This window comes from Salvelinus sp. IW2-2015, linkage group LG25, assembly GCF_002910315.2.
Source record: "Salvelinus sp. IW2-2015 linkage group LG25, ASM291031v2, whole genome shotgun sequence".
Classification (NCBI taxonomy): domain Eukaryota; kingdom Metazoa; phylum Chordata; class Actinopteri; order Salmoniformes; family Salmonidae; genus Salvelinus; species Salvelinus sp. IW2-2015.
In genome coordinates, this window is record NC_036865.1 from 12,054,940 (window position 1) to 12,125,706 (window position 70,767).

General features: G+C 42.9%; 5 protein-coding genes across 7 annotated transcripts; 2 read left to right on the forward strand and 3 right to left on the reverse strand.

Moving 5' to 3' along the window:
• The first annotated feature begins 4,504 nt into the window (after positions 1-4,504).
• On the forward strand, positions 4,505-14,903 carry nvl (nuclear VCP like). 2 transcript variants are annotated; one of them, XM_023970210.2, is made up of 24 exons: positions 4,505-4,525; positions 5,636-5,701; positions 5,841-5,911; positions 6,017-6,069; positions 6,243-6,333; positions 6,430-6,490; positions 6,660-6,905; positions 7,014-7,149; positions 7,474-7,550; positions 7,830-7,964; positions 8,114-8,215; positions 8,353-8,470; positions 8,838-8,982; positions 9,091-9,445; positions 9,603-9,821; positions 10,536-10,640; positions 10,746-10,808; positions 11,289-11,408; positions 11,526-11,625; positions 11,827-11,933; positions 12,053-12,129; positions 13,548-13,636; positions 13,877-13,974; positions 14,770-14,903. In XM_023970210.2, exons 2-24 carry the CDS (start codon positions 5,648-5,650, stop codon positions 14,812-14,814), a joined length of 2,667 nt encoding a protein of 888 aa, XP_023825978.1. In that variant the 5' UTR covers positions 4,505-4,525; positions 5,636-5,647; the 3' UTR covers positions 14,815-14,903. The 2 variants fall into 2 exon arrangements, with proteins under 2 accessions (XP_023825978.1, XP_023825976.1); XM_023970208.2 differs by lacking the exon at positions 4,505-4,525 and adding an exon at positions 5,258-5,399.
• A 3,024-nt stretch (positions 14,904-17,927) lies between these two features.
• Positions 17,928-34,448, reverse strand: LOC111951910 (sphingolipid delta(4)-desaturase DES1). Its single transcript, XM_023970248.2, has 3 exons — positions 34,225-34,448; positions 19,663-20,405; positions 17,928-18,685 (listed from the first exon to the last, which is right to left on the reverse strand). Exons 1-3 carry the CDS (start codon positions 34,304-34,306, stop codon positions 18,539-18,541), a joined length of 972 nt encoding a protein of 323 aa, XP_023826016.1. The 5' UTR covers positions 34,307-34,448; the 3' UTR covers positions 17,928-18,538.
• Positions 34,449-41,732: 7,284 nt separating this feature from the next.
• LOC111951652 (F-box only protein 28) lies at positions 41,733-45,884 on the reverse strand. Its single transcript, XM_023969866.2, has 5 exons — positions 45,580-45,884; positions 44,575-44,684; positions 43,664-43,802; positions 43,065-43,260; positions 41,733-42,902 (listed from the first exon to the last, which is right to left on the reverse strand). Exons 1-5 carry the CDS (start codon positions 45,865-45,867, stop codon positions 42,412-42,414), a joined length of 1,224 nt encoding a protein of 407 aa, XP_023825634.1. The 5' UTR covers positions 45,868-45,884; the 3' UTR covers positions 41,733-42,411.
• Positions 45,885-47,018: 1,134 nt separating this feature from the next.
• On the reverse strand, positions 47,019-54,877 carry LOC111951653 (DNA-directed RNA polymerases I and III subunit RPAC1). The gene is made up of 9 exons (XM_023969867.2): positions 54,771-54,877; positions 54,490-54,561; positions 54,271-54,378; positions 54,032-54,164; positions 53,787-53,906; positions 49,362-49,514; positions 48,866-49,015; positions 48,046-48,162; positions 47,019-47,805 (listed from the first exon to the last, which is right to left on the reverse strand). Exons 1-9 carry the CDS (start codon positions 54,840-54,842, stop codon positions 47,687-47,689), a joined length of 1,044 nt encoding a protein of 347 aa, XP_023825635.1. The 5' UTR covers positions 54,843-54,877; the 3' UTR covers positions 47,019-47,686.
• Positions 54,878-62,663: 7,786 nt separating this feature from the next.
• Positions 62,664-65,796, forward strand: zgc:153981 (dual specificity protein phosphatase family protein). Of its 2 annotated transcripts, none has more exons than XM_023970278.2 (3): positions 62,664-62,855; positions 63,352-63,569; positions 64,754-65,796. In XM_023970278.2, the coding sequence occupies exons 1-3, from the start codon at positions 62,734-62,736 to the stop codon at positions 64,963-64,965; spliced, it is 552 nt and encodes a 183-aa protein (XP_023826046.1). In that variant the 5' UTR covers positions 62,664-62,733; the 3' UTR covers positions 64,966-65,796. The 2 variants fall into 2 exon arrangements, with proteins under 2 accessions (XP_023826046.1, XP_023826047.1); XM_023970279.2 differs by having other exon boundaries at positions 62,723-62,855; positions 63,360-63,569.
• Positions 65,797-70,767: the final 4,971 nt, after the last annotated feature.

Below are 70,767 nucleotides of genomic sequence, written 5' to 3' on the forward strand. Positions count from 1 at the left end.
GACCTCTGCAAAGAGTTACAACACCAGAGCAGCTGTAGCATGGGCTCACCGCCTGTAGCTGGGCTCACTTTTACTGGAGCCAGGAGAGCTTCGGATCAAAACAGGAGTACCCATGGTTGCACCTCACTCTGAAGGGTCTTCTGCTTGACATGTGGCTTGACCTCTGTCTGTGAGATGTAAAAGTTGTGCATCTTATCCTGTAATCTTTGCTTGATTCTGAGCGCAACGGGTAAAGACTGTGCCTTTGTTGCGGAATGCTCTGCGGACTGTACAATACATTTCATATCGGTGACAAATGTCTCTACCATGTCAGTGGCTTCAAATTCCACATTCAGGGAAATGGTGAAAGACAGTTTCTCTGAGGTGAGAGAGGATATTGATGTGGGTAACCTGGTGGCAGATGTAAGTAGCACATCAGTCACAGCCTCAGTGTCCTGGGACTTGGAAGTCTTCACTGGAAATCCTCTCGATAGTTGCAATTATACTTGTAGAGGTCGCACTGTTGGTACTCTGCTTTGCAGGAGAGAGTTGCAGAGAAGTTTCCGAAGAATCTTGAGATCGAAAACGCATCCAGATTTGTTAACATGCCATCCACGAACAGACAAGCTGCAAGGGACTCGTCAGAAGACCTCGTACCAATACAGGTTGAGGACTCAACTTTTGTCACTTCAGCCATAAAAGTGGTCAGGATCTCATCAGTGACCTCCTTGGTACTGGTGTCGCGGTTGATTTGGCTTACTTGAGAGTCACTGGGACCTGTATGGAGGGCCTCAACTTCCCCAGAGCTGACCTCCTGTAGGGGTTCTTCTTGAGATGACAGTGACTTGGTGATCTATTCCAGAGTGAAAAACTCTGCAAGTTTACTCCACATGTTGTCCACACTGTCCACACTCCTCCCACAAACACAGCGAGACAGACTACCGAAGGGAACGCTCGCAATAGCACAATCTAAAGGAAAGTGCTTATTTCCAGTGTGTGAGTGAGTGTGATTCCAATTTGTGATCAGTAGAGCCCCTTATTGTGCTTCTTGTGTTTCCCCGCCAGCTGCTGGCAAGTCAGTTAAGAACAAATTCTTATTTACAATGACAGCCTACACCGGCCAAACCCTAAACCGGACGACGCTGGGCCAATTGTGCGCCACCCTATAGGACTCCCAATCACGGCCGGTTGTGATTCAGCCTAGATATGAACCAGGGTCTGTAGTGACACCTCTAGCACTGAGATGCAGTGCCTTAGAACACTGCGCCACTCGGAGGGACACCGACTCGACGCTGAAAACTTTGGAACTCAAGATCTCGGATACCTGTCTCAACACCTGCTACCAACTAGCCAGCTAGATAGGTTGCAATGGAGCCCGTGTCGCCTGGAATAGCTAACAAATGTTTCCAGCGCTGTAGAAGCTGTGTTTATTACGCTCTTGTCCGGGACAATATTGACAATCCGGAGTTCCAATGCATCAATTGTTTGCTTGCGGAGAATTACAGGAATAAGGTGGCTATGCTTAGCAAACAAATCTCAATTCTGTGTGAATTTATTGGGAAAACTCAAATTTGAACTTTTGGTTTCTCAACATAATCCAGGTAGAATCAGGAATTCCCCAGTGCAGCTGTCCAGGCCCCTTACTTTTTTCAATCTTTACTAACGACATGCCACTGGCTTTGAGGAAAGCCAATGTGTCTATGTATGCGGATGACTCCACACTGTAGACGTTAGCTACTACAGTGACTGAAGTGACTGCAACAGTTAACAAAGAGCTACAGTTAGTTTCAGAATGGGTGGCAAGGAATAAGTTAGTCCTAAATATTTCTAAAACTAAAAGCATTGTATTTGTGACAAATCATTCACTAAACCCTAAATCTCAACTAAATCTTGTAATGAATAATGTGGAAATTGAGCAAGTTGAAATGACTAAACTGCGTGGAGTAACCCTGGATTGTAAACTGTCATGGTACAAAACATATTGATACAACAGTAGCTAAGAAGTCTGTCCATAATAAAGCGATGCTCTGCCTTCTTAACAGCACTATCAACAAGGCAGGTACTACAGGCTCTAGTTTTGTCGCACCTGGACTACTGTTCAGTCGTGTGGTCAGGTGCCACAAAGAGGGACTTAGGAAAATTGCAATTGGCTCAGAACAGGGCAGCACGGCTGGTCCTTGGATGTACACAGAGAGCTAACATTAATACTATGGGGGAGAGATTGACTTCATTTGTTGAATGCACCGAGCTGTCTCTTTGAACTACTGGCACACAGCTCCGACACCCATGCATACCCAACAAGACATGTCACCAGAGATCTCTTCACAGTCCCCAAGTTCAGAAAAGGGGGAGGCACACAGTGCTACATAGAGCCATGACTACATGGAACTTAATTTCACATCAAGTAGCTCATGCAAGCAGTAAAATTAAATGTAAAAAACAGATAAAAATATACTGTATGGAACAGTGAGGACTGTGAAGCAACACAAACATAGGCACAGACAAGGTAGTGAGTTTGTGTTTAGACAGGACCTTCTGCCCTCACCAATCATGTCAATGCGAGCTRTAAATAGCCCTCTGCATTGTTACAAACTTTGAGAGGCACACCGCGATGCGGTATGGAGCTCAATTCGGCCTCTGCGTGCCTCCAGAAGCTCAGACATTGCGTCACACCATCCATACGGCGCCTCGAACGACATTTTAGAATCAAGCATAAATTGGCTCGATCTAGAAGTGTTGTGCATGCATCCGCAATATAAATTTAGCTTTTTTATTGTCTGGGATTGTTTATGGTGATTACAGGGTAACATTTGCTTATGATAGGGATTGTGTTACATCTGTAACGTGTTGGTGCTGCCATTAGCTTATACCTGATGCTAGCATTGTTTACCTGTTGGTTGTTTGGCAAAATTATGTCATCCTCCAAGTACATATGTGCCAGTTACTGTAATTATTGCATAGTTGTATTTATTATTATGAGTATTGTTAGTAAAACGTTTATTGGAGACAGGAGATCAAGTGGAGACATAGGACGAGGTGGATACTTTTATAATAAGGCCGTTTAATCAAGTGTAAAGATATCAGGCAAAAACGTGCACGGCCCCTTTCTGTCAGATTCTTATGAAATCGTCGGAGAAGAGACCCCCTCTAAGCAGTACATACAGATTATATAGACAACAAGCAAAGTCTGTCTCTTATACACATCTAGATGTGTATAAGAGACAGCTGTAAGAGTGTGTTATATGCCAGCTAAAGTTAGTAGAAAATTCTAGACGGCCTGATGCGCTCTCGGGATGTGCACTTGATTTAAGGCCTATCAGATCAGTGTCATGAAGATGTCATATAGGCCAATTGCACATGAAAGCTCACAAGCAACCAGTGTAGGTTTAGGCCTATACTATTAAAGACAATCTGGGGAAAAAATGGAATAGGTTATTATTAGTAGATTTACTAGTCGCTAGTGTTCGTCTAAAGCAAATTTTAATCACAATTTTAAAAAATAACGTTTTTAAAATGTGTGAACTTGCCTTCATGACACAATCTAATTTACAAAGAATAACCACAGATACTATTTTTGCCCCTCTTCCATGGCCAGAAACCTACAGCTAGGCAAATATTCTCAGTGAAAGTAACATGTTGATAGATATGGAAATACTTAATTTTTCCAAGCTTGTACACTGCTTACTTTACATGGCCTCTCTCACAAATCCTTGGGACATCCATATCCCAAACCCTAACCCTTACCTAACTTCAACGGGGGTAGGACTCTAGATAGAAAGTATAAAAAGGGTCCCGTGCTATCAGGGATACTTCTGAGGATAGGAAACTCCAGTGGAATCGTATTAACGCAGATTGTGTGCGTTGCCCATGCTACGGCAATGTGCCGCRCGGTGCATTCTGGGTGATTATCGTACATGGAGCGCTCTCCTTCACCGGCTGCAGTACAAGCACTTATTTTTACCCTCTCAGCCCTTGCGCTATCCACTTTCCCTCGAGGGAATCCCCGTCGGATGCAGTTTGATTGCCATTTTAAGTACAGGTCCAATTCACTAACGTTTCCCCCTCAGCCCTCAATTTAGCTCAAGAGAGCGAGTGAACAACTKTGGTCACTTGCGGGGTTGATATGACCCACAATTCAATGCAAACTGTAGTCACATGTCAAACTCGTGGCTGTGAAGTGTCAAATGTAATCAACAAGGCTGCATTTTTGGCATGTCATAAAAAAAGAATGAAGCTAGCTTGCTAAATATATATATATATATACATGGATTTTAGCGTCGGCGAATTGGCGTAGCCTCATTGTGAGAAGCCTATAAAACGTTGCTAGATTCACAAACATATTTTTTGCAATTCTAAAAAGTATTGGAATAAATTACCAAAATATAAAACTAGCTAGCCAGCTATGGGTAACTGTAGCTAGATACGTTAGCTTACTAGGTACATTAATAGCTTTAGGTTGGTTGTTTTTAAACTCAACTTCAAGATTTCCGCCAAGGCCGTTGCCTCTGATCATCACTCTCCCTCGCTTGGGCAAGGGACATTTAAGGTACACTTGGATGTGACGATGTTAAACGTAATTTAAGGGGCTGAGAGCTGTCGATTTTGAGTTTGAAACGCAGCCAATGAGTGAATAGGAGTCAACTGGGCACTCGCTAAAAATAAAAAAATTATTGTCAACAATAAGTACAACATTACAAATATTTTCCAATAGATAATTAACTTTATATCTATAATATTGTATAGCTTTGGAATCGTGACTTTACATACGTTGTCATTCCCTGACTTTGAGAAGAGATTGCGTGCGATAAGCTTAGCAACCACGTGACGCAGCATGACAACGTGAAAGCCATTGGTCGACAGTGTGCTGGGGGGCGTTATACGTTCGTAAGTTCATTGTCCATTGGGATTTCTATCTCCTCTTTTCTCTAATATCGCGGACTCTATTTCTATGTCACGAAGGTCCCAGTCAGAAATTCATAGCTGTCCTGATGAAATCATTATAATGAAAAAAAAATCTGAGTGAATGCAATTGCACTTTACATTTTTTTTGTACGTGTATGTGTAAATTGTTGATTGCTGATAATTTGTATAATACATATTTGTGCCTGATATTTGTAATTTGTACTTAAAATAAAATAGCTGTTCTGATGTTAACTCGCAAATAGTCCACCCATATTTCTTCTGATTATAAAACATGCTTGATTTCTACCAGTATGAGATATCAATTGTATTAAGTTGAAGAATCCTCTGCTTCTGGCATTTGTTCACAATTTCGAACAGGCAACATCATGGACAGCTCCGTATAACAATCTGTAGTTTCACGTGGAGTACAAACTCGTGCTAACTGTAAATACTTTTGATCTGTTATCTACAATCGTCTTTGCTTGTTCATCAATTGCTATGTACGATTATTACAAAAGGTACGTGCCTAGAATTAAATGCTATCTGTTTAGAGTACATACGCATAGACAATCCTATGGTATAGCGACACTATTAGCTAGCTTGCTAGCATCACACTGCTAGAGACATTAACGTCTGCACATACTTCCCCTTTCATCCCACTGAATTAAATATACCGGTTTCATCTAGCTATACTCGTCTTAAAACATAAATATATGTTTTTCCCGAGATAAACTAATGCTAGTTTATGTTGCAGGTGACAGGAGACATGAATAACAGACGTTGCGGAGTGGACAACCGACTCAAACAGAGAGTTGAGCAGGTACATTTTAGACTAGTTATTGACAGTATCCACCAATTGTCGCATGTCATATTGACTGATTCCTATTTTGTAACATGCTAGCTAACATAATTTACAGTAATGTGTTACTGTATTGGATCTGTTCAATTTTGTCTGCTAGTATTTGAGTAACCAGAGTGGCCAGTATGTTGACATTACTTCAATGGCACATGATCTTCAGAGACTCTACAGGTGAGTTTGATTTATCATAATTTCCCCCTGTACTCTTTATACAGCCTTGCCTTTCTGAAATCCTTCAGGGTTTATGCACGCAGCTTAATATTGTATCTTCCTCAGAATGGACTATGGCAGGCGAAACAAGACTGCATTCAGGATTCAGGTGGGAAAAGGTGAGTAAAAACTGATACAAGTACCTCATTTATCATTTGACTGCACATGGCATTTTGGGTAGTTCAGCTACAATGCATCTGCCGATCATTTCACTTGTCATTAAAGCATGTTAGCCGGTTTCTCCAAGAGCAAACCAGATCCTACAATTCCTTGTGCATTTTTACACCTTCAGTCCATGGAGTGATATGCGATGAATCTGGACTGAATGATCTGGAGAACAAGCACTTGGCCAAGAGAGCCAGACACAGTGAGAAGGATGCTGGGTAAGGGCCACGCCATCTGCTCATAATCTTTTGTTTTGATTTGTAAATGCCCCTGAGTTTAGTGATTTATACAGTGTATATTCTGGTCTTTTACAGGGATGGCAGCAGTAACTTGGATGACACTACTGATAGTGATGACGACCTTCCCGAACAACCGGTACATCGTTCTCTACTACCTCTTTCCATAGCATTCATTTGTCAGGTTTACCATACTTATGTGTTGCTTATTACCATGTGAGTCATTGTAATATAATACATGCCACAGAGCTTCAGAACAATACGCTAATAGATTAAACTTGTTTTTCCTTCTGATTATCCCTTAACAGCCCATCAACCTCATGAATAACTCCCTGATGTCCCTGTACAAGAAGGGCAACCCAGAGAGTGGGGCATCTCCCAGGAGGGACAAGTCTGCATCAGACAGCCCTGCCCCTGAGGCTCAGTCCACCCCTCAGAGTGTTGGTACCAAGGTGTCTGCAGGGGGCTGGTTCATAGACAAGGGCAGAGGCCTGGAGCATGACAGCATCCTCATTGACCTGTGTGAAGAGGAGGCAGCCAGTCTTGCAGGAAATGTATTTCTCACATTTTCTAGGTTGTCTTTTGTCAGTGGTGGATGACTACATCTCTCTTTGTCTTACAATTTGCTACAACAATTTGAATGCTTATATTGACTTCACCAGAAGCAGACAGATGTCTCAATGCTTGAGCCTGAGAAGACACCAAAAAAAGGCAAATTTAAAAAATCTAAACGGCGGAAAGAGGGAGCGTCAAAGGGCAATGATGGTGACATCGAGGCCAGTATCATGAACAAGAAAGGTAAAGGCTGCTTCCCACCTTGCTTTGCTGATGTTTAACATTGTAGCCAGTCAAGGATACAAACAATATAAACTAAACAACCCTCAAATTCAAATCTGGACCACAAAGCCAGTTCCACTGCTTTTTTTWGTCATTCTTCCCCTCTAATCGGGGACTGATTTACACATAGGACACCAGGTGGGTGCAATTAAATATCAAGTTGATCAGAAAACCAGCTGTAGTCCTGACCTCGTAGGGTAAGATTTGAATACCCTGTTTTACAGTATCACTTGAAGTAAGAATGGTGTGTGTTTTGTAAACTAAGTTTTCCTCTGATCATTCTAGCGAGGACCAAATCCATTGAACTACAGTATTCAACATTAAAGTTTGAAGATGTTGGAGGCAATGAGGACACATTGACGGTACGCTTGTTACATTTACGTTTTTGTTTTGTCAGTTTTAGTGTTGTCAGTTTTCTTAGCTGTCAAACCTTATTTAGATGTATCCAGGGTTGTATTCGGTATGCACGAAACGGGAGAAAGCAGACGAGCTCATACCTGAACTTGTCCAATAAGAATACTCCTATTAATTTCCTATTTGAAAATTGTTTTTTTCTCCATTATATCCTGCTGAACATGACCTATGCACTGAACTGTAATGGCTTGTAGATTGAATTCTTATCTGGCTCTCTGTCACTGAAGGAGGTGTGTAAGCTGCTGATTCATATGCGTCACCCAGAGGTGTACCAGCAGTTGGGGGTGGTCCCTCCACGGGGGTTCCTGCTCCATGGCCCCCCTGGCTGTGGAAAAACCCTGCTGGCCCAAGCTGTGGCTGGGGTGAGTCTGGATGGTGTCCATATCTATATGATGGTATCCCACTTTACATAGAGATTATTTTTACTCACTAACATTTTTCCACATTTCCTAGTTTAGACAAGTTTTTTTCTAGGTGAAAAAGACTCATTAATTTCCCTCTGTGTGTTAAGGAAATGGAGCTGCCCATGCTGAAGGTGTCGGCGCCAGAGCTGGTGTCTGGGGTGTCAGGGGAGTCTGAGCAGAAGCTGAGAGAGCTGTTTGAGCAGGCTGTGGTAAGTGTCACTCCTGAGTCTCGACAGATGAGCTACTACACAGTTCGCTGTGAAATTAAATGAAGAACATTTTATAAGAATGTCCCCTCAAGGACAGCTCGCTTAAACTTTCCATTCTGGTCCTGTTACCCTTGCAGACCAGCTCCCCTTGCATCCTGTTCATCGATGAGATTGATGCCATCACTCCTAAGCGAGAGGTGGCCTCCAAGGACATGGAGAGACGGATTGTTGCTCAGCTGCTCACCTGCATGGATGGTGAGAGATGTCATTTTAGCAGACTCTCTTGTCCAGAGCGACTGAGCGCACATATTTTTCATTCGTACTGGTCCCCCGTTGGAATCGAACCCACAACCCTGGAATTGCAAGTGCCATGCTCTACCAACTGAGCCATACGGGACTCACGGGATGTATGCTAGTGCAACACATCTTGTTGATTTCATGACTTTTGAGTTGATGATTACAATACATCTATATATTTTTTTGATAGGAATATCTCCTTTGAGTACTTAAGATGAAGAAATCAATTGAATATATTTTGTTGGGAGATTATCAATTCACCTTGTCTGGTACTATTGGATGATGTTAATCTTCCCTTCACTCTGTCATCTATGTGATTCTCCAGACCTGAACTCATTAGCTCTCACAGCCCAGGTGATGGTTATTGGTGCCACCAACCGGCCAGACTCTCTGGACCCAGCGCTGCGCCGTGCTGGACGCTTTGACAAAGAAATCTGTCTGGGGATACCTGATGAAGCAGCTCGTCTCAGGTGAGTGGGCTTGTCTCCTATAATAATAGTGGTGTTGACATTAATGTTGTTGCTAGCTCTTGTGTTGCGACTGTAAGTTACCCACTGTGTGTTGATTCCTGCTCTCAGAATTCTGAAGACCCTGTGTCGGAAGCTGAAGCTCCCTGAGGACTTTGACTACCGGCAGCTGGCGCGTCTTACCCCGGGGTACGTGGGAGCTGACCTCATGGCGCTGTGCCGCGAGGCAGCCATGAGCGCCGTCAACAGGGTCCTGCTGGAGAGGCAGGACAAGAACCAGGGGCTGGTCCCCATGGCGGAGGAGAGCGCGGAGTCCGAGGGGCCTCAGGGCGCAGGTCCTCTCCCACAGGGCCCAGAGAGATTCCAGGCCTCAGCAGACACAGTGATCCAGGAGATGACAGACCTTAGCCACGTACCACAGGGAGACAAGCAGCAGCTGCCTCTGGCTACTGAGACAACCTTCACGGTGATATATTTGACTCCATCAATGTATACTAGCTGTGTTTTTCACKAGGCAGTATGCTGTACATAGTATTGGATCCACTGTTCCCTCTGAATCTGGTGAACATCCCACCTTGATGGTCAGTGGTGTGAAAATGTTCCACTTCTGTCTTTACCACCAGGGGGAGCTTTGTCGCCTGCTGTCCCTGCTGAAGAGCAGTGAGTCRCTGTCTGAGGAGCAGCTTGCTGGCCTGTGCATCCTCATGTCAGACTTCCAGGGTTCCCTGGCCAGCGTACAACCCTCTGCCAAGCGTGAAGGCTTCGCCACGGTGCCAGACGTCACCTGGGACGACGTGGGGGCCCTGCATGACATCCGCGAAGAGCTCACCATGGCCATCCTGGTGGGTATCGCATCAACCGAGCTGATGTTCTATCTGATATGTTGGGCTCAGTGTTAGCCACTGCAAAACAACATAAGGATTTGGACTTGTTGTATTATAATTTGGGCCAGGAGTTTCTTCTGTTCAGGTCACGTGGTCAGGAAAATGATAATTGACCAGTTCCTTTTCTCTCGTAGCATTTAAGCTCGTAGAATAAAATATCCACCTCTATCACAGTTAACACATTAACTATTTATTCCAAAAACGTAACACCATACAACAATTGTTCCCACCCTAAAAGTATTTTGTCATCAGAAAATAGGAAATATACTGTACCTGTGATTGGAGCATGTCATTCGAACAACAGTGGTTGATTGTGGGAACTTAACCATATATAATAGACTACCATGTTGTTGGTAAGGAAACCTGACTCGACTGCTATGGTTGAATAAGTAGCAACACAAGGAACCATAGGTTTTCTTCAGGTTTAATTTAACAACAGCATGATGTGTCAGTCAATGTACACTGTCAATGGCAGTGGTCACAGAGTTAATCTATAACATTTACAATGTGCCATTAACGTTGTATTTCTGTCGGCTCTATCTAATTCCAAACTCATCCAGATTCAAACTGGATCGTAGGGCGTACTTTGTTGACTTCAGAATGAATACTGCCATTGTGCAGCTTAGATGAATAAAGGCAGTGAGTGTGTATTGTGATTGTGTGTGTCCTCAGGCCCCTGTGCGTTCTCCTGAGCAGTTCAAAGCTCTGGGTCTCAGTGCTCCTGCAGGGGTGTTGCTAGCTGGGCCTCCCGGATGTGGAAAGACCCTGCTGGCCAAGGTACTATTTTCCAGCTGCTAAAATAAGTGAAAAGTTGAAGACTGGTGGTGGTTTAGTAATTAATCAGTTACAACAGTATACTGTGCTGTGTGTCTCCGATTTCAGGCTGTTGCCAATGAGTCAGGACTTAACTTCATCTCTGTCAAGGGGCCAGAGCTGCTGAACATGGTGAGTCATTCAGCTATACAGATTCCTGGAATGCCTCGACATGACTTTGCCCTGTGACACGTTGCCTAGTAATATTAACTCTGTGTTGGTAGATCTGCTGAAATTATATTTGTAACTGAAGTGCCCCACTGAAATCATTGCGTTCTCATAGACAGTAAGCACAAGTGATCCAACAGCCCTGTGCATTATTTACTTGGCGAGGGCTCAGTTACCTTTAGTCACAGCTATCTATACCCTTAGTAGGCATTATATCAGACCCTTCACACTGTGAGGTAACACTCCTAAATCACCTGGATGCATTTTAATGGCCTAACTCATGCCCACTGACTTTATATAACTTAAAACACAAAAGAAACAGACTTTGATTCTGGGGGCCTGAATGATTCATTTAGCATTATGTAGGTTAGACATATGTGTGTGTGTTTTTCGAGCTGTGTGTTTCGACATGAGTTACACAGCTTCGTGTCTCTTGTTCCTCAGTATGTGGGAGAGAGCGAGCGGGCCGTGCGACAGGTGTTCCAGAGAGGACGGAACTCTGCCCCTTGTGTCATCTTTTTCGACGAGATCGATGCACTGTGCCCCCGCCGCTCCGGGCATGAGGTGAGAAGGGCTAATAATCTGCGATCTGAGGGTCACCATCTGAGTGAAATGGAGGTGAATTATGATGATGAGAATAGTGTTGTTGACATGAGGTTGATGGTGGCGGTGTGTCCTCAGTCTGGAGCCAGTGTCCGTGTGGTCAACCAGCTGCTTACTGAGATGGACGGACTGGAGACCCGGCGGCAGGTCTTCATCATGGCGGCTACCAATAGACCAGGTGGGCTCCTCGCATCATTTCACTCCCTCCTTGACTTAGATATTCACCAATCGCAAAACTTGAGGGAGATTATTTTTCAATGTTTTGGTTTATGGTTTATGTTGACGCATGTAAAGTWAAAAAAWAAWAAWAWKTATGCTTATATGAAGCTACTATACAAATCTGTGAAGTTATTCACCATGGTTGACGCTGTCCCTGTAGATATCATTGACCCTGCTGTGCTGAGACCAGGTCGTCTGGACAAGACCCTGTATGTGGGCCTCCCACCTCCATCAGACCGGCACGCCATCTTACTCACYATCACCAAGGTAACGTRGAATGCCATGGATGGAAGCCCACAATTCAATAGTCCATGAGCCTCGTATAATGTCTTAGTTAGTGGCTGGTGTTGCTGTGAGAAGGGTTGTTTCATGATTGTGTCTCATAGGGGGGCAGCAGGCCTCATCTGGAGCAGGATGTGAGTCTGGAGGAGATGGCCCATGACGCGCGCAGTGACTGCTTCACGTGAGTGTCCCAGAGAAGGAAGGAAGGAGCAGAGTCAATCTTAACCTATAGAGCTCCAGACTAACCCTTTACCCTTGTGCCATTGCTGCCACTAACATTATCAGTTGGTGGCACCAGCCCATGATTTGGTCGCACCCAAATGCTGCTGAGGGGTCACGCAATAGAAAAAAACGAGTAATCCTCTTAGATAAAACAACTTTATTTCTTTAATCATACTAACATGTCCAAGCAGCAGGACTGCATCATTCAAGATTATTCATACATTTTGGGATGACAATTAGGCTATTGTTGCTAAATCAAAATGGGGCTCCAGAATTAGTCTCTAGTGCAATAGAGATTAATTTGCTTAYATCTTTGTACTAATATCACATAGGCTAATTCATTTGGGGCTAATTTGAGTTACAAGTTTTATTGTCAGATGCATAGGATACAGCACAGGCAAATGCTTAACTTGCAAGCTCTTTCCCAACRATGCACAATAGAGGTAGTAATATAAGTAAGAAATAAAACACGTGAAATGCGAGAGAATAAATAAAATGAACAAGAGAATGTAGTTATATACAGGTCAGTGCAGTACGTGTACCGTTAATACAATGTGCAGGGGTACTGGAGTTATTTGTTTTTCAGGAAGGAATGTACATGTAAAAGTAGCAGGATAAATACTAATCTTAATAAACAATATAGCAGCAACGAATGGTAATATTTATCACAATAATCAATCAAGACAGCAGCATATGTGGTACGTGCATGGTAATGAGAGTATATGTCAGGTGTAAGTAGTGACTGTCAGTATGCGTGAATGTGAAGAGTGACCATGTGGCTGAGTGGTGAGGATGGGAATAGAGTCCATGCAGATAGTCTTTGGGAGAGCGGGAGGGCTGGGGTAGTTGGCTATTCAACAGTCTTATGGCCTATCCACCATCTTAGGAATTGGAAACTCAAAACTCATTAGCTAGATAGCTAAATAGAATATACTGCTAGTTAGCTGTATAACTGATTAATCTAACAGTAAATTGAATTACCTAAACATTGCAGCATACTACCCAATGATGTCACTATAGGCCTATGCAATCACTGCCAATGGCCTTATCTCAAAGCAATACCAATTACTTTGGTTGTGTAATGGTGCTAGAGTGCTCAGTATTGGGAGTTGAGAAATAAATATCATACCTCCAGAAAGCGGAGGCCCTCTTCTCAACTGTTGTTGCTTTTAAAACAGTTTTTACACCCTATTGCATTTTTTAAAMGTTTGCCATCAGAACACACCTTTTTTGGGGTGACTGGGGAGAGGGAGTACACGTGTGGCTCGCTCATCACAGCTCGAAACCCTGCCCCTGTGGTTGTTTCGAGCTGTGATGAGCGAGCCACCCGTAGAGCCTTCAACACAGTGGATATTGTGTGTTTGTTGTTTCATGCAGTGGGGCAGACCTGTCTGCKTTGGTGAGGGAAGCCTCTGTCAATGCTCTGAGAGCCTACCTCCTGACCCAACCCAACCCATCTTACACAGGTAATACTGGCCTAAAGACTTCTAGGTCCTCTCTGCCTCTTGACTCTAACAGAACACTGCAACGTTGGTTGATTGCTCCCATACATTTCATGTTTGCCATTTATCAAGATGGATTTCTGTTTACACTTTCTAAGGCAAGATAAGTACCATACCCAAGGTCATAGTAATTGTACAGTATCCTCCACCAGGGTTGTCAGTCCACTTCCTCTCCATCTGAGTCTGTACTTATTAACCCCTCAGGTCACAGCTACTCCAACGGCCCTGTGGCCGACATCAGGGTCAGCAAGCAGAACTTTGAGGACGCCTTCAAGAAAGTACGGCCGTCTGTGTCTAAAAGGGTGAGATGCATTGGGACGTGGACAAATGAATGACTGCACAGAAGCAGACAAAGAAATGAATGTAACCAAACCCTGAATCCCTGTAGACAGTCTGACATGTATCATTTACCCAGTGAGTGACTCGCCTCAAATCCAAATGGTTAGGAATTAGACAAGTCTTAAGTATTTAGGTATGTTCCCAGAATCCAGAGTGTCTGGTAATGGCTTGTTTTGATTTGCCTCAGTTGTCATTGGGAGCAGCATTTTTTTGAATGTGGTAATTAATAATGACGTAGGTTAGCACATGATTGCCCCCCCTCCCTCTCAGCTGTCTTTGATCTCCCAGGTGAACCAGTCTTTCTTGTCYCCGTCAGTAAACACTGCATTGTCAAAAATCAAATCTTTAATTTATTTGTTGCGTACACCGATTTTGCAGGTGTTACAGCAGGTGCAGCGAAATGCTTATGTTAAACATGTAGGTTCTGTAGGTTCACACAGCCTCAGGGGTTTATGGTCACTGGGGAACTAACTCTTCCGCCATTACTATTTCCATCCCTATTTGCATGCTAACGTAATAATAAATTAAGCCTAAAGTAAACCGGGTCTAGTCAGTCAGATAATGAAGTTGTGTGCTTTTACTTGCTCACTCGCCAGTTGTATGGTGTTAGTTTGTGTGATTGGTTGTAGATAGGAGCAGGGTCCCTTTTTTAGGCTTCACTACAAAGAGGAAGAGACTGAACAAGTCTAAAACTACAAACAAAGCATGTAAGGATTTTGAATGACTCACACAAAGGCTCTTCATTTCCCCCTCTATAGGAMCAACGTATGTACGAGCAGCTAAAGGAATCTCTTACAAGGTGAGGGGATTTGACCAGTCCTTCAGAATGAAGGATATCAATGCTGATAAGAAGACCAATATCTCAATCTACAATAAACATTTATCAGACGAGTTCAAACTCCGAGTGATGTTTCAAAGGTTAACTCAGCAAAGATTTACCAGCGGAATACCTGTATGCATTCAACACAGTGCGGTGTCCACTTACACCCTTGGCTCTCACCCCCTCCCTTCCACAAAGATGTACTTCAGTACTCATTACCRATGATCTCTCTGTGCATATCACAGGACTTCATATCAGTCAGGAGAGGTCTTGAGTTATTGGGTGTAGACATCTATCAAGACATATAGACTATTTTGGATTGCTGTTTATATTCGTATAAAAGAAAAATGTAAACCTTGTGAATTAAGTAAATGTATTACTGTATGTATTGACTGTTTTATTGAAAACATGGAGATGTATGATAGTGTGTTTACTCAATTTGTTCTCATTGATATGGGATTATAATGACTTGACTTTGTTGTGGTCGCACATTGAGATTAGTGGTTGCAAGTACGATTGTTCAAATGTGTAATTTAATTTTGCAAGTTCGTATTGTGTGAAAGATTTAACAGTTGCAAACTTGTAACTTGACATTAATACATTCAATGAGATCTGCAAGCATAATTTATTTTCAGAATAATTACAAGTCCACTTACGAGTATGAATATCCTGCTGTGAATCAAAAATACTTACAGATATTGAATCTGCGCGTGCTCGGAGTTCTGTCACGTTACCAAGCGATTCGTAAAATTTTGTAGCTAGAGATCCTGTTTGTTGAACATATCATTCCAAAATCATGGGCATTAATATGGAGTTGTTCCCCCTTTGCTGATATCAGCCTCTACTCTTCTGGGAAGACTTTCCACTAGATGTTGGAACATTGCTGCAGGGGGTTTGCTTCTATTCAGCCACAAGAGCATTAGTGAGGTCGGGCACTGATGTTGGGCGATTTGGTCTGGCTCAGTCGGTGTTCAAATTCATCCCAAACGTGTTCGGTGGGATTGAGKTCAKGGCTCTGTGCAGGTCAGTGAAGTTCTTCCACACCGATCTCGACAAACCATTTCTGTATGGACCTYRCTTTGTGCACGGGGGCATTGTAATGCGGGAACAGGAAAGGGCCATCCCCAAACTGTTGCCACAAAATTGGAAGCACAGTATAATTTCAGGCCATGGAAAAACTGGGACGTTATCAGCTTCCAGAAATTGTGAACAGATCCTTGCGACATGGGGCCATGCTGAACCATATTAGGTGATGGCGGCAGATGACTGATATGACAATGGGCCTCAGGATCTCGTCAAGGTATCTCTGCATTCAAATTTCCATTGATAAAAAGCATGTGTGTTCGTTGTCCGTAGCTTATGCCTGCCCATACCATGGGGCACTGTTCACAACAGCAAACCACTTGTCCACACAATGCCATACATGCGGTCCGCCATCTGCCCTGTACAGTTGAAACTGGGATTCATCCGTGTCTCAGTTATGACGCCRAACTGCAGTCAGGCCAAGACCCTGGTGAGGACTTTTTGTCTTCTAATGCCTTAAAGTAATCAGATTGTTAGTTTGGGTAATCTGTTACATTAATGATTACACATGACAGGTAACTAACGGATTACATAAAAGTAACCTACCCAACCCCAGCCTTAATGCAATTACAAGTACAGCTCTAGCCTATACCCAATAGATCTGACCTGCTATTCCATTTTATGACAGGACCTTATGGTTAACCATCAAAAAGGATGAGACAAAACAAGGTCAATTCATTTAATAAAACCATATTGGATGCAGTTATGCAAAAAAATCAGGTGTTACACAATGAGTATGGAATCATGACTCTTGCTGCAGAATATTCCAAATTAAAATGTTTGAGTTGAGAATATAAACACTACTCTTTCTAGAATTCTTTCACCCTTAGCATGAGTTCAGCTTATGTTTAATACTGACGTAGATGTAACCAACAACCCCCTCTACCTTGTTTCAGAGGCCCCCTGAATCGCAAATCAACCCTAGGTACATTGTAATAGATTGGCCATATCGAATAGACCTACACTTATCCAATCTCCCTCCACGCCTATCAGAGGGCAAGATGGAACTATTACCATTCCAGGTCTACATGGAGAGTATAAGGGTCAATTTGTGATTCAGCACCAATGTCAGCAAGTTTCCAATCCACTTTGGACAATATCTATCCACATCATGGTTTGGCTATGTGATACACCAATTGGCTTTCAAACTCAATGACTAAGGGTGTGGCCCGGTTCTTGAGGTCAATCATCATCTTAAAATAAGCTATTTTGTCTTTCTCTCAAATGAGGCTACTTACGTCATTGCAAATGTTAAGGACACAATTGGAAATAATCAAGACTTTCAGAATCTAGTGGAATTGTAACAACATTAATCATACAGTACATGGAACAAAGGAGAGTCTTAAGAGTTACTCTTATGTATATTTGGTTTCAATTAATTTGGCCTTTGATTGGGTTTCCRTAAGAGACTGTCAGAATAGTGATTGTTGAAAGACTCATTGTCTAAAAACAAAATTTGCTATAACATTCAGTAGATTTTAGATGTGAGTTTTTATAAAAGGAGAACCCTCACACTAGGTCCTGACAAGTTGGTGTTTGGAGCATACATAAGCTATAGGCTAGTCCTTTTATATTTCCACCATCTGGCAAGATATGAACGCAGCATCTGCATTACAGTAATTTACACATTTTAAGGCCACATTGTCTTTCAATAAAAGTGCAAACATAAATTAAACAAAACGAGTGACAATGTTTGAGCTAATGCCATTCTTTCTCCCCATTGTGTCAAACTAGATGTAAAATTGGAGCAATAACTGATTCAGACAATCAGCTATTGAACAGAGGTGTTGGCAAGCACAATACAAAATGGCACTCGGATCTAAAAGAGCTAAAATAAGCTCAACTTTAGCCAATATGTTCATTCTACACACACTGTCATATGGTAAGTGTAGTAGTCTACAAGGACAGAACTCAATATTTTACGAGTGAATTTGCAACTCGCCTCAGTAGACACGTAAGAGAAGTGATAAGCTAGGCTTCTCACCCCCTCAAAGCAGCAAAAAACTGTGTTTAGGTGGCCTGATCTCCTAACTGGTGCAAGAGTATCCTCCGCCCTTTCCAATAAAACCTTTTCACAATAAGATATGGTTGTATATTGCTACACAACCGCTTTCAAAGAGATGAAATAAAACTGATCATAAAATAAACTATAAAAACAGGATCTCAAACATTCAACACATTCAGCAACTGATGCTGAACTCCTAAGTAATCCAGAGTTAAATTCTTCATATATATTCATAATAAACATTTGTGACTAGAAAAATATTCAGACTTGCCATCATCCCTAATACAGTTTTCTAAAATGACTAACAACTGCAATTAATGGGCTTTTCAGAAAAAACAAATAGGAGAAATGACAATCTTGTGTAATAAGGACTAATTGGAATGCAAGCAGTAATGGTTGTAATTCTGCCAGAGAAGAATATATAACCATGTTCCATCACCCATTTCAGTTGTTCCTGAGGGGGAAACATGTCACACATACTGTCCACAGACATTCTCTACACATTCTGTTCAAATGTCTATTAATATGCAAAAGCTGTTAAGTCTTGGTGGTTAATTGGGGCTGATGTCAATTTACTTCAGTTTTTTTTGTTAGAGTACGGGAGAGGGAGGGGAAGGATTTACTCCAGCTTGACATCTCCCTTTAGCCTCCTCTTCACACGAGAGTAGGGGCTGAGCTGGTCGTCCATAATGAAGTCATACAGGACCTTCACCCATGATGTGTACTGGGGCAGGTCATCGTAGTACTCCGATGCGATTTTCTTCACCTAGGTGAAGGGAGAAAACAAACAGTTTGCTACAAGTGTCTTCAGCATAAAGCTGCAATATGTAACTTTTTGGGTCGACTAGACCAAATCCACATAAATTGAGTTCTGGAGCTGTCATTCTCAATGAAAGCAAGTCTAAATTAGGTAAATTTGTTCTGTCTGTGCTATTTCTATGCTGCCCATTCTTAATTTTCGTTTTTGCATCTTAAACTTTCGGTTTCGTACAGCAGCTTTAAACAGCTGAAAATACAATATTTTTTGTTATATAAAATATATTTCAATGTTTTAGATGGTACAGTGATTCTCTACACAATGACTGCTTGTTTTGTCACAAACTGAAATTAGGCAAACTATTAGAATACAAGGAAATGGTGGAGCGATTTATGCATATTGCATCGTCAAAGTGTTTCTCTAAGTTCCAATCAAAGCAGAATTGCAGCGTCCTGAATCAGAAGAATACTCAATGCAACAGTTTTCCCCACAAACCAACATATAGGCTAGACGTTCTTTGTACAATGGGAATCTTTTAAATCATTTACATCTCCAAACATAGAATGTGCAATGAAATAGAGCTAGAGGTTAAAGTCTCCCTGGGTCTGGTGAAGTCAAATGCTTTTCTGCTGAGCCTAGACGTTGGAACAGTCTGTCTAAACATATTTGGAGGAATATGGTTGTTTTACGGATGTCCTTATTTTTTACTACCCTTTTTTTAAATTACTTAACCTGTTTCATCATGACAAGCACTTCTGGCTGCAAAAGTAAGCTGTATACAAATAAAAGTTAATTACTAAGCACTTCATTACAGTAAAGGAGCTATGGAACTGTCACTAAGACAATTACAACTACTGCCCCTGCCCCCAAATACCAATTGCCTATTGTTTATTTAACAGTTAGAATTTGGGGGGCAGTTAGAATTGGTTCGATAACATGTCTTTCCTCTCCATAGAGCCCCAATGTTTTCAACACCTATACCGTACCAGAGGTAGCCTACGTCCTGGGATGCTGGGGAAGTCGTGGTGCTCGTTGTGGTAGCCCACGTTGAAGGTGAGCAGGTTGAGGGAGCCATAGTATGAGTACGTCTCATGGCCCTTGAGGAACATGTAGTGCTCAGCAATGAAGTGTCCAGAGATGGGGTGCAAGCCCATTCCCAGCAAGGAACCTGCCATCATGTAGACCACAGGCTTGGCTCCACACAGCCAGTAGAGGGCCACATTGAAGGACAGCTGCACAGCCACGTTGGCCACCTCCAGCCTGGTGATGGGCTTGGGGTTGATGCAGAGAGGGCGGATGGCGTAGAACAGAGGCTGAAGGATGATCCAGACAAACTTACGGAAGCGTGTGCAGAAGAACCAGCCCTCAAATTCAGTGGGGATGTCCACGTCCACGCCATCTCCTCCCAGGTAGCGATGGTGGTCCAGGTGGTAGCGCTTAAAGGAGGCAGAATACGGCAGCCCGATGGGCAGGTTGGCAAACATGGCAAACCAGCGGTTCCACATGGCCCTGCTGTTGCCAAACGCTGTGTTGTGGGAGATCTCATGGATGGCCAGGGTCATGGAGTGGTTGATACAGCTGCCAAAGGCATAAGTCCAGAACAAGACCCATTTCCAGTCTAGGTCTTTGACCAGATAGAATGCTAAAAACTGGATGAGTACCATCACGCAAACAATCCACTTCAGCCTGGGATCAGGCCCCATTAGGGTCTTTATTTCTGGGTACTTTGCTGTTAGAGAAGAGAAAGAATACCATTTTGGTTAATTTTTTTTTTTTAACTTAGCCTACCTATTTGACAAAGCACTAATCAAAAACAAACTGACACACAACTCCTTACGTCATGTCATTCTAATTCATAGTCTTTATATTATGAATGTAACAATTTAAAGTTATCAGCCATTTCCTACCATTTGTAACCGTTTGCAAGCCCTCAATCCCTAGAGTTTTGCATCGTTGCTACTTCTGTCAAATGGCCCYTTAAAAGCTCAGTCAGTACAGGCCCAGAGGTACCAAAAAGTCAACCACAAACACCATTGATAAAAACGTGCCTGCAGTAATAGTCTGGCAATTGCCATTCAAAACAGCACTAAATTATACTGGTATCTTATTTGACTGGCAGCCACAGCAGGACGAGAGACCACAATGATTCGTGTACTTTTAAAGAATAAGGGCAATGCAAATAAGCTTACCAAATCCACATTTGCAAATAAAGCAGTCTGCAAGTCACAATTTACATTTTGTGACAATGTCATGTCACCTTGAGAACTTATCTTAAATCTCACCTGACTAAAAAGTAACCTAATGTGCACAAAGGGTGGTTTCAGGTTACGCCTAGGTCCACTAGGGTCCAGCCAATGAGTGACAAAAATCAAAGGAGATGGTTTGGCCTACAGCATGATCAAAGTTATCACACAGTATCAAAATAATTAAATGCCTCTCTGCTAGTATCAAAGTCTTGTAAGTCACTGTAGGCCTAGCGTAATTATTGCCAACTACATTAAGCGTGCTAATTGACCTTCAAATGACATAGGCCCGGGGGGGGGGGGGGCTTTACTTGGCTCATCGCGCTCTGGCGACTCCTTGTGGCGGGCCGGGTGCCTGCAGGCTGACCTCGGTCGTCAGTTGAATGGTGTTTCCGCCGACACATTGGTGCGGCTGGCTTCCAGGTTAAGCGAGCGGGTGTTGGCGGGTCATGTTTCGGAGGATGCATGACTCGCCCTTCACCTCCCGAGCCCATTGGGGGAGGTGCAGCAATGAGACAAGATCGAAATTGGGGAGAAATAATAAATAAATAAAAATTTGGACACACAAACATGGGGGTGTACAAAGGAATAGGAAAACCTTTATCCAGGTAGGTGGAACAGTCAATTGTAACAATGCACATGGTGATATAGCCTGATCCACTCACAATTGCTGGGTCCCATACAACATTACCAGTGTGTAGTGGTATACTTTAAATGTTTGTTAAAGTGTTAGTAGCACCTGCAGTGGGCAGAAGTTGATTATTTTGTGTGTGTAGGCTTATATTCAAAATCACAGGGATTTATTAAACTAGGCTATAAGCTAGAAAGTGAAAACCAGGCCATGTTGACCTTGCGTTTACTGTGTTACTTGTAATGGATGTGTGGACAGACAGGACTCATGTGGACAGACTGTTTAGCCTGCTACTCACTGACTGCTTCTTGACTAATGACCATTCACCTTTCTAAACATGGGAGTGGGTGGTTTATCAAGGCACTGTTATAACCAAATCATACTCAACAATTGAAGTTGTTGGCTTTCTATCCTATCACAGAGTAACACACTTTGGTTACTTTCATCAGTGCTACTGAAATATAAGGATGATAAAGGCTGACAGAGAGGAAAAAAATTAATCAGGTGGAAGGTGGCTAGCTGACAATAGTCCAGCACTCCCATCCAATTGCACAACTTATCACTTTGTGGAGTGATCAAATCAATAGTTCGATTTTGGAGTGATGTCTGGAGTAATTATTATAAAGTCGGGTTAATTAATTTTACAGACAAAAAGCCCACCTTTTATAGCGTATTTTGTTTTGTCGACATTTGGGAAGTTTACCGACAAATGAGCTGTTTCCATCAGGCCTGTCGTGACATTTCTCTATCCAACATGTACATCCCTCGCATTAAACGTTTGGATGGAAACCTGGTTAGTGACAAAGGAATCTTATCCTGTCTGAATAATTTGTAAGCTATGGTAGTAGTCGTGGACAAAAGTTTTGAGAATGACACAAATATAAATTTCCACAAAGTTTGCTGCTTCAGTGTCTTTAGATATTTTTGTCAGATGTTACTATGGAATACTGAAGTATAATTACAAGCATTTCATAAGTGTCAAAGGCTTTTATTGACAATTACATGAAGTTGATGCAAAGAGTCAATATTTGCAGTATTGACCCTTCTTTTTCAAGACCTCTGCAATCCGCCCTGGCATGCTGTCAATTAACTTCTGGGCCACATCCTGACTGGTGGCAGCCCATTCTTGCATAATCAATTTGTCAGAATTTGGAGATTTTTGTTTGTCCACCCGCCTCTTGAGGATTGACCACAAGTTCTCAATGGGATTAAGGTCTGGGGAGTTTCCTGACCATGGACCCAAAATATTGATGTTTTGTTCCCCGAGCCATTTAGTTATCACTTTTGCCTTATGGCAAGATGCTCCATCATGCTGGAAAAGGCATTGTTCGTCACCAAACTGTTCCTGGACGGTGGGGAGAAGTTGCTCTCGGAGGATGTGTTGGTACCATTCTTTATTCATGGCTGTGTTATTAGGCAAAATTGTGAGTGAGCCCACTCCCTTGGCTGAGAAGCAACCCCACACATGAATGGTCTCAGGATGCTTTACTGTTGGCATGACACAGGACTGATGGTAGCGTTCACCTTGTCTTCTCCGGACAAGCTTTTTTCCGGATGCACCAAACAATCGGAAAGGGGATTCATCAGAGAAAATGACTTTACCCCAGTCCTCAGCAGTCCAATCCCTGTACCTTTTGCAGAATATCAGTCTGTCACTGATGTTTTTCCTGGAGAGAAGTGGCTTCTTTGCTGCCCTTCTTGACACCAAGCCATCCTCCAAAAGTCTTCGCCTCACTGTGCGTGCAAATGCACTCACACCTGCCTGCTGCCATTCCTGAGCAAGCTCTGTACTGGTGGTGCCCCGATCCCGCAGCTGAATCAACTTTAGGAGACGGTCCTGGCGCTTGCTGGACTTTCTTAGGCACCCTGAAGCCTTCTTCACAACAATTCAACCGCTCGCTCTCCTTGAAGTTCTTGATGATCCGATAAATGGTTGATTTAGGTGCAATCTTACTGGCAGCAATATCCTTGCCTGTAAAGCCCTTTTTGTGTAAAGCGATGATGACGGCACGTGTTTCCTTCCAGGTAACCATGGATGATAGAGGAAGAACAATGATTCCAAGCACCACCCTCTTTTTGAAGCTTCCAGTCTGTTATTCGAACTCAAATCAGCATGACAGAGTGATCTCCAGCCTTGTCCTCGTCAACACTCACACCTGTGTTAACGAGAGAATCACTGACATGATGTCAGCTGCTCCTTTTGTGGCAGGGCTGAAATGCAGTGGAAATGTTTTKGGGGGGATTCAGTTCATTTGCATGGTAAAGAGGGACTTTGCAATTAACTGCAATTCATCTGATCACTCTTCATAACATTCTGGAGTATATGCAAATTGCCATCATCCAAACTGAGGCAGCAGACTGTGAAAATTTATATTTGTGTCATTCTCAAAACTTTTGGCCACGACTGTACAGCAGCACCAGGAGGCACAGAGGGACACTGCTAGTTACTACTGTTGAGACGGGGTGGAGTCTGGTGATGTATTTAGTATTGCAGTCTGGTGATGTATTTTAGGGTTTATCAGTGTTGTTGTCCCCTATATTAACTACTGCAATCCTTATGGCCTCGCCTTCTCAGTAGGTAATACAACAATACAAACCTAAGTACTCTTGAAATATGAATAAAAGCACAGTATGATTTCCTAGAAGTGAAAATGAAACTGTTTCCCAGCACTGGCAGAAATAGCCCTAAGGTAAATATTTTGTAAAGGTGGCTCTGTTTTGTCTTGGAGACTCCTCAGATTTCTCACACATTCTTTCTCCCCGGAGGAATTGTGAATTCCCAGATCTGGTCAGGTGAACAGGTAAAGCCGACTTTATAATAATTACTCCAGAAGTGAAAACGAAACTCGGTTTCCCGGGAACTGTCAGAAATAGCCTTATGGTAAATATTTTGTAAAGGTGGCTCTGTTTTGTCTTGGAGACTACTCAGATTTCTCGCAGATTCTCTCTCCCCAGAGGAATTGTGAATTCCCAAGAAGTGGTCAGGTGAACAGGTTAGCGAGAAATAATGGTGTAAATGCTTATGCGCAAATATTTATATAATAACCATCATATTGAAGTAAACTTCAGAGTCACGTGATGATATGGTGTGTGGTCCTTCCACTATGACTTGGGAAAGCATGCAGTTTATCAGGCTACTGCTGAAATAAGTTATGATGAACTTCACAGGGTGGGGAAAGTGTTCCGTATTTTATCTAACGGGTGGCATCCATAAATCTAAATTACATTGAAGGTTGTGCAATGTTATGTCATAATTACGTAAAATTCTGGCAAATTAGTTCGCAACGAGCCAGGGTGCCCAAACTGTTGCATATACCCTGACTCTGCGTGCAATGAACGCAAGTGAAGTGACACAATTTCCCTAGTTAAAATAAATTCATATTAGCAGGCAATATTAACTAAATATGCAGGTTTAAAAATATATACTTGTGGTGCTTTTTTCGCGAACGAGCTTGTTAAAAATCACCCGTTTGGCGAAGTAGCCTGTGATTCAATGATAAATTAACAGGCACCGCATCGATTATATGCAACGCAGGACAAGCTAGATAAAATAATAATATCATCAACCATGTGTAGTTAACTAGTGATTATGTTAAGATTTGTTTTTTATAAGATACGTTTAATGCTAGCTAGCACCTTACCGTGGCTCCTTGCTGCACTCGCATAACAGKTAGTCAGCCTGCCACGCAGTCTCCTCGTGGAGTGCAATGTAATCGGCCATGATTGGTGTCCAAAAATGGCGATTACCGATTGTTATGAAAACTTGAAATATGCCCTAATTAAATCGCCCATTCCGATTAATTGGTCGACCTCTAATTATGACTCATACTGTGGTACTCAATGTCCAGAGCATGCAGGATCCTCTACCGGCGACCAATAAACTGAAAACTTGAAAGAGTCATGATTCTGGAGCTGTCATTTTGTGACTGATGCTTGTAAACGTGTTGATTGCTAGGCATACAAATAAAATTATTTCTTGATGCATTTGAAACGAGGTCTAGGTGTGGCCGCAACCGGACTAGATCGTGCACAACTCTTGGCGGAATGCATTGCTCGACTGCCGTGAGGGTGATAAGCACAATATCGTTTGTGATCTGTATCCCTCCCAAATGATGTGTGTATGTTTTGGTTCTACAATGCTGTGTCCATTATAACATTCAATTTATAGCATTCATGAATTCAATGAATGATCAGTTCTAAACATATTGTTCTCCTCTATGCTGCCTGCAGCCTGATCTACTTTCCTTTGTGCATATATAACAGACAGTTGTTGGTCGGAGCATGTCTCACTGGAGCCGCCGAGCCGAGAAGGGTGCAATTGCGACCCGCAATTTGGGCGTTCCTGCATGTGGGCATTCCTGCATTTGCAGGAACCCCTCCTTATACTTCCAGGCGGGTGAGCTCCAGTACAATAGGTGGCATTAATGCACAATAACGGTGGATGCCAGCCCCACAGAAGAAGCGGTGACAGGTAGCTAGCTAGCTGTACACCAGTAAATAGTGCCTTTTGCCCCCGCCTGTCGGGCTCATTTTTCCTGCAAGTCTGTTAACGACGGCAGGTGTTCGGCAGGCAGGAGCAAAGGACACTGTGTGTTAGCTTAGCTGGCTAGTCCTAAGTAGAACTCCGGTACACAGCAGGCGGGAGGCAGGGGCGAGACCGAATGCTAGCACACAGTGACACGAACTATCAAACTAGCTACAGTGGTTCCTCCTCTAAAAGTTGCGTCATACTGTGGCACACCTTGCGTGCTGCCGCAGCATTCTGTGGCATGTCATTTAATTCTCAGCCATTTTTTCCTGTTATTGCAAGTTTGACCACCAGATGGTATCTTTGAGAAGCATTTGATAGTCTTCCATATTGCAGACACGCGGGAGACCGGGGTTCAATCCCCCAACGGGGAGGAAGGAGTAGGCTGTCCTTGTAAATAAGAATGAGTTCGTAACTGATTCCATGTGTGTTATTTCATAGTTGTGATGTCTTCACTATTATTCTACAATGTAGAAAATAGTAAAAATATAGAAAAATCCTGGAATGAGTAGGTGTCCAAACTTTTGACTGGTACTTGCTTAATTAATATTATGGTGTTTTTAATCCATGAAAAACACAAAACCCTCRGTTAAATTCAGACCGTTTCACTCCCGGAGCGCACATTGAACATTCGGGCCGAGGCAGTCAAGCACCCAATCTAACGTTGGCTAGCTTGCTAGCTACTTCCAGACACAAATGAGACCACTCTGACCATTCTACTCGCCCTAGCAGAGCTGATTAGGCAGTTTGTGTTAACCAGAGCGTTGGTGACTAACTGTGCTGCTGGAAACAATTTAATTATGCTTTTTTGACGACGTTTACTGACACCGGGCATATTCAGCGCTCGTAAATTAATTATTCTGCGCTCTGGTACACTCAGACGAGAGTGCTCTGAAATCAGAGTAGATAGCCAGAGCGAATTTACGAAAGCACCCGAATGTCCATTGAGAACGCACTCCGACTATACCATTTAGCTAAGCTAAGAATGACAGTCAAACGTTAGGTAGTTAAGATACAGTATATTAACTATAGGCTCAAGTTTGATTTATAAATACTAACGTTAGGTAGATAGCATATCATTACAGCAGTATGTCCTGGTATGTTAGCTATGTGGTTCGTAAGGACAGCGTAGCTAACAAATTGTCAGCCAACATAACATGTAAGGTAATTTATTTGGAAAGTCATTACTTTATTACATTGAGTAGCAAGCTACCACGAGGAYGCGCTCTTTCGACTCTGCGGCTTATTAAAGATTATTAAAAGAGGTGCTTTACATTGAAAAACAGATAGAGATGTAGTAGTCTCAGAGTTAATGATCCAAGGTCAGTTTTGCATTTCACCTCCTGATGACTGACCATTTTAGAATAAAAGAAAAGGCTTAAATCATGCTCTCTATCCATCTGCCTCTCGTCTGCAGGTATGTTTTGATGTGAGAGAGGAAGCCAGTCCCATCAGCCACCTCACACACTCTTAATATAACCTTCGGTCCAACTGGGGGCACAAGGCTGGTTAGGAGACACCGAGAGACACTAATTGTGATGAACTGAGAGAATATTCGGGTAGCACTGTAATTCATTAATCATATGCTGTCTGCCTCTGTTCGTACCTCTTTCCGTCTTCTACACCTCTCCCCACCTGATCTTTCTTCTACATTTTATAATGCACACCATATGTGCATTGAAGTACAGATTGAACTTCTATTTATAACACCTGGATAATGAACTTCTTTCAATAAAGCGTTTCACATTCACCACTGGTTGAAATTAAGTATCTCATTGAAATACTATCCTGTGTCCTCAGATTAATGCAGACGAAGGGAGTTTGATATGCATAGTTTTTTGAAGTGTACATGCAAACAGCATCATTCAAAGAATGGAGTTTGATACACCTGCTATTGGATATGACTGAAAAAGAATGTCTCAAGAGATTCCTACCTGAACCACACCTTTATTTGCCAAGGAAGAGTACATGATCAGTGAATATATTCAATGTACAGGCTACAATGTGGGGACCTCATTAACGCCATTCAGACTTGAAGTTAATACAACAACTATGATAGCTGAGGATCATAGATTGGTATGAATATTAGTTCAGAACCTAACGTTTTACACAGATCGGCTACATACTGTAGCTAGCTACACAGCCATACAGTTATTTTTATCCTCCACTACACAATAAGCAAGTAAATAGTTAGCTAGCTATGTTACTTCAGCTGCATTGCAAGGTAAGCTTACACAATTGTACATTCAATTTGCAGTAAATGCTTTAGCTAGCTAGATTCTCTACATCCACTGTTTCCCAAGACGACAGCCTGGTTTGCTGGTTCTCAGGAGTCCCTAAAACATTAAACACGAATTACAATGTCGTACTGTACTCACGTCATAACACCAGCTAGCTGGCTAATATTAGCTAGTCAGTTAATTGCGATTTAGCAAGTTTTCGCAAATTAACTTTAACAAAAAAATATGCACAATCGTTTGTCTCTACATTAACGAACATATTCCTCTCAATTGTACATTTTTAGCTTGACTCGTTATGACATTATAATTACTTACATTTGCTTCCCCAGTAATGTTTTGTCAGCCATCTTTGTTGAATAAAGCCACCAGGGACAGGTGGCTCGCGTCAAATTCGTCATTGGAACCACTCGCTATGATTGGTCATATAAAAACCTTGGGACCCAAATGCATAACTCCCCCTTGTGGTGGTCTGGAGCAATGAAGCCGTGACGCTGGGTACCTCTAAGCCCCATGGTGTATGCTCGCAACTTTAAAAAGGAGGAACCACTGTAGTACAAAGTGTCAACACAGACCGAASAATGTGCCAGATATTTCACTGGATGAATACATTTGTAGTATCCGGTTGGCGTTTCCACTCACTACCAAATATGGAAATGAGATGTGGCCAGCAGTGGGAGAAGGCTGGTGCGAAATGGATGTTGGKCGACATTCTGCAAATTTTCTCATCGATTAAACATTTGATCTCCATACACCTTTGTTTCCAAAACTAGAATCTGTAAAAAACAGGAGTGCATTTTGTGGACTTTACCCTTTGCCAAAGTTATTTTAATTTTTTAGGTGTGCAAGGGCAAATTGTACATTCACACTTCAGAGTAGGCGTGCTCTAACAGAAATATGCAAATAAATGCTAGAACGTGCCAATCAGATCTCACTAGCTTGAGCTTGGCTCTGCACACCTCTTGCTTGCTCTACACACTATGATTAATTTGCTCCCATTGAAAATGACAGGCTCTGGTCTACCTTGGGTTCTTTATAAAAAATCTTTGGCGTCGCCCTAGGTCCTGTCTGCTGTGCTAGCTTGAGACAGGGAGGACCGGTAGACAGTTTCCTCCGCCCCCGCCTGTTGGGCACGTTTTTTCCCGGTACACTGGAGGCGGGAGCGACACCGTGTGCTATCTAGCAAGCTAGCACAGTGTCGCAGCCTCCTGCCTGGTGTGCTAGCGGGAGGCAGGTGCGACCGGTATATAATTCTCTTTCACCCTGCCTGTCGGGCACCGTTTTCCCCGTAGTTCTGGACAGGTGTTCGGCAGGTGAGAGCGAAGGACACGGAATATCGGTGTCGCTCCTGCTAGCAAGCAAGGACGACTCCGGTAGGTGGGTGCGAAAACTCAGATAATACTTTTATTTCCCCTTTGTCCCACATTCAAAAAAATAAGTCACAACCATGAAGATGTYGAACTCTGCAGAATGCCTGGGAATTTTCCAGCACGTGTGACATCTTAGAGTAAAATAAGTGCACTCTATGTGTGTCTAGGTCATTAGGCACCATTAGACATGCACCTGTCTTGGGAGTGGGCATGTCTGTTTATTTTTGTACCATTGCTATGGCATAATGTTTCTAAGCCCTAATGGGAAACCAAGCTAAAATTAGTGCAAGGCAAAAAGATAATGGTGGCTAAATGCCAGAAGGGATGAATCATTATCATAAAGAGGAGTTACTATGTGTGTGTGACGTAAGGATGAAACCTGTATAAAAAGTGTTTGCCAAGGCTGGAAAGGGAGTTGCTTCATGAACCAGCTCGACTTCTGTTACTTTGTAATAAAGTCTATTTGAACTCACAAGCTCCAGTATTTGAGAAATATTATTGACTGAATATTTCCACGAAACCAGCAGGTCAAAAGGAATGACTGAAATTAACGAGTCACTCAGAAAAAACTAAAATCGTAGTTAAAGAACAAATTGTTAGCGAAGCAGTCAAACTTTGGCACGGTGCTTTCCATCTCGTGGTCACTAACTTTTCAGATGTAACAATTATTTTCAAACATTATCCTCATCACCATTTTTCAATCCTAAACTTTCAACTCGTGCTGAATTAGGATATTACACACGTCAGTGTTTCCGCAGAAAAAAATGGTTACGTATGAGTTTCATTAAGGCCTGGTTACTTATGTAATAAGGTATCTGTTCTACATTTTTGCAAAAATTTCTAACCCTGTTTTCGCTTTGTCATTATGGGGTATTGTGTGTAGATGARGCTGAAAAAAACAATTTAATAAATTTTAGAATAAGGCTGTAACATAACAAAATGTGGAAAAAGTCACTGTACTTGAGGCACTGTTCGTTCAGAAAGGAGAGAAGGGCCATTGCCTGTTGCGCACTGCATCGTCACCCACCTTTGAAACTATTTAACCATAAACATAAATGTCATCATTGTCAATTTATTGGACATGTTCCGACCATAGGAATGTTAAGGGGATTATTTTATAAACACTTCCTCATATGCCATTGAAACCAGTATCTCTCATGTACTCAACTTTCTTTCATTATCCAGCAGCCAAAGACACAATCCTAGTCATATTAACAACCCATGTTTGTTATTGCGTCATTAGATCCTCCCCCTTTCTAAAGGATATTTTCATCTCTGTCATAATATGAAACCACTTGCAAGGACGCCGTCTACCGGTCGCCCATTGCTAGCTAGTACACACTGAGGTAGAGTGTACTTCGCCCCCGCCTCCCACCCACTGTGTACCGCAGAAAACCGTGCTTGACAGGCGGGAAACCAGTGCCCGACCAGTGGGAGCGAAGGACGCTCTACCCCGGTGTGTACTAGCTATAGCTAGCTAACGTTGTTCCCCACCCCCCTCTTCTTGTGAGGTTTATCGGAAAAGCTGACCACGACTCCATTTTGTTGCTCCCTGCCTATAGACAGAGACTAAAACGGGAAGCTCCCGCGCTCAGGTCTGTTCAACGCTGGTCCGACCAATCTGATTCCACGCTTCAAGATTGCTTCGATCACGTGGATTGGGATATGTTCCGCATTGCGTCAAACAACAACATTGATGAATACGGCGATTCGGTGAGCGAGTTTATTAGCAAGTGCATCAGCGATGTCGTACCCGCAGCAACAATTAAAACATTCCCAAACCAGAAACTGTGGATTGATGGCAGCATTCGCGCGAAACTATAAGCGCGAACCACTGCTTTTAACCAGGGCAAGGTGACCGGAAACATGACCTGAATACAAACAATGTAGCTATTCCCTCCGCAAGGCAATCAAACTAGCTAAGCGTCAGTATAGAGACAAAGTAGAGTCGCAATTCAACAGCTCAGACACAAGAGGTATGTGATGTGGCAGGGTCTACAGTCAATCACGGATTACAAAAAGAAAACCAGCCCCGTCGCAGACCAGGATGTCTTGCTCCCAGACAGACTAAACAACTTCTTTGCTCGCTTTGAGAACAATACAGTGCCACTGACACGGCCCGCTGCCAAAACCTGCGGACTCTCCTTCACTGCAGCCACGTGAGTAAAACATTTAAACGTGTTAACCCTCGCAAGGCTGCAGGCCCAGACGGCATCCCCAGCCACGTCCTCAGAGCATGCGCAGACCAGCTGGCTGGTGTGTTTACGGACATATTCAATCACCCCTTATCCCAGTCTGCTGTTCCCACATGCTTCAAGAGGGCCACCATTGTTCCTGTTCCCAAGAAAGCTAAGGTAACTGAGCTAAACGACTACCACCCCGTAGCACTCACTTCCGTCATCATGAAGTGCTTTGAGAGACTAGTCAAGGACCATATCACCTCCACTCTACCTGACACCCTAGACCCACTCCAATTTGCTTACCGCCCCAATAGGTCCACAAACGACGCAATCGCAACAGCACTGCCCTAACCCATCTGGACAAGAGGAATACCTATGTGAGAATGCTGTTCATCGACTACAGCTCAGCATTTAACACCATAGTACCCTCCAAACTCGTCATCAAGCTCGAGACCCTGGGTCTCGACCCCGCCCTGTGCAACCAGGTACTGGACTTCCTGACGGGCGGCCCCCAGGTGGTGAGGGTAGGTAACAACATCTCCACCCCGCTGATCCTCAACACTGGGGCCCCACAAAGGTGCTTTCTGAGCCCTCTCCTGTACTCCCTGTTCACCCACGACTGCGTGGCCATGCACGCCTCCAACTCAATCATCAAGTTTGCAGATTGCACTACAGTGGTAGGCTTGATTACCAACAACGACGAGACGACCTACAGGGAGGAGGTGAGGGCCCTCGGAGTGTGGTGTCAGGAAAATAACCTCACACTCCACGTCAACAAAACAAAGGAGATGATCGTAGACTTCAGGAAACAGCAGAGGGAGCACCCCCCTATCCACATCGACGGGACAGTAGTGGAGAGGGTAGTAAGTTTTATGTTCCTCTGCGTACACATCACAGACAAACTGAATTGGTCCACCCACACAGACAGCATGGTGAAGAAGGCACAGCAGCGCCTCGTCAACCTCAGGAGGCTGAAGAAATTCGGCTTGTCACCAAAAGCACTCACAAACTTTTACAGATGCACAATCGAGAGCATCCTGTCGGGCTGTATCACCGCCTGGTACGGCAACTGCTCCGCCCACAACCGTAAGGCTCTCCAGAGGGTAGTGAGGTCTGCACAACGCATCACCGGGGGCAAACTACCTGCCCTCCAGGACACCTACACCACCCAATGTCCCAGGAAGGCCATAAAGATCATCAAGGACAACAACCACCCGAGCCACTGCCTGTTCACCCCGCTATCATCCAGAAGGCGAGGTCAGTACAGGTGCATCAAAGCAGGAACCGAGAGACTGAAAAACAGCTTCTATCTCAAGGCCATCAGACTGTTAAACAGCCACCACTAACATTGAGTGGCTGCTGCCAACATACCGACTCAACTCTAGCCACTTTAATAATGGAAAAATTGATGTAAAAAATGGATCAATAGCCACTTTAAACAATGCCACTTAATATAATGTTTACATACCCTACATTACTCATTTCATATGTATATACTGTACTCGATACCATCTACTGCATCTTGCCTATGCCGTTCTGTACCATCACTCATTCATACATCTTTATGTACATATTCTTCATCCCTTTACACTTGTGTGTATAAGGTAGTTGTTGTGAAATTGTTAGGTTAGATTACTCGTTGGTTATTACTGCATTGTCGGAACTAGAAGCACAAGCATTTCGCTACACTCGCATTAACATCTGCTAACCATGTGTATGTGACAAATAACATTTGATTTGATTTATCAGTGGTTGGCATCCAATGTTATGCTGCATTACGGCCATCTACTGTACTGGAGCGCCCCCGCCTCCCGCCTATGTACTGGAGTCATACCTTTATAATGGACGATAGAAGTATAAAGAGGGGTTCCTGTAGAATCGTTTTACATAATAATTGGTCTGGCTAGCTAGCTAGATGACTGATAGTGTAGGTAACAACAGCAATGGTTGCAATTAGATCAGATGCTATCCAACCCCCCTCTCCCTGCCTGCCTCACAAGGTAACTGGGCAGCCACCCATACGAAAAATGTATGCACGCACGACTAAGTCGCTTTGGATAAAAGTGTCTGTTAAATGGCATATATTATTATAGTTATATATTATTTAGCTATCTATCATTAGCTGGATAATTATATATTCATCCGTGGCTGCAGTGAGCAACTGCTAGTTACATAGCATATCTGAAAGGGGATTATAGTTAGTTAGTTAGCCAACTTTAGCTAGTTAGCRGCCAGCTTTGATGAAAGACAAGAGGAACACTTATAGCTAACAAGCGAAATAATTCATGACCAGCAATACAAACTGACAAGCTAATGTTARCTTCTATTGCGGTCTATGAGGAGAAAGGAAAACACTCACCCAAAATGTCTTTCCTCCTGTCTGCGTGTGGCTGATCTGTATAAACCCATTCGTAATCCTCACGAGGGACACGGTTCCCCATCTTTCTTTGGTTTAAGTAACAGGTAATGAATCTCAAAACATTTATATTACTAGCTAAAAGTATCAAATTGACTCCAACTCCTCGGTTACCTAACGGACTCAAGCCACCCTGCCTGGTGTCAACGCAGGATCTGATTGAAATAGAGTTCGCCTATCCCGATCTGCGTCACAAACAAACGTTTAGGATGCTGATTCGCTGATTCTCTCACATAGTGCGCTCAGAGCACACGTTGGAAGCTCTGGTCGATGAGTAGGGTTGATCCGAGCGTTCTGACCTCACAACAACGGTAGTCAAGCAAGCTAACTGGCCAAAGTTGGCTAGTTACTTCCAGATACAAATGAAAGAACACCTCACTCTGACCATTTTACTCGCCCTAGCATAGGTGGTTAGGCTGTTTTCATGTTGTCTAGAGCGTTGGTGACTGTAGTAGATGTGAGTTTGAATTCCATGAAAATAGATATCATTGTGGATGCGGCAGAACGGTTCCTGGGACTGAAATACTTCTCTGCGGAGGAGTTGCATGGAGTATTGTCACAAGCCGTACCACCCTCTGAAGTCATATAGCCTGAGAAGGGAGATATGGAGATTTGAAGGAATACTTTGGGGTTTTGGTTTTGTTAATGTGGTGTTTATTGTTTTATTTTAGGTGGATTAAGTTAGATTGTTATTTTTACCTTTTTTTCAACCCAGTCCAGTTGGTGGCAGTAATGCACATTTTGTGGTTGTAGTCTGCCGTAAAAGCCACAGAAGAAGAGTTTGAATTAAGATGAATGTCCTGAATGGACAACAGCAGTGTCAAAAACTGAAACAAAAAAGGAAAGCAGAGGATACATCTATGAATGATAATGAATTACTTCTTGTTGGGATGCGTTTGTTGAGTAAGGATGCAAATGTGGGAAACCTTTTTGAGGTGCCGAAAATGGTTAAGTATGCGCTGGGAAAAGTGGATTCGGTCAGAGTGGTATTATTTTGATTCATTACATTTTTGAAGAACAGAGGAAGATTGCAGTTGTCCTCAAAATATTCCTGACAACAGAAGTTTCTTGCTTTGAACTTGGGAGTAGAGCACCCTTCAAAGGGGTCATCTCAGGGGTGACGACGGATGTTCAGGTTGAATACCTGAAGAGAATACCTGGTGTGGTTGGTGCTTGAAAAGGCATCTAACTATGTATGTGAAGCTTGGTTATGTAAGATACGCTTTAAGAGCTTTCTTTCCAAAACCACTGCAGTGTAAGAACTGTAAAGGATTTGGCGATGTTTCAAGTATGCGCACATGGACGGAGTATAATGAAGAACGGTGTGTAGCAATTGCGGTGGGGATCATGATCCTGAGTTCCTGGAGTACTCTGTCAGGGTGAAGGAGATTGAGGGGGCAAAAGTTAGAGCGACCAATCGAATCTCCTATGCGGAGGCAATTAAAATAATTGAGAAAACAAGTGATACTAGTGAAGATATGGTAATGGGTGCACCACAGCCTGTAGTAAATGTTTGCTGCCAGTCAATAGATACCTTGTGTGTTAAAAAGGTGGATTTTGTGGCATCATTGCTGCAGTTAAACTATACGGCTCAAGTATCAAAGACTGGACATTATTGTGGCTGCGGCACAACAGTTTTTGGGACTTAAGGATTTGACATCTGAAGACTTGCAAGGGGTACTGGCGCTGGAAGACGGCCCGCCCAGGCTCCCCTTGTTTGATTTGGTTTATTACATTTTTGGTGGTTTGTTCCGTTCTAGGGGGGGAATCCTGTTTCCATCCCTCACAGTTGGCGGGATGCACATTACATTTTGCAATCGCAATAGAAGAAGAAGAGGCACAACTAAGTTATTTTTCTCTAAGTTGCCGGAATGCAACATGCATCCACTTATATCAGTACACTTGAACTAAAGTTGCTAAGATTCCAGTTTGTGACAAAACAAGCAGTCATTTTGTAGACAGTCATTGTACCATCTAAACAGCTGTGAAATATATTTTCCATAACCAAAAATATTGCATATTCAGCTGTTTGAAGTTGGTGTACAAAATCGAAAGTAAAAGATGCAAAAATGAAACTTCAGAACGGGAAGCATAGAAATAGCACACATAGAACAGATCTACCGCTTCKTATACTTGCTTTCAACGGGAATGAAAGATCTATAACTCACATTTATATGTGAATTTGGTCWGGTCGCCCAAAAAGTTACATATTGTCACGTTAACAGCCTAAACATGACATAACTTGCATTTGATCAAATAAGCCTCAGATAATTCGACATTCTCTCAGATAGGTGGGTTTTGTTGCTAARCGTTTAGCAACAAAAACTACGGGCTTAGATTACATGTTTTCAACAAACTATACTGAACAAAAATATAAACGCAACATATGTCGATCCCATGTTTCATGAGCTGAAATAAAACATCCCAGACATTATCTTTAAAATTTTGTGCAGAAGTTTGTTAGTGAGAATTTCTCTTTGCTAAGATATTCCATCCACCTGACATGTGTGGCATATCAAGAAGCTGATTAAACAGCATGATCATTACACAAGGTGCACCTTGTGCTGAGGACAATAAAAGGCCACTCTAAAATGTGCAGTTTTGTCACACATCACAATGCTATAGATGTCTCATCCGGCCTCACAACTGCAGACCACGTGTAACCACGCCAGCCCAGGATCTCCATATCCGGCTTCTTCACCTACGGGATCGTCTGAGACCAGCCACCMGGACAGCTGATGAAACTGAGGAGTATTTCTGTCTGTAATAAATCCCTTTTGTGGGACAAAACTCATTCTGATTGGTTGGGCCTGACTCCCCAGTGGGTCCCCAGAACAACAGCAAAGGACCTTGTGAAGATGCTGGAGGAAACAGGAACAAAAGTATCTATATCCAGAGTAAAGCGAGTCCTATATCGACATAACCTGAAAGGCCGTTCAGCAAGGAAGAGGCCACTGCTCCAAAACCGCCATAAAAAAGGTAGACTACGGTTTGCAACTGCACATGGGGACAAAGATTGTACTTTTTGGAGAAATGTCCTCTGGTCTGATGAAACAAAAATAGAACTGTAGGCCATAATGACCATCATTATGTTTGGAGAAAAAGGGGGTGGCTTGCAAGCTGAAAGACACCATCCCAACCGTGAAGCACGGGGGTGGCAGCATCATGTTGTGGGGATGCTTTGCTGCAGGAGGGACTGGTGCACTTCACAAAATAGATGGCATCATGAGGCAGGAAAATGATGTGGATATACTGAAGCAACATCTCAAGACATCAGTCAGGAAGTTAAAGCTTGGTCGCAAATGGGTCTTACAAATGGACAATGACCCCAAGCATACTTCCAAAGTTGTGGCAAAATGGCTTAAGGACAACAAAGTCAATGTATTGGAGTGGCCATCACAAAGCCCTGACCTCAATCCCATAGAAAATTTGTGGGCAGAACTGAAAAAGCATGTGCGACAAGAGGCCTACAAACCTGACTCAGTCACACCAGCTCTGTCAGGAGGAATGGGCCAAAATTCACCCAAGTTATTGTGGGAAGCTTGTGGAAGTCTACCCGAAACGTTTGACCCAAGTTAAACAATTTAAAGGCAATGCTACCAAATACTAATTGAGTGTGTGTAAACTTCTGACCCACTGGGAATGTGATGAAAGAAATAAAAGCTGAAATAAATCATGCTCTCTACTATTATTCTGACATTTCACATTCTTAAAATAAAGTGGTGATCCTAACTGACCTAAGACAGGGAATTGTTACTAGGATTAAATGTCAGAAATTGTGAAAAACTTGAGTTTAAATGTATTTGGCTAAGGTGTATGTAAACTTCCAACTTCAACTGTACATCTACATCAGATAAAATACCTGATACTAGTTCTCATACTACAGCTACCCTTTATGAAAATGTTATGGATAGGAAGAACCATACCTGAGGAAAATGTCACATACAATACCAGTCAAAAGTTTGGACACACCCACTCATTCAAGGGTTTTTCTTTAATTGTACTATTTTCTACATTGTAGAATAATAGTGAAGACATCAAAACTATGAAATAACACACATGGAATAATGTAGTAAGAAAAAAAGTGTAAAACAAATCTAAATATATTTTATATTTGAGATTCTTCAAAGTAGCCACCCTTTGCCTTGATGACAGCTTTGCAGAGTCTTGGCATTCTTTCAACCAGCTTCATGAGTTAGTCACCTGGAATGCATTTCAATTAACAGGTGTGCCTTGTCAAAAGTTAGTTTGTGGAATTTCTGTCCTTCTTAATGCATTTTAGCCAATTAGTTGTGTTGTGCCATGGTAGGGGTGATATACAGAAGATAGCCCTATTTGGTAAAATACCAAGTCCATATTATGGCAAGAACAGCTCAAATAAGCAAAGCGAAATGACAGTCCATCGTTACTTTAAGACATGAAGGTCAGTCAATTTGGAAAATTTGAAAGTTTCTTCAAGTGCAGTCGCAAAAACCATCAAGCGCTATGATGAAACTGGCTCTCATAAGGACCGCCACAGGAAAGGAAGACCCAGAGTTATCTCTGCTGCAGAGGATAAGTTCATTAGAGTTAACTGCACCTCAGATTGTGGCCCAAATAAATGCTTCAGAGTTCAAGTAACAGACACATCTCAACATTAACTGTTCAGAGGAGAACGTGTGAATCAGGCCTTCATGGTCGAATTGCTGCAAAGAAACCACTACTAAAGGACTCCAATGAAAAGAGACATGCTTGGGCCAAGAAACACGAGCAATGGACATTAGACTGGTGGAAATCTGTCCTTTGGTCTGATGAGTCCATATTTGAGATTTTTGGTTCCAACCGCCGTGTCTTTGTGAGACGCAGAGTAGGAGAACAGATTATCTCCGCATGTGTGGTTCCCACCGTAAAGCATGGAGGAGGAAGTGTGATGGTGCTTTGCTGGTGACACTGATTTATTTCAAATTCAAGGCACACTTAACCAGCATGGCTACCACAGTTTTCTGGTGACACGCCATCCCATCTGGTTTGCACTTAGTGGGACTATCATTTATTTTTCAACAGGACAATGTCCCAACACACCGCCAGGCTGTATAAGGGCTATTTGACCAAGAAGTGATGGAGTGCTGCGTCAGATGACCTGGCCTCCACAAGCACCCGACCTCAACCCAATTGAGATGGTTTGGGATGAGTTGGACCACAGAGTGAAGGAAAAGCAGCCAACAAGTGCTCAGCATATGTGGGAACTCCTTCAAGACTGTGGTAAAAGCATTCCAGATTAAGCTGATTGAGAGAATGCCAAGAGTGTACAACACTATCAAAGGCAAAGGCTGGATACTTGAAGAATCAAAAATATATTTTGATTTGTTTAACACTTTTTTGGTTACTACATGTGTTATGTCATAGTTGAGGTCTCCACTATTCTTTTACAATAAAAGAAAAACCTTTGAATGAGTAATGTCCAAACTTTTGAATGGTACTGTATGTTCCTCATATGGATCATGCTTTGTCACAATGCAGTCAAGAATKAGCACATTTAAATTACAGTAAATAAATAATTTATGCAAAACTAAACACACAACAATATCTGGATATGTTAACTTCTTTTAATGCTTCATTTGTAACGGTAATGTGTGTAACAACCCATACAGTTAACCCCAAATAGGCCAATTTGCAAGATTTTTCTTAATACATACAATAATGCAATCTACACTTTTGAAGTACATGAAGTTTACAGTACACTCATTTCTAAACTGAGACGCAGTCTCAAATTAAGCCACTAGATAAGTGTTTCCTGCCCAGTGCATTTATAATACACGCTTGAGTCCACTCAGTTGTGAACTGCATTACCCAGTATGCCTCAAAAGTTATGCCACAAGTAGTGGTCATTCTTAACTAATTTCCAGCCGCAATATGGGCTCACAAGCTAGCCTCACAAAAAATAAAAACCCTTTCACTCCACTTCGATACAGCTACGACCAGAAGTGACTTTTTCGTAGCAGGTTAAGAGAACTTACACAGGTTAGGATAATTAAGGTAGCATGTTAGGACACTGAGGTTAAGGGTAGGGGGGAAAAAGTTAGCAAAAATGCCCTTCTAATCAGCTACGAAAAACAATACCGTCGTAGCTGTGTCAAAGTGGTGTGAAAAGAGTGTCCCCAAACCTCACAAGGCAAAAGAGAACCGTGAGTGCAAAAATATCTTAAAATGGGAAGGGTGATGTTGTGCAAGAGAAATGTACTTTTTGTAGCAATTAAGGAAAAAACTAAGACTTAAAATCCTTGTCACATTTAGTTGAACTCCTTTCACAATTTCTTTAGTTGGGCTTAAAACATCATTAGTAAACCTCAACTGTAGTTTTTTGGCAAATCTGAATGCGTCTTAAACAGATTCATCTTGGTGTTACATAGGACTCAACTTTTTTGGTGTACAAAGATAGCATAACAATAAGTTTAATATACAGACGCTGACCTAGATGACAACTGCAAATGACACACTGGAGTGGAGACATTATGTGGCAAATTTACCTTTGACCACTAAGACAGACCCACCAGTCTGGTCAATTGATTCAGGTGGTAATTTCAATTTCTTACATAAAGCTTTGATTCATCTTCCCCAAAGACACAGACTAGTATAAACATGGGGTTAGCATTTGAGCTAGCATAATTTCAGCCATTTGATCGATGAATGTAATCTCAAAAAACATAGTCAATGGTGGAGCAAAATTACTGTAGCACTGAAGGAAAAATGAATGTGCCAGAACTTATTGGAAATGATTGATCTCTGAAAAGTATAAGTCTTGTGGGCTCCTATAGCAGTCCTTCCTTTGCCTAATGTAAAAAGAGTCCCTTTCCTCTATTTCCCAGGCACCATGGCTTTAGAGACGCTACCTCGGCTACATGATCAATCTACACATTAGCCTGCCTGTCTTCAACTCAACAGGGCGTGCCAAAGACAGCATGTTCATGTGGAACACAGTAATGCATTTCAAATCAACGGCGTGTCCTTTCACCAACTAAACACTTATAACAGGAACCCCTCAAAAACCTCTCCTTTGCATTATGTGAAATCTCACAAAACCAGACTAAAATAAACAATTAGCTCTGGGCAAGATGGTATTTTTTGGACAGGGGAGGGTTAACTTAAGTATTAAAAATAGAGTAACTTCCGTTAAAAAAATTAATTTAAAAAATACATTTTATTGCACCAAATGTTTGATGGGAAGGGCAAGTAATGTAATATCCCCCCAAGGCAGGAATCAAATCATTTTTTAAAGGGATGGTGTAAGATTTATGTCTCTGCGTGCAGTTTGAAGTTAAAGATAGTTTCTCGAAGCGATTGCAAAGTAGCGTTAGCGTAATGACGAAGTCTAACAGAACAGCTAGCATGTAAACTACCTTAAACTGCACGCACACAAATGGTAATTGCCAAAATCTCACACATTCTACTAATTTAGCCGGTCTCAGAAAATAAAAAAATAAGATGGTATTCCTATCAGGGGTCTACATTGAGCAAGGATATTTTCAAGCAATCCAACCTGGCAACAGACAGAACAAAACAATTAGAATATTAAACTAAAAAAAAGTTATTTGAGTCAACAAAATTTGTTCAGCGGCAGAACACCCCCCCCCCCCTACCGAAGTGATCTCGTCTAGACAAAATTTTCAATGCATTTTTCCCACTCAGTCAACCTTACAGTGGTTATGCAATGCACATTAGAAGCACTCATTACTTCTCATCTTCACCGCAAAGACTCTCCTGACTAGGAGCCGAAACCCTAATGTGGATTGACTTTTCTCGATGGACAAGAGTGAACACAAAGATTGAGTGTTTTAGACTTTAACCTAACCCTCACCCTTCAACTAATGTGCAAATTCTTAGTGGCTTTAGAGAGTCAGTGGTTAAACTGTGGAGACTACCAGCACTCTTGCCCAAATATGCTGGYCTAATCAGCATAAACATGTCCATGGTGTAGTTTGTGTGAATTTGAGAGGGTAATGACAAGGGGGATACAACACCAGGGACACAGTGACTCTAGACTTCTTTACCATGACCCCCTTTCTTAAAGACATTCCAAACAATAAGAATTAAAACCATGTCACAGGACATGGGAGGTCCAATCAGACTGAACCCCAAATAACATTGAGCGTCCTATTTCTTGCTACGCAGACGTTTGGACTGACGGAGGTCTGAGCTCTTCCTGGTGCGTTTCAGGGGCGGGCTGCCCTCTGTCTCCACCGCTGCGGCCATGGCACTGGCTGCCGTGGTGACAGCAGCAGAAGACGGGGCGACGGCAGCTGAGCCTGTTGAGGAAGAAGCCGAGGAGGTGGAGGCTACAGCTGGCCCGGCCCCTCCCCCCACTGCACTGTCCATCAGTTCCCTGAGCTTGTGCTCCAGCTCAGCCAGCCGGGCATTCTGCTCCCCGATAACCTGAGTCTGCTCCAGCAGCTTCTGCTCCTGGTCCTGCAGCTGCTTCTGCTGCTCCAGCTGCTTGACGCGCACCTCTTGCATCTCCCTCCGCAGCGCAGTCATGGACACCCCATTCACCTTCACCTGCTGTTGCACCTTGGTCATCTCAGAGCGTGACGGCGTGTTCTTGGCCAGCAGGGACATGGTGGTCAGGGAGGTAGAGGGGCCGGCCACTGAAGGTAGGCAGAGAGAATGATGATCTTATGTACAATCTTAAAATAGGTAGCTGAACAATAAAGATATTATGAATCAAATTAACATGACTAAGTTACATGGGCRTCTGTACATTACAAGACCTTTATTGACCATAAAAGGTCAGTGTAGTTGTCAATTACCTGGGGAAGATCCGATGAGGCGCCCTGACAGGTCGGCCCCGGGAAGCCTCTTCTTCAGGATGGGGACAATCTTTTCATCAAAGTACTCCATGGCCATGGAAGAGATGTCCCGCAGCTCCTGCAGCACCTCGTGAGCTCGCTGGGGAGCGCGTGTAGAGTTCACATAGCGCAGCACACGGTAGATCTCATCAATCACCTTAGGGAAAGACAGTCACATGCTGGGAACCTTATACAATTTATCCTAAACCTCATTTGGCTTAGAATGTTAAGAATTTGTGTTATGTTGTTGAGGCCAAGACTTTGCAAGTTTGAAGAAGTAGCTAGTATCATCATATTGGGATGGAACTGGTCTTCCACTTAAATTAGAATACTTTAAATTGAGATTCTACTTTCATTATTTACCCAGACCAGATTATTTCCCTAAACTTTTCGTCAATCTAAGAGCAGGAGTGCCATCTTGTGGCCAAATAGAGCTAAAGCTTGTTGACAAATTTAATAAATACCACAAATACCTGAAATTAACATTTCCTTCTATAAATTGGCATAYATTGTGCCAGGTAGACAGTGACTGGTAGGTTACAGAGGATGTAGCTAGGTACCTTGCCAGGGATGAAGCAGCAGAGATTTGAGTCCACATATTTCATGAAGGTCATGTTGAGTAGGGAGAGGCGCGTTTCTACGGCAGCCAGGATGTCAGCATGACGGGCCAGTGAGTGGTTCCTCCGCTCTGACTCCCGCCTGCCACAACACAAAACTCACTAAATACACACACTGGACCAGACAGAGACCTTCATGATGCAAGTAACATTTATGAGTCAACGATCACTTTCCAAGGATCATCCAACAGTGAAGATGCTGAGTGATTTGGAATAAAAGAATGAGGTGAAGCAATTCAACAAAAACATACAGTAAATGTGTTTCATAGCTTCGAGGCATGAGGTAATCACTTCTGTAATACACTGGTGCCTCTGACAATTGGGTGAGTAGCACATTTAAATGGTCCGTTTGTTCCCAGCACAAGGTGCACCTGTGTAATGATCATGCTGTTTCATCAGCTTCTTGATATGCAAGGTGGATGGATTATCTTGGCTAAGGAGAAATGCTTACTAACATGATATAAACAAATGTGTGCACAAAATTAAAGAGAAATAAGCTTTGTCCATATGGAACATTTCTGGGATTAATTTACATTTCAGCTCATGAACCACAGTACATGTTGAGTTTTTATTTTTGTTCAGTGTATTTATTATTTCATTACCCCAAAATAATCCACTTGTTACCAGGAGAGAAAAACATGGGCTTGGATTAAAGTTACAGATTTCACAAATGTGCTTTATACCAATCTGTGGTTCCTACAGAGCTCAAACCCTTCAGCACTTCTGGTTTCATTGCCTCTACACAGTAGGCCTATTCAATGATTTGCTTCAGGACATAGGCCTAGCAAAACATCACACTTGTATTCAAGTAGCATACTATATAATTCTCTGCCTCCAGTGGTGTTGATACTGACCTTGGCAGCTGGGCTTTGACCTGCCTCTGGCATAGGCTGTGGTAGCGCTCCACCTTGAGGAAGCCTTGGTTCAGCATGCGCTGACAGATCATGTCCATGCGCTTGCATACCTGGGAAAAGAACAGGGGCGGGAAGGTATGTTTGAGTTAGTGGCTATTGGGACTCGTCTTTCACAACACCTCCAACCTCTCCATGCCCTTGCATGACACTTACAGCCCGTGATGCTCAAACAAAGTGGCCAGATCAAAAGCGTGGAACTGAAAAATAGCCTACTCCTCGACACAGACATAGCTCCAACATCCATCGAGTTCTCTGGTTTCCCTGGAAAACGTACTATTTTGATATCACATTGAAATTCCTTGAAAGTGATATCAAAATGTTAAATTGGTCTCTTGTACCACTTTCTTTCAGATGCAAGTAAATGAAAGGAAGTACTTGATTCACTCGGGATAGCAGAAATGCCAACTTCAAAATGTGTAGCTAACTAACGTTAGTTACTGTGGTCATACAGAATACACAAGAAAACGTTACCTAGCTAGCACTAGTATGTTAACACATTTAGCAAGATAGAAAACAAATACCAATACAGTTCATTAGACAGGCAATATTATACCCATGTTAATATACATTTGACTAGTTTGCCACGAATTCCATCCAGGAGACCCCTACTAGCGCGATATAGCAACCTGAAATGGAATGGAACAGGTGTGTTGTTGACAAAGCTGGTGCAAATAAACTTAGCTTAGCACGTGCTATAGTTCGGCACCATATTATTATTTAGAGTGGGGAAAGATATTCAATTTTGTTCAAACATATAAGCAGTGAATCAATGCATGTTACGACTTAACTAGGGAAGGAACTTATTAGTTAGCTAATAACCTCACTTGCTACTCACACTAGCTACATAACGATAGCCGATAACGTCTCTGACATAGCTAGCAACAACTAGATTAGCCAGACGCCGCATTGCCATTTGCTTCGTGGTTTGTTTTTGTTCCCTCTCACCAAGCGTATGAGGCTGATTTCGTCGTAAGACAGGAAATTGAAAACCATCTCAATCGCCACAATGGGAAGTCCTAATAGCGGGTTGTTCTGGTGTGGTTGATCCGGAGGTGGTGTAGACAATCTCGGTAACACAGAGTCGCAATCCAGGGCTTCAAAACCTCGCTCTACTCCTTCTACAACGGCCGCCATCTTAATTTGCCACGGATAGGGGAAATGACGTTTTATAGGGAACGTTCTCTCTCTCTGAACTGTGCTCGAAGAAAGTCTTGCAATATTGTACACAACCATTTCAATTCACTTGAGCAAAGAAAACAAGAGCAGTCTATGTCGCTGCTGTCGTCCGTGCAAAGAGCTGTGTCCAGCGCTAGGCCTGGTTTCCCAAAGGCATGTTAAGGCTAAATTAATCGTTACATCTCCGAGTTGTTTCCCAAAACCATCTTTATTAACGTTACACTTGAAAAAGCTCGTAATCTAACGCCTGCATCAGACCACACTTGCTCCAGCGTCGTTCGATGCTTTTTGCCCACTTAATACACAGATTTCCACTAAACATAGAATCACGTGGTTTATCCCCCTCTCCGTGACCGCTAAATAACAAAGTTGAGTACAAAATAAAAAGTTGCCAATGTCTTTCAATTGATACAAACCAGCGAYGTATAAAAATGCTTCAAATTAAAACCAAGATGACTGCATTAAAATACAAATACAGTAGGCTATATGCCTATTTTCAATCATATTGAAATACATTTGATGTTCAATCAATTAAGTTATATTTTGCGACGATCAGTAGGCTAATTTGTCTCAATACATTTCATATGTAGCCTAACATCGTTTGACCTTCCAAATACAAAGACGCCCATTTCTTTGCATACAAGCGAATGATAGACGCTTCAAATGAAAACCAAGATGACTATTAAAAGATAAATACAGTATAGGCCACATGTGCCTATATAATTGAATTATAGTGAACTAAAATGAATGTGAATAAAATATTTGTATTTAAAGATAAATACAGTATAGGCCACATGTGCCTATATATTTGAATTATAGTGAACTAAAATGAATGTGAATTCAATAGTTGTATTTAGCTAAGTGTGCGCAGTGTAATTTGGCCTCAATGTATTTCATGTGCGCGCAATGTGCCAAATCTTTAGTGCTTTATTATAGGGTACGCATTAGAATAAGCCGCCTCAATATTTGTAGCCATGTGTGACAGGGAGAACGCTGATCTGAAAGCAGTGCTTAATTTATTTCGATCAGTAACGACGCACTTAGCGAACGTTCTCTCGTAGTGTTTTGGGAAACGCATGTTACATCGCTATCGGGAAACTGGGACCAATGTATACCATATCTTGTTTCAAGACAACATCAAACAATGTACACACTTTGGAATAGAACGGAAGGGGATAGGAAATACACACCGACTTTGCAACATCATCTAGAGTAAAATGTAATATGCTTTACTTTTGTCGCACAAGTCTATACAGTACACAAAACATAACTGCACCTCGCTGTGTACTATATGCTTAAGAGTTACCACCCTCTTCATTCAGTAAATACTAAAAACACATTTTCTTGTAATGGTTTTACCTAAAAGGATGGAATTCAGGCACAACTCTACAAATGGGCTAATGACATGAGCCATAAGGATTTGCAAGTGACATAAACATTCATTAGAATACAAAATATAGTACATAAGTGGCACAACCCTTATTGGGGATGACAAACCATCTCAAGCTGGGTACATAGGATGGTAATAAAAAACAAAGCATCCTCAGCATTTCTACAGGGTGCTTTTATTCCAACTGGTATTGTATTCTATTGTCCAAAGCTGGGATGGGCAACTTCAGACCTTGGGGGCAGAGTGGTGTCCCACTTTTCTCCCCTATCCCTTGCAAACACAGCTGATTAAACTAATTGCATTCTGAACTGAATATCATTAGTTGATTATTGGAAACAGGTGTTAAATGGGACAAAAAGTATGACACCATTCAGGCCGCAAGGACTGGAGTTGCCCATTCCTGGTCCAAAGCATGTTGCACACAGACTCAACACAAATGTCTCACCCCTGTAGTGGGTATTTACATGTGGTCCAACTTAATTGCTCTTATTCCATCTCCGTGGAGTCGAGCTCACTGAGGAATCTTCGACACTTGGTCATGAGAACTTTGATGGCCTCTGTGACCAAGACATCAGGTGCCAGGATGCCAGTGGATTCTACAGAAACTTTATGGGAAAGAGGAAACACAGGATTGATGAGTGCTCATGCGCAGAATGCCAAACTATACTACTACAAACTATACTACTATAAAAGTAAAATAATCACTGAGGAAAAACAAACAATTAGCTTCTACAGTGCAACACAACAGTTATGGGCTATGTACTGTACCACCAGACATTATTACTGTACATTTCACAAATTCACCAAGCAGGAAACAGTGATTTCTAAATTCACTGGGTACATACAGATGAAATGGTCCCGCACTCTTGCAAGCTTCACAGCGTTCTTGAGGTCGTCATGTCGGAGAACCTCCCTACTGCAGGTATCTAAGCGACTGTTCACCACCTTGGCGACAACCTTTCCTGGGACAGAAGATTAAAAATACTTTAAAATTATACATTTAACCTTTATTTAACTAGGCAAGTCAGTTCAGAACAAATTCTTATTTACAATGACAACCTACCAGGGAACAGTGTGTTAACTGCCTTGTTCAGTGGCAGAACAGATTTTTACCTTGTCAGCTCAGGGATTCGATTCAGCAACCTTTCGGTTACTGGCCCAACGCTCTAACCACTAGGCTACCTGCCGCCCATAAAGGTTGTTTTCAGAAGTGGGATTATAAACTACATGGATCATAAATAGCTACAGTGTAAGTACACTTTAATAATAATTTGGTGGGTGCTAATATTTGTCCTGTTTTACACATGTACAAGTGCTTATTATACTTGTGTGAAATAAAGGATTTTTTGTTGTTGCATATCCCAACTCCCCCTGAGACACCCTAAGAGAGTGAGGTCATGGCGACTCTGGAGCAATTAGGGTTAACTGCCTTGCTCAAGGGCATATCGAAATGTTTCACCTTGTCGGCTCTGGGATTCGAACTAGCGACCTTTCAGTTCCTGGCCCAATGCTGTAACCGCTAGGCTACCTGCTGTCCATAAAGGTTGTTTTCAGAAGTGGGATTCGAACCCACGCCTCCAGGGGAGACTACGACCTGAACTCAGTGCACTAAACCCCTCAGCCATCCTGACATAATGCTTCAAAATGTTATAGCTACTGTTTTACCCCCATGGTTCTCCACCTCAATGACTCCAGGGGAGAAGCAGCGTTTTAGTCGCTCCGCTTTCTCCCCCTCCACTGTTTCCATTAGTGTGATCTCAGGAAGGAGTCTGTAACTGGCTGTAGCCACAGGTGAAAACTTGGCGTGGTCTTGACCTGGAAAATAGAGCATAGGATTGAGCCATCAGAACAGGAAAGAAAGCGATCACTAATTTCAACATTATTTGACGGAGAGCTGTAGTTGCAGGCAATGGTGTAGTGAGGGTATATTAACGTAAACACTTTTTTATTTTGCAGAAGCATTAACCCATCTCTCACGAAGAAATGCATTGAAACTATAGGAAGCATAACTTAAATCACCCCAGATAGCAAACACCCACCTGTTATACATTTTTTACCATTACTTCATTGGTTACAGGGATTGAGAAAGCTTTAGGTTAACTGTAGTCTGAGATTGCCATTGTGCAGACTTTATCACATTTTTCAGAGAAAGTCCTCTCACCAATGCCTTTCACGCAGTGCATGACTATATCCAGCTCCTGTCCAGGCCGGAGCTGTGCCAGAAGGATGTCCCCATGTACTGGACCGATGTCGATATCTGCAAACACATCAGCTTGGTTCCCAATAGGGACCCACTTCATGTCCTTGGAGTACACTGAGGAAAAAATCAAAGACATTACAGGTTAAAGAGGCACCTCTGCACAGACTAGAAAAGGTTGAATTATTCACTTTAATGAGAATATGTATAAAATTCAGATTTTATGTGATATTTTCAGGCAAAAATGCTTGATTTTGCTGAGGCAATTCTTACATTTTGCATGGCAATATGCAATAATTTTTCAGAATTTATCGCGAAAATGCAGTCACGAGGGAAAAAGTTGGTTGACGTTTGGCTCGATATTACACAGTAAATGTGCGGTGATTGTTTGAAATTGCTCTCTTTTTGTTCTGCGGTGAGGGGTCCGTTTTATGCTAAAATATTGCATTGATTTGACTGTTTTATTTGTAAATAGTGTGGTGATTGGTCTAGCCCTCGCATAATATGCAGGGAATTATTGATGTAGCAAAAAATGTGGTTGCAGATTTGCGGAATCCTGGATGGACTGTTTAATGTCAAATCAAATCAAAGTTTATTTGTCACGTGCTCCGAATACAACAGGTGTTAGTGAACATCAACCTTAGTGAAATGCTTACTTACACGCCCTTAACCAACAGAGCAGTTAAGTAAAAAATAGTTATTAGGTCAACAATAGCTAAGTAATAAAAAAAAATAAAAAAACAGTAGCGAGGCTATATACAGGTGGTACCGGTACAGAGTCAATGTGCGGGTGCACCGGTTAGTCGGGATATTTGAGGTAACAGCCCGACTAACCGGTGGGGGGGTTGGAGGGAGGGTGGGGGGGTGAACACAATGCATAGTCCGGGTAGCCATTTGATGACCTATTCAGGAGTCTTATGGCTTGGGGGTAAAAGCTTTTGAGAATCATTTCGGTCCTAGACTTGGTGCTCCGGTACCGCTTGCCATGCGGTAGCAGAGAGAACAGTCTGTGACTGGAGTGGCTGGAGTATTTGACAATTTTTAGGGCCTTCCTTTGACACCACCTGGTATAGAGGTCCTGGATGGCAGGCGGGTTAGCCCCAGTCATGTACTGTAGGGTCTTGCGGTCGGAGGCTGAGCAGTTGCCGTACCAGGCAGTGATGCAACCTGTCAGGATGCTCTCAATGTTGCAGCTGTAGAACCTTTTGAGGATCTCAGGACCCATGCCAAATCTTTTTAGTTTCCTGAGGGGGAATAGGCTTGTCGTGCCCTCTTCACAACTGTCTTGGTGTGTTTGGACTATGATAGTGTGTTGGTGATGTGGACACCAAAGAACTTGAAGCTCTCAACCTGCTCCACTACGGCCCCGTCGATGAGAATGGGGGTATGCTTGGTCCACTTTTCCTGTAGTCCACAATCATCTCCTTTGTCTTGAGGGATAGGTTGTTATTCTGGCACCACCCGGCCAGGTCTCTGACCTCCTCCCTATAGGCTGTCTCGTCGTTGTCAGTGATCAGGCCTACCACTGTTGTGTCATCTGCAAACGTAATGATGGTGTTGGAGTCGTGCCTAACCATGCAGTCGTGGATGAACAGGGAGTACAGGAGGGGACTGAGCATGCACCCGAGGGGCTCCAGTGTTGAGGATCAGCGTGGCAGATGTGTTGTTACCTACACTTACCACCTGGGGGCGGCCTATCAAGAAGYCCAGGATCCAGTTGCAGTGTTTAGTCCCAGGATCCTTAGCTTAGTGATGAGCTTTGAGGGCACTATGGTGTTGAACACTGAGTTGTAGTCAATAAATAGCATTCTCATGTAGGTGTTCCTTTTGTCCAGGCGGGAAAGGGCAGTATGGAGTGCATTAGAGATTGCATCATGTGTGGATCTGTTAGAGCGGTATGTGAATTGGAGTGATCTAGGGTTTGTGGGATAATGGTGTTAATGGTGTTAATGTGAACCATGACCAGCCTTTCAAAGCACTTCATGGCTACGTACGGGAGTGCTACGGGTCTGTAGTCATTTAGGCAGGTTACCTTAGTGTTCTTGGGCACAGGGTGGTCTGCTTGAAACATGTTGGTATTACAGACTCAATCAGGGACATGTTGAAAATGTCAGTGAAGACACCTGCCAGTTGGTCAGCACATGCCCAGAGCACCCGGCCTGGTAATCCGTCTGGCCCAGCGGCCTTGTGAATGTTGACCTGTTTAAAGGTCTTCCGCACGTTGGCTACGGAGAGCGTGATCACACAGTTGTCCAGAACAGCTGATGCTCTCATGCATGCCTCAGTGTTGCTTGCCTCGAAGCGCGCAAAGAAGTGATTTAGCTCGTCTGATAGGCTTGCGTCACTGAGCAGTTTGCGCCTGTGCTTCCCTTTGTAGTCTGCTAGTCTAATAGTTTGCAGGCCCTGCCACATAAGACGAGCATCGGAGCCAGCGGTGTGGTACGATTCAATCTTAGTCCTGTATTGGCACTTTGCCTGTTTGATGGTTCGTCTGAGGACGTAGCGGGATTTCTTATAAGTGTACAGGTTAGAGTCCCGCTTCTTGAAGGCGGCAGCTCTAACCTTTAGCTCAGTGCGGATGTTGCCTGTGATCCATGGTTTCTGGTTGGGGTATGTACGTACAGTCACTGTGGGGACGACGTCATCGATGCACTTATTGATGAAGCCAGTAGCTGATGTGGTGTACTCCTCATTGCCATCTGAGGAATCCCGGAACATATTCCAGTCTGTGCTAGCAAAACAGTCCAGTAGCTTAGCATCCGCATCATCTGACCACTTCTTTATTGACTGAGTCACTGGTGCTTCCCGCTTTAGCTTTTTCTTGTAAGTAGGAATCAGGAAGATGGAATTATGGTCAGATTTGCCAAATGGCGGGCGAGGGAGAGCTTTGTATACGTCTCTGTGTAAAGGTGGTCTAGTTTTTTTTTCTCTGGTTGCACATTTAACATCTTGATAGAAATTAGGTAAGACTGATTTCAGTTTTCCTGCATTAAAGTCCCCGGCCACTAGGAGTGCCGCCTCTGGGTGGGCATTTTCCTGTTTGCTTATTTCCTTATACAGCTGACTGAGTGTGGTCTTAGTGCCAGCATCCGTCTGTGGTGGTAAGTTAACAGCTATGTAAAATATAGATGAAAACTCTCTTTTCAAATAGTGTGGTATACAGCTTATCATGAGATACTCTACTTCAGGCGAGTATAGAGACTTCCTTAGATTTCGTGCACCAGCTGTTGTTTACAAATATACACAGACCACAACCTCGTTTTACCGGAGCGTGCTGTTCTATCTAGCCGGTGCAGCGTATATCCTGCCAGCTGAATGCCGTAATTTTTTATTTTACCTTTATTTAACTAGGCAAGTCAGTTAAGAACAAATTCTTATTTTCAATGACAGCCTTGGAACAGTGGGTTAACTGCCTTGTTCAGGGGCAGAACGACAGATTTATACCTTGTCAGCTCGGGGATTCAATCTTGCAACCTTTCGGTTACTAGTCCAATGCTCTAACGACTAGGCTACCCTGCCGTCATTCAGCCACGATTCAGTGAAACATAAGATTTTCTTTTTTTAATGTCCCATTGGTAGGATATTCATGATCGTACCTCGTCTAATTTATTGTCCAATGATTGTACGTTGGCAAGTAATATTGATGGTAAAGGCAGATTTCCCACTCGCCAATGGCAGATCCTTACAAGGCACCCCGCCCTGTGTCCTCTATACCAGCGTCTCTTTCTCCTGCCAATGACGGGGATATCGGCCTTATCGGGTGTCTGAAGTACATCCTGTGCGTGAAATCTTTGTCTAATCCGAGGTGAGTGATCGCTGTCTTGATATCCAGAAGCTCTTTTTTGCAGTAAGATACGGTGGCCGAAACATTATGTACAAAATAAGTTACAAATAACGTGAAAAAAACACATAATAGCACAATTGGCTACGCGCCCATAAAACGGCTGCCATTTCTTCCAGCTCCAGTTCATGTAATGTTTATTACCATTTTCATTATTGTATTTCACTTAGTCCTGCATGTTGGAGCTCGGAGCCTATGATTTTCACTGTACTCTGCAATCACACCTGCAACCCTGAACATGTGACTTGTAAACACTGAATCTGAAGTCATGAGAAAATTATGTTCAGCTTCTCATAAGACTGTGGCCACTCTTAGACACATGAACACGGATAAAATAATATATGACGTACATAATTGACAATTTTTTCCACAGCCAAAAGTACAACTCATCTCTACCATACTTTTCCATAAGAGTTACATATGTAAAACGACATACCATTTGTGTTTGTTTGTCGTACATACATCTCCATTGTCATTAATCCGGCAATGGATGACTCCCACTCCCATTCTTGGACACAAACTCCCAGTGTGTCCATGGCCTTACCTACCCATGTGGTTCAGGTAAAGTTCCTGGGGGTCAGCGGAGTCTTTGGTGGCTCTGAGGTTCCTGGTGCATTTGATCTTCAGTTGAAGTTGAATTGTGTCTATTTCTGTGCCTTCCTCATCCCCTGAGAAAAGCACAAATTACTCAAACTTGTACAAACAAAACTGATGTAGCTGGTGGTGGCCCTCTACATGACACTTTGTTTGTCCATTGTCAGTGGGGACAGGAAGGTCAGCAGTATAAACGTACCTGCGTTTCTGTACTCAAACAATCGTGGGTCACCCTTGATAGGGATCAAGCCCAGCCTGTGGGCAAGGATCTCATCCTGAATTATGGATGTGTTGTTGTAAATGAACACCTTCTCGACAGCCATAGTAGGGACCTAGGAGAGGGCGGATTAATACATGTTATTTGTTCTGTGCCATCAAACACGGAGACCACCTCGTATGCTGCTTTCATTGGCAGGGTGCTATCTAAGTAGAAGCTACCTCTGCGAGTAATATCCGTCGAAAGGCATTGGCGATAGCTGCATCTATGCCCACCATGTCGAACTCCAGAGAAGTCTCATCCATTTGCACCACGTCGATTCTGAAATTCTGCAATAGATATATTATAGTGTAATGTGTATATATGGGCATTCCACGCAACAGATCTGAATGTAAAATCTGGACAGCATAACGTTGTTTGTGTTAGCTAGCTAACGTTACCTTTTGGAATTTCTGCAAGCTCCATGTATCATCGTAGCCTGGATAATTGCCAGGGTAATCGGTTGTATGAACCTATCAAATACAGGAAATATTTTTTATGACAAAACTGCGTGAGAACGGTGTTGTATTTTCTACTGTACTAGCTAACTCGTTAGCTGCACATTATGATGTTGTTAGCTAACATGCCCACCCGTTTATTCCAAGAATACCTGCCCACATATTCTGGTCATAGACAGCATCTCAAATTATTTGTTTTTAATGGATAATTTTACACCACTTACATTTTTTACATCAAATTCACCTAATATTACTCTATCCCGAATTTCATCCACGTTTGTCATGGTCGCTGCCATTTTGCCAATGTTTTCATAGACGTCACAAGCTTTGGGTTTATTCTCCTTCGTTGGCGTTTTACGGCAGACTACATCCAAAAGTTGTATTGCCGCCACCTACTGTGCTGGATGAAAATAAAAGATCCCAAAAATGATGTGGATTAAAATACTGACTACCAGAAAGTCACTCAACATGCTCCTTGCCTCTACTGTTAACATAAATAATACGTGTTAGATCCCTACACAGGCTCAGGAGCCTATTCCAGCCATTACAATGAGCCCGTCCTCCTATAGCTCCTCTGACCAGCCTCTTCCGCTCCACAAACTCTGGGTCATGATCCCCACCACAATTGCAACATGGCTGTTCTTCACTCCGATCATCCTTATACTCCTTCTTGTGCACACATTTGAAACATGACCAAATATTTAGCCGTTTTTGCATTGCAGTGGTTTTAGGACAAAGCTCTTACTTGATATCTCATATATCCTAGATTTACATTAAAGGGAGGTATTCACTATCATCCTTATAAAAAAATGTGCATCCCATTAAGAAACTAATCCTTGTCTGACATACATTTATCATCCCCTTCAGTTTTCAACACTTCATTTTTTTAAATTCCATTCTTTGATACTACTGTTCTCCATTCCTCTTCTCCAACGCCACTCGACCCGCTTCTCGTTTTACACTCGACATCCACTTCCGCCACGATCCTCCCATCTCCAGCTCCGCCTCTTTACCTCTTCTGGTGCTCTCAAACGTCAGTATCCGTGCTATCCAGAATCCTTGTGATGTCCCTATTGCGAGCCTAAATTAGTTTTAGACTGTCTCTCTTCATTCAAGTACCCCTGAAATTTGTAGATTTGTGAATTGTGAATTCTGCTTTATACAGCCAGTGATTTAGTAGGGTTCTAGTAGCCTTGAGTAGCATTTTTCCCTTAATTCAATCCTGCAGACATTATGCACCATTGTGGTTCAATCTCCAATAGAGGGGGTATGTATATACATTATACATTTTGTCAACACCGCAAACTGTTCCATCTGTTTCAACTGTTCCATCTGTTCCATCTGTTTCAACTGTTTCAACTGTTCCATCTGTTTCAACTGTTTCAACTGTTCCATCTGGTTTTTCAACTGTTCCATCTGTTTCAACTGTTCCATCTGTTCCATCTGTTTCAACTGTTCCATCTGTTCCATCTGTTTCAACTGTTCCATCTGTTCCAACTGTTCCATCTGTTTCAACTGTTCCATCTGTTCCAACTGTTCCATCTGTTCCAACTGTTCCATCTGTTCCAACTGTTCCATCTGTTCCATCTGTTTCAACTGTTTCATCTGTACCAACTGTTTCAACTGTTCCATCTGTACCAACTGTTTCAACTGTTTCATCTGTACCAACTGTTTCAACTGTTTCATCTGTACCAACTGTTCCAACTGTTCATGTCAGTCACTTGCTGTCAAAGGCATGTTTAAAATCTCTGCACACCAGGCAAGCAAAAACAAGTGTGCCTAGTGAGAGTTTGCAGTGAGGAGGTAATGGTCTATGTCTGTTTATGTTCAAGGCATGTATGAGGTGAGGACTAACGCTACACTGTTTATGTTCAGGCTTTACAATGAGGGAGCTTCAGGTGCTGTGTCCGGCAAGACAGGTGAGCTAGTGGGTTGTGTGTCAGGTGTGTCAGGGTCATGTGACTCTGGGCAGAGGTGTGTATGTGAGCCAAATGTGAGGTGAGCCTCCACCTCTGGAGGACCTGGAGGAAGTGTAACATTCAGCCCAGAGCTCATGTAGGCACGGAGACAAGGTGTGGCCCAACCTCTACTTGTGGGCCATGCGAGTACACCTGCTTTTCCATCTGTATTTACACAGACTACACACTTATACATACACACCTACTGCCCCATGAACATAGTCATTGAACGCTGGTCACCTCACATTCTGTTTACATACTGTTGTTTACTCACTGTGTATGTATATACTGTATTCTTGACCTAAGTAGCCTTGCACAAGCTTTGGCTTGAGCGAGCCGGAACAGCTAATAGGGCAGGAGCCTATCTAATTTTCCGTAGACTAAAGCAGCTTGATGTACAAGTACACCCCCTGCACAGGACGCTAGTCTATCGCAGGGCCTTACCCTCAATCTATCTCCTTAAGGCTGAGTGCCAAGCAGAGCCGCATCAGGTCCCATTTTTACATTCTTTGGTATGACTCGGTATTCTAGAAATAGCTCATCCTAATATACCTACTACTGTACATACCATTTTCTTCCAAATTATTTACTGTCTATACACACCACCAATTTATATTCTGGATTCTATCACTCTAATAAGTCTACTCTGTGATAATGGCGCCGGAGGGGATGGTGGCCATTTTACGGGCTCCTAACCAACTGTGCTATTTTGTTTGTTTTTTTGCATTGTTTGTAACTCATTTTGTACATAATGTTGCTGCTACCGTCTCTTACGACCGAAAAGAGCTTCTGGACATCAGAACAGCGATTACTCACCTCGAACTGGACAAAGATTTTTCTTTAATGAGTCCGACGTGAAGGATATACTGCTTTGTCAGGACAAGGCCCAAATCCCCGTCATCAACCTGAAGAAAAGATGGACGAAAAGGGGGAGGAGGGCGGGGTGCCTTGTAAGAATTCGCCAACGAGTAGGTAACCTCCACTACCCTCCGTATTATTGGCCAACGTGCAATCATTGGAAAACAAACAGGACGATTTACGATTAAGACAATCCTACCAACAGGACATTTAAAACTGTAATATCTTATGTTTCACCGAGACGTGGCTGAACAACGACACGGATAATATAGAGCTGGCTGGCTTCTCCATGCATCGGCAGGACAGAGCAGCTACGTCAGGTAAGACGAGGGGCGTTGGTGTGTGTCTGTTTGTCAATAACTGCTGGTGCGCGATGTCTAATATTAAAGAAGTCTTGAGGTATTGCTCGCCTGAGGTAGAATACCTAATGATAAGCTGTAGACCACACTATCTACCAAGAGAGTTTTCATCTATATTATTCGTAGCCGTCTATTTACCACCACAAACCGATGCTGGCAGTAAGACCGCACTCAACGATCTGTATAAGGCCATAAGCAAGCAAGAAAATGCTCACCCAGAAGTGGGGCTCGTATTGGCCGGGGACTTTAATGCAGGCAAACTTAAATTCATTTCTACCTAATTTCTACCAGCATGTCACATGTGCAACCAGAGGAAAAAAAMCTCTAGACCACATTTACTCCACACACAGAGACACATACGAAGTTCTCCCTCGCCCTCCATTTGGTAAATCTGACCATAATTCTACATTTACATTTAAGTCATTTAGCAGACGCTCTTATCCAGAGCGACTTACAAATTGGAAAGTTCATACATATTCATCCTGGTCCCCCCGTGGGGAATGAACCCACAACCCTGGCGTTGCACGCGCCATGCTCTACCAACTGAGCCACACGGGACCCCGTGTGGGGTCTATCCTATCCTATTGATTCCTGCTTACAAGCAAAAACTAAAGCAGGAAGTACCAGTGACTCGCTCAATATGGAAGTGGTCCGATGATGCGAATGCTAGGACTGTTTTGCTAGCACAGACTGGAATATGTTCCGGGATTCAGGCCAACATTCACAAAGCCGCGTGGCCAGACGGATTACCAGGACGTGCACTCAAAGCATGCGAGGACCAACTGGCATGTGTCTTCACTGACATTTTCAACCTCTCCCTGACCGAGTTTGTAATACCTACATGTTTCAAACAGACCACCATATCCTGCCAGCTGAATGTCGTAATTTTTTATTTTACCTTTATTTAACTAGGCAAGTCAGTTAAGAACAAATTCTTATTTACATTGACGGCCTACCCCGGCCAAACCCGGACCAATTGTGCACCGCCCTATGGGACTCCCAATCACAGCCGGATGTATTACATCCTGGATTTGAACCAGGAACTGTAGTGACACCTCTTGCACTGAGATGAAGTGCCTTAGACCACTGCGCCACTCGGGAGCCCAAAACTATTTATATTGTATTTAGGAAAATTTCAACTGCAATGTTGGAGCTGGTAACATAAGCATTTCGCTGCACCTGCTATAACACCTGCAAATCTGTGTACGCTGTAATGAATACTCAGGAAGGAAAAGGTGCAGATTCACACGCGGAGCGTGTCAGGTGTTTATTTCGCCTTCGCAGAAGGCAGGAATCGTGGTCACAGGCAGGGAATGGTCATTCACGGGTAAGCAAACAGGCAGGTGAATCAAAACTAGGACTGAAGGCTATAATTGGTTCTCACAAACGAGCTGGGAAATGGCTTAGTAGAGTCAAAATGAACAATACCTCACAAAGGCACAAAAAGAATGAACTGAACTAAATAAGGAGCTGGTGAGACCAGGTGAGTAACTAACACAGGTGAAATCAATGAACAAAAATGAAAGACAGGGCTACGTTCAAGAACACAAAGAAACAGGGCTACGTTCAAGAATACAACAAAACAGAACACAAGGTTGACTAAGAAAATAAATATAGAACCTTACATACGTGACCAATAAACCTTGATTTGATTTGACCAAGTATGTTTGGATGTGGAGTGTGTGATGGTGTGTTGTGTGTCTCAGCTGGGCGATTCCACGCCAGGGGAGCAGAACAGATCTGTGGTATCTCAGATTTTTCTGGCAATTCTCACATAGAAACTTCATTGGGAGGAAGGATGTTTGACAGGATTTAAAAATTTGTATCACAAACCATTTTTTAGAAAATCATTATGAAAGTGGCAATTTGAGGCCCTTTAAGACCTAAAAAATATTTTGTGGTATTGCTTAGCTACATGATAGGTATGGGCTGTGTGTATGTGTGTGCATGCGTGCATGTGACTGGTGTGTCACTGTGTGTATGTTATTGTGTTCACTAGGCAAGGTCTGCTGCATTGGTTTGAGCCTTCCTCACGATCCAAGCAGTGGCTGGCTTGCATCTGAAGCTAAGCAGGATTGGTCCTGTTTGGTCCCTGGATGGGAGACCAGATGCTGCTGGAAGTGGTATTGGAGGGCCCCAGGGCTGTGATTGGGGATGTTGCCCTGTGTAGGGTGATGTCTTTTGGATGGGACGTTAAACGGGTGACCTGACTCTCTGTGTTCACTAAAAGATCCCATGGCACTTATCGTAAGAGTAGGGGTGTTAACCCTGGTGTCCTGGCTAAATTTCCCAATCTGGCCATTATGGTCACCTAATCATCCCCAGCTTCCAATTGGCTAATTTCCTCTCCCCTGTAACTATTCCCCAGGTTGTTGCTGTAAATGAGAATGTGTTCTCAGTCAATTTACCTGGTAAAATAAGGGTAAAAAAATACATCCTCTCATGGCAGCAGAAACAATGTGTCTTCCCCAATAGAATATTTTTAATTCAGATCATTAACCTGGAGTACACTCTTCAGAGAAGGGACAGAAAACACACACTCACACAAATTATAAACACGTGTAAGTGCATCAAAGCTGGGACAGAGATATTGAAAAACAGCTCTATCTCAAGGCCATCAGACTGCTAAACAGCAATCACTAACTCAGAGAGGCTGTTGCCTACATTGAGACCCAATCACTGGCCACTTTAATAAATGGACCACTAGTCACTTTAATAATGTTTACATACAGTATCTTACGTTACTCATATCATATGTATATACTGTATTTTATACCATCTATTGCACCTTGCCTATGCCGCTCGGCCATCGTTCATCCATATATTTATATGTACATATTCTCATTCACCCCTTTAGATCTGTGTGTGTTAGGTAGTTGTTGGGGAATTGTTAGATTACTTGTTAGACATTACTGCACTGCCGGAACTAGAAGCAGAAGCATTTTGCTACACTCGCATTAACATCTGATAACCGTGTGTATGTGACCGATAACATTTTATTTAATTTGATTTGACACAAACACACACCTCCTTTCCACCTCCATTCCTCCCTCCCTCCTGTCATCTGATGACCTTAGCTGTGATGTAATGCCTGTTACATCACTCTCTTTCTTTCTTTGCCTTCCTTTGTTAATCCATCTTTATCCTATCTCCATTTCCATCCCTCATTTTTCTACCCCGTATTGTAGTCCTCTCCCCCTGATGAATATACAGTGCATTCGGAAAGTATTCAGACCCCTTGACTTTTTACACATTTTGTTATGTTGCAGCCTTCTTCTAAAATGGATGAAATGAATTGTTTTCCTCATCAATCTACACAAAATACCCCATAATGACAAAGTGAAAACAGGTTTCTTGCAAATCTATAAAAAATACAAACAGAAATACCGTGTTTACATAAGTATTCAGACCCTTTGCTATGAGACTTGAAATTGAGCTCAGGTGCATCCTGTTTCCATTTATCATCCTTGAGATGTTTCCACAAGGTGATTGGAGTCCACCTGTGGTAAATTAAATTGATTGGACATGATTTGGAAAGGCACACGCCTGTCTATATAAGGTCCCACAGTTGACAGTGCATGTCAGAGCAAAAACCAAGCCATGAGGTCAAAGGAATTGTCTGTAAAGCTCTGAGACAGGATTGTGTTGAGGCAAAGATCTGGGGAAGGGTTCCAAAAAATGTCTGCAGCATTGAAGGCCCCAAGAACACAGTGGCCTCCATCATTCTTAAATTGAAGAAGTTTGGAACCACCAAGACTTTTCCTAGAACTGGACGCCCGGTCAAACTGAGTAATCGAGGGAGAATGGCCTTAGTCAGGGAGGTGACCACGAACCCAGTGGTCACTCTGATAGAGCTCCAGAGTTCCTCTGAGGAGATGGGAGAACCTTCCAGAAGAACAACCATCTCTGCAGCACTCCACCAAACAGGCCTTTATGGTAGACTGGCTAGACGGATGCCACTCCTCAGTAAAAGGCATATGGAGTTTGCCAAAAGGCACCTAAAGACTCCCAGACCATGAAAAACAAAATTCTCTGGTCTGATGAAACCAAGATTGAACTCTTTGGCCTGAATGCCAAGCGTCACGTCTGGAGGAAACCTGGTACCATCCCTACAGTGAAGCATGGTGGTGGCAGCATCATGCTGGGGGTGATGTTTTTCAGCGACAGGGATTGGGAGACTGGTCAGGATCGTGGGAAAGATAATCGGAGCAAAGTACAGAGAGATCCTTGATAAAAACCTGCTCCAGAGCACTCAGGACCTCAGACTGGGGCGAAGGTTCACCTTCCAACAGGACAATGACCCTAAGCACACAGCCAAGACAACGCAGGAGTGGCTTTGAGACAAGTCTCTGAATGTCCTTGAGTGGCCCAGGCAGTGCCCGGACTTCAACCCGATCGAACGTCTCTGGAGAGACCAGAAAATAGCTATGCAGTGACGCTCCCCATCCAACCTGACAGAGCTTGAGAGGATCTGCAGAGAAGAATGGGAGAAACTCCCCAAATACAGGTTTGCCAAGCTTGTCGTGACATACCCAAGAAGACTCGAGGATGTAATCGCTGCCAAAGGTGCTTCAACAAAATACTGTGTAAAGGGTCTGAATACTTATGTATTTGATATTTACATTTTTTATTGTTAATAAATTTGAGAACATTTCTGAACATGTTTTTTGCTTTGTTAAAAATGGGGTATTGTATGTAGATTGATGAGTCAATGCACTTTGTGCTTCAACAAAATACTGTGTAAAGGGTCTGAATACTTATGAATGCACTGTATATATAGAGAGGGAGAGACTGAAAGAGAGAGAGAGGCAGACTGAGAAAGAAACAGAGAGAAAGAACAGGCTGAACCCAGAGCTAAATCGGTGGACAACCAGCAGCCACCTGCTTATGTCCCTCACACACCTACCCCCACCCCCATACACACACACACCCTTGCCTGCTGGAGTTGGTCACACACGGCCAGAGGGCTGCAGTAGTTGAGTCTGTCAAGGTGGTGCCACTGTCTAGGGAGAATGTCAAAGGGAGAGCAGCAAGACCTGGTGGCTATTAAAGAACTAGAGTCAATCCTGGAGTCCTGCAAGCTTGATCTGACACCACTAGATGAGGTCTGGCCTAATCTCTACATCGGAAACGTGTAAGATTTTGTTTCTTATTTTAGTTATTTTCTTTCTAAATTCCCTTACCCCTGCCCCTGGGTTGGATGGGTTTTAGAAATACGGCAATAGAGATAATAATAGATGAAATCTATTGGATCCCCCTATCCAATCCTTTCGGTTCTATAGAGGTATGAGTAAGAGCTAAAAAGTAGAGACTCGGGGTCAGAGACTAGAGGTTGATTTGGAATTCAGCATCTCAAGTTCCTATAGTGGACTCTATTGCCCTATTGAACTCTGCTGCACACTACTAAACCTTACAGAACACTGTTGAACACATACTGAACATGGAATTACTGAATATTGCTCTTTTTTTAAACTACTGCATACATTTTTTGCCTAAATCTTGTCTATATTCTTCCAGGCTGTTCACTGATTAATCCGTTCTCTGCATGTTATTTCTGTTCAAACAGTTATGCAATCTCACATTTCACATGTCTCTCTCCCCATATATTTCACCCTCTGTCTTTTCCTTAGGGCCATAGCTCAGAACAGGGGTGCATTAAAGAAGCTTGGTATCACACACATCCTGAACGCAGCTCACTTTAAGCAGGGCAGCATCGGTGACCAGGATTACTATGGAAACACCTGTGTGTACTGTGGCTTCCCTACAGAAGACTCATCCCATTTTGACCTCAGCCAGTACTTTAAACCTGCAGCTGACTTCATACATAAGGCCCTGAAGACTAAAGATGGTACGGGCACTTTAATGCAGGTGTTTACTGTATGTATATGTTTGTGTTTACTGAATGTGTTTACTGTGTTTATGACTGTATGTGTTTACATGACTGAATGTGTTTACTGTGTTTGTAAAGTGTGTTTACATTGCTGAATGTGTTAACTGTGTTTATGTACTGTTTGTTTACATCACTGAATGTGTTTACTGTGTTTATGTACTTTGGGTTTACATTACTAAATGTATTTACTGTGTTTATGTACTGTGTGTTTACATTACTGTATGTGTTTACTGTGTTTATGTACTGTGCGTTTACATTACTGTATGTGTTTACTGTGTTTATGTACTGTGTGTTTACATTACTGAATGTGTTTACTGTGTTCATGACTGTATGTGTTTACATGACTGAATGTGCTTACTGTGTTTATGTACTGTGTGTTTACATTACTGAATGTGTTTACTGTGTTTATGTACTGTGTGTTTACATTACTGAATGTGTTTACTGTGTTTATGTACTTTATGTGTTTACATTACTAAATGTATTTACTGTGTTTATGTACTGCGTGTGTTTACATTACTAAATGTATTTACTGTGTTTATGTACTGTGTGTGTTTACATTACTGTATGTGTTTACTGTGTTTATGACTGTATGTGTTTACATGAATGAATGTGTTTACTGTGTTTATGTACTGTGTGTTTACATTACTGTATGTGTTTACTGTGTTAATGACTGTTTGTGTTTACATGACTGAATGTGTTTACTGTGTTCATGTACTGTGTGTTTACATTACTGAATGTGTTTACTGTGTTTAGGTATTGTATGTGTTTACATTACTAAATGTATTTACTGTGTTTATGTACTTTATGTGTTTATATAACCGAATGTGTTTACTGTGTTTAAGTACTGAATGTGTTTACTGTGTTTAAGTACTGAATGTGTTTACTGTGTTTAAGTACTGAATGTGTTTACTGTGTTTAAGTACTGAATGTGTTTACATAACTGAATGTGTTTACTGTGTTTATGTACTGAATGTGTTTACATTACTGAATGTGTTTACTGTGTTTATGTACTGAATGTGTTTACTTCTGTACAGTTTATTTAAGACTGTCTCTAGGGACATTTGAGTTCCTTCATCAAACTCTGCCTCTCCCTTCATTCCCTCCTTCTCTCTTTATTCCCACACTCTCTCTATCCTCTCCAGGGAAGGTGTTGGTGCATTGCATCATGGGTATAAGTCGTTCCGCCACGCTGGTGCTGGCGTTCCTGATGATGCACTGTCATCTGCCACTTCGCACCGCGCTCAAACATGTGACCCAGCGACGCGCCATCTACCCCAACAGACACTTCCTGTCACTACTGCTCACCCTCGACACACAGCTCACACGCAAGAGGAGACTATGTCCTCTTCTCTGACAGCCCTTCTTTCATCCCTCTCTCCTCCCATCCCTCGCTCGTCTCACCTCATCCGTCTCCCCTCTTATCTATCTATCCATCTCACACACAATCCTTTATACTGGTTGAAAATATGTAGTTGTAGGACTTTTACAGTAGGTACAAACTGGTATTAAAGCACCGCATGTGTCACGCCCTGGCCTTAGTTATCTTTGTTTTCTTTATTATTTTAGTTAGGCCAGGGTGTGACATGGGGGATGTATGTGTTTTGTATTGTCTAGGGGTTTTTGTATGTTTATGGGGCAGTGTTTAGTCTAGGTGTATGTATGTCTATGGTTGCCTAGATTGGTTCTCAATTAGAGACAGCTGTCTATCGTTGTCTCTGATTGGGAGCCATATTTAGGCAGCCATAGTCATTAGGTAGTTTGTGGGTGATTGTCTATGTCTATGTGTAAGTTGCCAGTGTATGCACTTATTGTTTGTATAGCTTCACGTTTGTTGTTTTGATTAGTTTGTATAGTGTTCGTTTCGTTTTCGTCTTCATTAAAGAAGAATGTATTGTTATCACGCTGCGCCTTGGTCCTCCTCACTTAAATGTTACGACGAACGTGACAGCATGTTGTATATACTGTAAATAACCATATAATGCGGTAGCAGGATTCCCTGGAGATAATGTCGATGCTCAATGCCTTTTAAAATCTAAAATATCGGAACTTTTCAACATCCCTGTGTTAGCCAGTGGTGATAGTTGAACCTGCTGTGAGTTGTGCAGCTGAGCATTGTCTCCTGGGAATCTATCAGTTGAAACACTAATAATGAGATTACACAATTAAAAAGGTAATTTTTGTTCCAGTTTGGTGTCTGTTGTATTACTTTCAGACGTCTACTACAACTATATTATGAACAATAACTCCTCTCCATTTTGAATAGTGTCCAGCTGTCCAGTAAATGTTTTCGTCATTGGTGAGAAGGTATAGAATTACAGGGTTACAGGGTTACAGGGTTAAAAATGGAAACTAACTGCAGGTGTGTGTGTGGGAAGAGGAGCAGACACAGTGAGAGGAGGGACTATGCTGCCTGTCAAAAGTAAGTTGACTTGGATCAGAGGGGAAAGACGTTTTATTTGAAATTGTTGACCTGACCAGACTGTTTTCTGCTCTGCTCTGGTTTAGCTGTCACTGTGACACACACCTCCTCTCCAGACTGTGTCAGCATGTCTCTGAGGGAGCGGTGATGTGAGCGTCCGTCTGCCTGAGCTGTTGGTGTTCCTGCTAGCCAACCGACAGCCCACCGGCCACCTCAACCAAGTCTAGCCCAACCACTACATCGGCAACCTGTAGGTACACACACACATGCACGCACACACATATATACACACACACACACACACACACACTGGTCTCTGCCCCTGCAGTGGTCTGTCAGCCAACCAAGAGGACACATTTCATCTGTCAGAGCTGTGTCAGATCTTGTGGACCAATAGGCAGCCTGTAGGACCTAGTCTGGCCCAACCTCTACATCGGAGTGAGTGTGTGTGTGTGTGTGTGTGTGTGTGTGTGTGTGTGTGTGTGTGTGTGTGTGTGTGTGTGTGTGTGTAGAACTATAGTTTATAGAACAGTATGTAATACGCAGGGCTGTGGCTCGTGATAAAGCCCTGTTGTCATCTCTGGGTATCACTCACATCGTAAACAGTGAGGACGGCTGTCACCGGATCATCACTGGCTCAGGTTATTATAGCGACCTGCCGGTGGAGTACTATGGTGTGGTGGAGTCTCCAGATGATACAGAGTTTAACCTTCATCCTCACTTCAACCCCACTGCAGATTTAATTTATACCACCATGAAGCAAGACGCTGAGTGCAGTCACAAACACACACATACACCGCTCTGAAACAAAATGGTTATTAAGGTATAATACTATGTATGTCCTGGAGTCAAGGTGTTTGTCCACTGTGCTATGGGCATCAGCCGCCGTGGTGTTCTGGCGTATCTGATTATATACCTTTCTCTGGTGGATGCCATAATGGACCAAACTCTGGCTTCCTGTACCAACTCATACAGCTGGACCTCCTCCTCAGGAGCAGTGCACACACATGTGCACACACACACACACACACACACACACACACACACACACACACACACACACACACCATGCGCAGTTTCATTTAAAGGGTCAATCTTCGATTGGTACGTATTTTTTATTTGATTTTTTATTACTGAAATACAACCATTGATTCTTAAGGAAAATAACATATAAATGCCTCATGAGCTTAGTTCAACTGTTGTGCGCCATCAGAACCCAATATATAAGCATGTTTTACTCCCTTGATTCTAAATGAACACTGTATAGCCTCAAAACATGGTTAAAACTATCATTTTGATATCCTGCATGGTCAATGGTTACATTTACCAAGCTCTCAATTGCAGATTGAACCTTCCGTAGTATAAAAATATTTCTCATTTTGTGAATTTTGCCACTCCAGTGACATTGATTCTGATAACTTTACAGCAAGGTAAACGATGAGAAAAAACATATTTTTATTTGTAGTGACTGCCTTAGTGTTACAAACTGACATTAGTGTCACCAGAGGTTAGTTTAGGCTCAGTAATACAGAGGGGGGAAACACAGTTTCCTTGATGTCACCACCACAACTTCATCTAAGATACTTTATTGCTGATATCAACAGTAGCCTAGAACACATTATCTGAGACCCTTCATTTGTGGTATTACTGGGTTTGCCAAGTTACAAATCGACTTACATTGGACATAACCATCAATACAGGTGGGAGTTTTAAAGACTTGATAACAGCAGTAATATTCTACTGATAAGGACTCCTATTTAACCTGCCATCTGGTCTCACGGCCTCGAATAGAAACCCAACAATACTGAACAACCTGTGCTGTGACCTGAAATGGCAACTTTGTGATTATTACTAAAGTAGGATAAATTAATTGTATTCAAAGTATACTGTAAAAAACAAAAGAGACCTTTAATGCTAAGCTTGGTCATTATTTAATAAACAAAAATAACTTTCTTCAACATTATACAACTGATATCATGATTAAACAATTCTTCCTGCATTGTAGCAACAGTAAAAAGCAACTTTAAATCAGGTTATAGCACCTGTTGTGTTTGTTGTGATTGGTCAAAATCTCTTACGAATGCAATATGTTGTAAATTACATACTTGACAGGTTTATCAATCTAACCGGCTAGTTGTAACTCATCCATTTTACAATACCAATGCAGTACATTGCTATGGCACAGTAAATTGACAAGATACTGTTACAGTAGTGATAGAATTCAGACTCAGAGTAGAGGTGTGGGTCTTTTCAGTGATTGTTATTTGATAAACACCATGACTGTTTACTGGTTAATAGTTAACCTTTAACCCTCTGGTTAGATATATGACTAAAATAATTATTTGGCTGTGGTTTTGASTCCACAAGACAATCATCACACAGAACATATACATGAAAGCACATGTCAAACTCATTCCGCGGAGGGCTGAGTGTCTGCGGGTTTTTGCTCCTCTCTTGTACTTTATTGTTTAATTAAGGCCACTGATTATAAGGAACTTCCCTCACCTTGTTGTCTAGGTCTTAATTAACAGGGAAAATCAACAACCAGCAGACATTACGCCCTCCATGGAATGAGTTTGTCTACCTGGCATTAAAGGGTCAAACGCAATAACTGTTTATATAAGAGAAGTTGAAAAATGGAATGAAAAATGTATTCACAAACAGACCATTTCACCTATTGTTATGTGCATTAATATATTGTATGATGTGATGAGATGTTTGCGTTCTTGATAAACATTCTCCAGTCTGTTAACCCCTTCTCTATGTCACGGTATTCTCCTCTGCATCACAGTGTTGCATGAATCATCGAAGGTCAGTTTAAGTCTTGCTCTATGCYAGTCTAATGACGTACTGTCAATTCAGCATTGCGATAACTTTTCTATATTTTCCATGTGAATACGGAGCGGTAGAAGTGATTGTGAAACGGTATACATTTCTGTGGTCTCTACCATGTGCTAAATCCTATACAGTATACGGTATGTTTCAAACATTCACACAGAATTTGACTGAATCATAGCATCAGAAATGAGAGGAAGATAGACACATATTTCTAGCCATGGTGATTCGAAGTCTGTGGTGTATTGGAGCTTTCTTTTCCTATACTGTGTTGTCTATATCTTTTAGCATGTTCGTTTACACAAACCCCTTGTTCAGATCGAGTTACCCCCCCCCCCCCCAGTAAAAAACTCATTCTTAAATGAGTAAGAAACCATTATATCACTTTGTATGACTGTTATGGCAGCACTCTGTTCTATCACTTGGCATCTACGGTGATGATGAAGGTACCGTTACCAATAAAGTCCATCCAAATGGAACCTTTCACTGTCTTTCCATTCACCTCTTTCAGCAATATGATGGTAGGTTGTTGTACACATGCCATGATTCTGACAGCCACACAGATTCTCTTAATCCAGACTGGTCACACTATCTCTGGTGTATTGGAGTCACATTTGATGTGTAATAAAGCAACAGCTATCTTGACCATGGAACCCGGTGTTCAGGTTTCCCCTCTCAGTCCACGGCCGTGCTGGAGCGTGCGCAGCAGGCTGGGGTTCTGATATAGCCCAACACCCCGCTCCTCTTCCTCCAGCCAATGGCACCACCGCTGCTCTTCCTGGATGTAGCTGGATCCTGGCGGGACAGCTTGGCAGCGCGGCCAGCAGTCTCCTTGATCTGCAGCTCCAGGTGCTTTTGGATGGCCAGGCCCAGCTCCTCAGGATCCACAGAAGCCCCGTACACCTCCCATGTCATCCCTTCCGCATCCCACTTCACCTCCTTCACTGGGGGCTTCTGGGACGTGTCCGTCTCGTTCTTGTTCCCGTTCCCGTTCTCATTCCCATTCTCCTCCACCAGGCAGACCTGGGGGAACACGTGGGCCGGACACGTCTCGTGGACCTGGCCCGTCTGCACCCCCACGTCCCTGAGCTCCCTGGGGGACATCATGGTCCCTGTGTCCCTGGTGGCTCTATTGTTGCTGCTCATACAGCTATATTTCTGAATGTCCTGCTGCAGGGCTCCACTAGGGGGCAGAGTGTTGGCCCAGGAGCAGTTGAGGTTGCAATTGAGGTTGCAACATTGCAGCAGGTGCTTGGCATCCAGCCCTGTCTCGCTGACGGAGGACATGAGGCGAGGGAGGGAGAGGAGGGTAGGCGCCAGGTGAGGCGGGAGCACCCTCTGGTCCCTGAACTCAGCTTCTGTGTACGGAAGGTGTGGCAGCAGCTGGGCAGGGGTGGTGATGGGTTGGGGGTGGCAGTATGCCGCAAAAGTGTCCTTCAACGTCCCGTGGGGGTGGACGAAAGTGCAGTAGCAGATGGCCTCCTCACATGATTGTAGGCGTTGGGCCTCACCGCCGACCTTAGCGGCTGTGTTAGAGGGGCTAGGGGCACCGACCCTGACACACCCGGCCTGATGCTGCTGTGTGGGTCTGCCTCCCCCTCCGTTTCCCCGTCTGCAGGCAGTGGGGTTGGTTGTGGTTGTATTGCAGTGCTGGAGCTGCAAGGGCTGCTTGCAGGCTAAGGTGGAGAAAGCCTTACGAGAGGCATCCTGGGAAAGGTAGTCTCTCCCTGGGCACGAAGGGCAGCTGTTTTCACTGTGAGGTGGAGGGGCAGGGACCTCCCTGAGCATGTGGAGCGTATCTGAGTGACTCCTCTGGACAGGCAGACTGGATAGATCCTGTCCTCCCAGGTCTCTCTGTGATGATGATAAGGGGTGGGGTGCCTGGCTCTCTCCGAAGGCTGA

What these genes read in the sequence shown, in the direction of transcription:
- LOC111951910 (XM_023970248.2), bottom strand. Translation starts at nt 34,306, where the DNA reads ATGGGGAACCGTGTCCCTCGTGAGGATTACGAATGGGTTTATACAGAT. An exon ending in CAGGAGGAAAGACATTTTGG is followed by an intron (nt 20,406 to 34,224) that starts GTGAGTGTTTTC and finishes CTTCTCTAACAG; the next exon opens with CAAAGTACCCAGAAATAAAG. An exon ending in CAGGACGTAGGCTACCTCTG is followed by an intron (nt 18,686 to 19,662) that starts GTACGGTATAGG and finishes CCCTTCACCTAG; the next exon opens with GTGAAGAAAATCGCATCGGA.
- LOC111951652 (XM_023969866.2), bottom strand. Translation starts at nt 45,867, where the DNA reads ATGGTTGTGTACAATATTGCAAGACTTTCTTCGAGCACAGTTCAGAGA. An exon ending in GTCAAAGCCCAGCTGCCAAG is followed by an intron (nt 43,803 to 44,574) that starts GTCAGTATCAAC and finishes GTGTTGTGGCAG; the next exon opens with GCGGGAGTCAGAGCGGAGGA. An exon ending in GCTGCTTCATCCCTGGCAAG is followed by an intron (nt 43,261 to 43,663) that starts GTACCTAGCTAC and finishes TCTTTCCCTAAG; the next exon opens with GTGATTGATGAGATCTACCG.
- LOC111951653 (XM_023969867.2), bottom strand. Translation starts at nt 54,842, where the DNA reads ATGGCAGCGACCATGACAAACGTGGATGAAATTCGGGATAGAGTAATA. An exon ending in GCACTGCGTGAAAGGCATTG is followed by an intron (nt 49,016 to 49,361) that starts GTGAGAGGACTT and finishes TCTATTTTCCAG; the next exon opens with GTCAAGACCACGCCAAGTTT. An exon ending in AGTGCGGGACCATTTCATCT is followed by an intron (nt 47,806 to 48,045) that starts GTATGTACCCAG and finishes TTTCCCATAAAG; the next exon opens with TTTCTGTAGAATCCACTGGC.
- zgc:153981 (XM_023970278.2), top strand. Translation starts at nt 62,734, where the DNA reads ATGTCAAAGGGAGAGCAGCAAGACCTGGTGGCTATTAAAGAACTAGAG. An exon ending in AATCTCTACATCGGAAACGT is followed by an intron (nt 62,856 to 63,351) that starts GTAAGATTTTGT and finishes TCTTTTCCTTAG; the next exon opens with GGCCATAGCTCAGAACAGGG. An exon ending in GGCCCTGAAGACTAAAGATG is followed by an intron (nt 63,570 to 64,753) that starts GTACGGGCACTT and finishes TATCCTCTCCAG; the next exon opens with GGAAGGTGTTGGTGCATTGC.